This window comes from Pipra filicauda, unplaced genomic scaffold (assembly GCF_003945595.2).
Source record: "Pipra filicauda isolate LSUMZ 115617 unplaced genomic scaffold, ASM394559v2 scaffold675_size221767_pilon, whole genome shotgun sequence".
In the NCBI taxonomy this organism is placed as follows: domain Eukaryota; kingdom Metazoa; phylum Chordata; class Aves; order Passeriformes; family Pipridae; genus Pipra; species Pipra filicauda.
Genome location: NW_024104837.1, coordinates 157,823 through 221,759, shown reverse-complemented (window position 1 = coordinate 221,759; position 63,937 = coordinate 157,823). Strand labels below are relative to the sequence as shown.

The following is a 63,937-nucleotide window of genomic DNA, read 5'->3' as shown; positions in this document are numbered from 1 at the left end:
ATAACAGTCCTGTATATTTTTAGTAATTCTCATGGATAATTTAAATTACTGTAACACTCCTGTTAATGTGGGGTGACAAAAGGGAGGGAAATGAGCTACAGGTATTGTAATTCATACATTAATAATAATTCAGCCTTGCACATCCAATTACAGTTGTTTGTAGCAACTAACTAAACAACAATTTTCAAGTGGTTATATAAAAATAACGTTATTCTTACAAGTATTTGTTAATAATAGATTAAGAGAAGTCGACTGCTGGAAACTATCTTTGCCTCACTGGTGGCTGTGACAAAAATCAAACTTGTGCAGGAAGACATCCCCCTTGCAGCAGTGTTCCACTGCCTCTGAGCAGAGGAAGCAACATTTATAGACCTTGAGCACTAACAACAAATCAGATATCAAATTTGTTTCTCTTTCCAAAATCTCTATTCTGAGGCTTTCTAGCCCAACTAAATAATCAGTTCAAATCAGTTAAAGTTGTTTAACTCTCCATAAGTCCCCAGTGCTGGTATGTTCACTGTTGTTAGTTAATGTTTCATCAGCTGCCCATTCTTACCTTGGAACACAAAATTTCAGATGTTCCGTGTACATGAAGTGTTGGCAATTTTTATATTACTAAGAACATTTCAATAGTATTTAGGACTACAGTAAACTTTTTAAGCTCTAGATGTTGGCTCCACTGTGTAAACAGGAAAGCATAGTTTTTTGATAACTTCCTATCTGAACACCATTTTCTCGTTTGTATGTGCATATGAGTCAATTGTCAGGAAACTTCTAGATTCGGCATGTGTTTGTTAAAATACCACTTCTGTGACAGTGTAAACCACTGTCAGATAGCAAAGGTGCCTGGGACAGATTCAGCACACCTATATAGGACACAGAGCTGCATATTTGTAGCAGAGACAGAATGTAACTGTGTGCTGTTCTGATTCCTGGTGCACTTCCCACCCTATATGCCTCGCTGCTGGGCTCAGCTACTTAATTAAATCCAGAGTTCACATCATGGTTTTACATGTGTGAGCAATTTTAGAGAAAATAAAGTGAAACATAAAAGTACAAAGAAGTGCAAATGAAAAATTCTCGACATTAAGAAGTCACTTCTTTTGTTTTTGGTTTGGCCTTTCTGTGGTTTCAGAAAGGAGAAAACATGAAACGTTTTATTACTATTATTACTTTCAAAGTATAAAATCATGGTTCATGAGGTAGCATTGCAGTCAGCCAAAACCTTGACTTTCCCAAATACTGTTTGACAGCTACTATGACTTCACTGGAAATGCATATTCATTCATTTAGTGCCTTCAGCTGCAAATTACTGTTAATGAGATTGCCTTCATTGAGTTTCCAGTAGAGAAGTACAAAGGCCTCCAAACCATGTGGTTCTGTTAAAAGGTTAGTGCTCTTTCCAATCTACTTTCCTAACTAGCAATGTTCAATTCCTCTTTCAAGTTTCTCATCCTTTTCAGGTATTTGAATTTGATGGGCAAGTGGACAAAAAAAATGTTTCCGAAGGATCAGTATGCTGGCAGGATTCATATTTCACACTGCAGGCTGAGTTTCCTCTCTGTGAAATGAAGCTACTATTTACTTATCTTAAAAAGTTAGATTTTGTGGGCTTTGTTATCAATATCTCCAAATCAGTGTGCTGTAAACAGCTTGATTCCACTTTGTCTTTTCAAAGCATACTTTTGATGGTGCCTACATCCTCTTTACTGTGAGGCTGAAGGTAAGTGCAACAGACACAGGGAACCTGTGCAGCCAACCTGCCCTAGGATGGGGGATGGCTGCAACCTCTGCGTGCCTTCAAAACTGCACTTACCAATGCTAACACTTCAAATGAGCACCCAGTTCCATCTACTGCCGGTCCTTTTCTGACTTTTTTTGTAGAAGGAAATCAGTACTTCTTGTGCATATTCTAAGTCCTGAATGAATGAACATATTATCTCTCCCAATTCTGAGCATTTCTCCAAAATGTTATGCACACATTTTCCTTTAATTACTGAATGGCAATCCACAGTAATGAATAAAACTGCCCCATGTAGCCCCATAGTTAGGCAAAGGGGCTGTGAAATGGAAGGACCATTATTCTGCATAAGAAAGTATGGATAGTCAATTCCAAAATAGTTCCTTAAAGTCAGGTGCAGAAATCCATTTCTAGCTACTCAAATATGTAGTCAACTATTTAGAGGTAATTAACAACTTCTAACAGATAAATATAAGGTGTTGATCAGCTGTGAAAATCAAGATAAACTTTAGGTAACAGAAGGTTGATCATGGGACTTTCAAAAACTTTCCAGTGACTGAGAAGTACAAATACCACTGAAATTATTTTTCCCCTCTTTTTTAATTTATGACTTTAGAAATATTTTCCTAGAATTGGAGTTAAACTGGATGATACCACTTTGAACTTTTTTCTCAGTAATAATCAGAACACTGAGAAATTGAAATGTAACAGCTGAGGAGGTGTGAAGCTGTGATTCCAGCTCCATTGGCAATGTAAATCCCTTTCCCCTGCAAAGTTCACTTCACATAAGCATACACAAATGATGAGTGCTTTAGCATGCAAAAAAGGGTGTTGACAGGAGAAGCCAACACGTGGAGCATTGGCAAGCACTAAAGATTTTCACTGGTAAATGTGATGCAGTTTGCATAGAGAATTATAATATTACCATGTACACATAAACATAATCATCTTGAACCACTAAAGGGTGTATCTGTGGCTGTGGAAGATCTCGCTATACTCTCCTGATTCTCAATAGTTAGAGCATCCAGCAGCTAAAACTTCTGGCTTTCCCTCGAGTGTACTGAGTCCATGGAGGTAGGTTTAGGAAAATTTACTGGATCTGAGACTTGAAGGGAAATGAAACATACAGGAAATGGAAATGTTCAAGGAAGGAAATGCAAATGCTGACGTTGACCTCAGTTTGCCAAGTGAAGGTCTGGTCACACTGCAGCGTTTCTGGGAAGGAGGGGCAGTGTATCTCATGACATATGCCTGGAGACATTTAAAAGACATAGGTGTGGCACTCAGGGACATGGTTTAGTGGTGGAGTTGGCAGTCCTGGATTAGCGGTTGGTCTCAATGATCTTAGAGGTCTTTTTCAACCTTAAGGTTTCTGTGGTTCTATTCTCCTATAGTTCTAGGGTTCCATGACATAGGTAAATGTTTGAACACTGATATTGCACCCTAATTAGTGAGTTTAGTGTATTGTTACTAGAGCAGGTGGCAAGCCATGAGCACTCTGGTGCACATGCCTTCCGGGTAGCCTTGGGCCAGGCAGCAACACAGGCTGGGTGGAAGGGCCCTTTGTCTTAGTGTCTCTGTGTCTCACTTCAGTCCCTGGCCTTTCCTACTCCTCACAGGAGCCAGAACCTGCCCTCCTTCTGTGTCCAGGTGCAGATGGCTTCCTTCACTGCAACAGCTTGGCTCCTCTCACTGGCTGTGTTGTGGCAAGCAGAGACCAGAGGGTCCAGACCACCAACTGGTCCATGGTTTTCACCACCATCTCCTTGGGAAAAGAAGTATGCACTTCATTAATTCTCTTTGTACATGACCACAGGAAGAAATAGTGGACACTAACATCACCACTGTCCTGTCCAGAAGTCCATGGTCAGAGCCTTTTCTTTGTTTTCTAGTGTAGCTGTGCTTAGTACCTTATTGATCACCTGAACCTCGGGTTCTAACAAGTGTGCATTTCAACAGCTGCTCCCCGTTGTGCTTTGGGTTTTTTTCTTTGGTTGCTCAATATTCAAAATTTTACTTTCCTCCCCATTTTTTTCTTTTTTTTTTTTTCCTTTCCAGCATGAGGTGATTTGGTGCAGCCTTAGTTTAGCAGAAAATATTCCGGCTGTGAACAGAAATACCTTGACCTGGTGGCTCCCATGGCAGTCATACTTAAGCTGCCCTGGAGCTGGGCTTGTGTTTGCCTTGGAAAGTGAAACCAGGGGAGGTACGTGTGTTTCATGTTCTAACAAACAAACCTCAGGCCAAGGTCACTGAAAGGTTGGGCAGCCTTCATAACCTGCAAGCAATCCATGTTTATTGTTTTCACCAGCTTACCTTTCTTAAAAGGCCTAGGTACAGGTTCACAGGACTGTGAACAATTTCTGACTTAGATATGACATTTCCTTGACTTTTAAGGAAACACTCCTTGCATATAACCCACTATGGAGTGAAAACCAAGTTAAAAATTGTGTCTTCTATACAAAACTCAGTGCCATTCCCACAAGTCCAGACAGCAGTATGTGATTTTAATCCATGCCCACGGTAGACAGTAAGAGCCAGCATATGCTTAACTTCCCTGTAAGCATTATAGTGGAGAGAAATCAGCTTTGTGTAGTGATAGAAAATGCTGGCTGATACTGTGAAAGACAGAGTGCAAGCAGGGAGCTGCTGCGGGAGCTGGGATGGAAGGGGAACTGTCTGGCCCCTCTGAGGGTCTGCAGATGGCTGGCTCCTCCTGCAGTGCATGAACCTCTGCTGACTGCAAAGACATCCTGCCAGGGGAATTGACATTTACATCTGGTTGTTGGATGGTCACTAGTGGCTTTCCCCAAGCCTCAGTATTGGGGCCAGTCCTGTTTAATACCTTTATTGATGATCTGGACAAGGGGATCTAGTGCACCCTCAGTCAGTTTGCAGACAACACTAAGTTGGGTGGGAGTGTTGATCTGCTGGGGGGAGGGAGGCTCTGCAGAGGGATCTGAATTGATGGGTCAAGGCTGGATCAATGAGTCAAGGTCAGATGGAAAGAGGTTCAATAAGGCAAAGTCCTGGGTCCTACACTTGGATCACACAACCCCATGCAGGAGTACAGGCCGGGGGAAGAGTGGCTGGAAATTTGCCTAGAGGAAAAGGACTTGGGGGTGCTGGTCATCAGCCAGCTGAACATGAGCCAACAGTGTGTCCAGGTGGCCAAGAAGACCAGTGGCACGTGGCTTGTATTAGCAATAGTGTGGCCAGCAGGACTAGGGCAGTGATTGTCCCCCTGTACTTGACACCTCAAAATCCTGCATCAAGTTCTGGGCCCCTTACAAGAAGGACATTGAAGTGCTGTAGTGTGTCCAGAGAAGACAACAACAAGGAGCTGGGGAAGAGTCTAGAAGACAAGTCCTATGAGGAGCAGCTGAGGGAGCTGTAGGGGTTCAGTTTGGAAATGAGAGAAGACCTCATCACTCTCTGCAACTCCCTGAAGGGAGATTGTAGCCAGGTGAGTGTTGGCCCCTTCTCCCAGGCAACCAGCAACAGGATGAGAGGAAATGGACTCAGGCTGCACCAGGGTTGGACATTAGGAAGAATTTCTTCGCTGAGAAGCTGGTTAAGCATTGCAACAGGCTGCCCAGGAAGTGATGGACTCGCCATTCCTGGAAGTGTTCAAGAAATCACTGAATGTGGCACTTGGTGCTATTGTTTAGTTGGCATTGTCTGTGTTCAGCCAAAGGTTGTACTCAGTGATACTGGAAGTCTTTTCCAATCTTAATGATTCTATGATTCTATAATATTGTTCAGGGAGGTGAATAGCAAACAAAAAGCTCCTTCTTGGCCTACACTGCACTCACAGCAAGGGACAGGTGCTATAACGCTGGAGGTGTAATCATCCCTTTATTTACAAGAAGCCATAACTTCAGGGGCAGTATGTTTTGCGCCACGGCTATGTGTAGAGATCCAAAAATTGGTCAGGTCTCTTGTCTTCCTTCTCTCTGGGACACTGGCTCCTATTCAGGTGGTGCTGACATTGCACAGTTCCTGGCAAACTTCTCCACATGCTGACCATGCTGGTCACTCAGAAGACTATAAGATGGGTAAGCTGTCCCACTTCAGGTCATCTTGTCCTGCTTTTTCTGCCCCTGCAGGCACTGAGGGCTGTCTTGCACTATAATTTCCAACTCTCCTTTCATTTTTGTTCTTCTACTCCCTCCACCAAGGCATTGTGTCTGTTAAACCTTAGTGCTGAAATTGAAAAGAATAATGACCCTTTCTTTGCTCATCAGAACCACTTTGGGTAATGTATTCCCTACTGACAATTTAAATTTTTAGCTATGATGATGTCCATTCAGCCCATGCTGGGCAGCCAAGGTAGGCAGACCAAGCAGCTGGAAGGTTGATGCAGCTTGTAGGGAAGGCATGTGAGGAAGTCAAATTACACCACCATGAAATTAAGCAATTAGTGTCCCAAGTGGATCTGACTATAATAGCTGCACTGAGCCTCACATTCCCAGAAGTCAGCTTTTGTATATCATCTGATCAATATTTGCGCTCTCTCACTCCTTTTATTGGATAAAGCTCTGAGTTTATGGAGGTAATGGCTCCAAAATGAAGTTAGGTAAGGCTGTGGCCATGTAGTTCAGCAAGTGGTACCAGTAAATGCAGCAGTTGAAGCAACTGTTGTGATCCAGAATTAATGTATAAGCACAAGAGTATGAAGAACTGCAATGGTGACAATTTTCCTGCACACAGAGATTAGTGAGACTCTTACAAGAGTATCGTGTCTGGTTCTGAGCACTTCAGGAAAAAGCTGAAGGAAAATCTAGTGTCAGGAAGACCTATCTTACTGAGTGAGAAGTTTAAGGCCCTATATTTAGTTTACTTGTTCAAAAACACGATAAAACGATAATTTCATTGTTGGCTGCAATTAACTCCATGAGAAAGGATTTCTGATAATTATTTTTATAAATCAAAGCAGACAAGATCTGCTCACTGAAAGTTATGTTTAAACAAGCTTACAGGTGTGCAGCAGTTCCTCTTCCAGCTCAGGTCCTGAGAAGAAGCAATGTAATAACTCAGGCATCACAAATACACCTGATAAAGAGAGAGATATTCTTTGGAAATGTTGTGCTTCAGGGCAGACCGCAATAGGACAGTCTGTTCTACTTTATCAAACCTCAGGTTACATTCACAGCACACAGTGCAGCCTGTACTAGAGACAGCTCGTCTGGATGTAGGGAGCGAACAGCAGTGGTGACACGGCTGTGCTGACACACAGTCCTCTAGGCCCACCTCTCATGACAGCAGGTTGGGTGAATCAGAGCTGTATGCTAATAATGCTATATAGCTTTCATAACTAGAGGTGTATAGCATCTGAATGGTGGCTGTACCCCTAATGTTCATTGGACTGTGCCATAAGAATACTGCTGGACCAGAGCGTGCAGTTTTCACATTACACTGAAAGCTCAGCCTAGCCCAGCCTATTTGGGAGCAATTTTTTTTGTTGTACCCTTCACCCAGTTTTCCAAGTCACATAAGAATGCACTGAATCAGATTATATTCTTTCTTACACTCTCGGCATTGCTGTGGTGAAATTCCCTGTATTTCTTTGGTCATTTTGCTGATGTACCTCAGTGTAAAGCAAAGAAGAGCTGGAAAGGCTTTTTAGTCCCACATTACTACTAGACTACTATTAGACACGCCACTGACACAGCAATCCTTCATAAGGAATTGCTATGTAAATGCTGCTGCTGCTGCTATTGCTACTGCTACTGCTACTGCTACTGCTAATAATAATAATAATAATAATAATAATAATGTGTCAGTCTTCTGCTGTGCCGTGGATCCCACACTCGAAGCTTTCCATTAAGCAGACACCATACTCTAGATTTCAGTCCTAGGTCACATTTCATTTTTGTACATTGTTAACAGAGACCAATTTAATCCTCTACAGATAGAAGGCAAGACCAATTGTTCTCAGCTTGGGGGTTTAGACTGCCTTGATCAGCACAGAGGAGGAGCCAGTTAAAAATGAAACAAAAAATACAAAGCAAGTAAGAATGTGTCCCTTGGGGTGAAGGAGGTGGCCAACAGTTCTGCCTTATCTCGGAAGCTCATCATTTTTATTTCAGTGGTTGAAGAGCATTCTTTGTTCCCTGCCCTGGCAGGAGCAGAGCAAAGCACTGCCTTGTTGGCCTTGTTGTGGCAGTTGTGACACCCTATTTTTGGGGAGGTGGCAGGGAAGAGCAGTTCTGCCCCTGAGCTTGACTGAAGAGAAATGTGGAGCATGAGGAGCAGGGAGAAAATTTGGGACAGCAAAAGCAGCCAGCAGTAGGCTTTAACAGAGATTAAAAGAAAAAGATTTTCCAAAGGGCATGGAAGGAAGAGTGGAGGCTGTTGCTGGTAGCTGGGCTGAGAGCAAGTCTGAAGAATGGTCCCTGTTGGGACCATTCAAATACACTGGACAGTGTTTGAAATCTGATGGAGTCTCTTCTTTCCAGTTGTGGAACCATCTCTGGGTAGTTTTTAAATGCTCACTGTAGCAACAAAATGACAATGAATCTCTGCATGCCAGCTCTGCCAGATGGGGTCCTGTCACATCTCACATATATCTCTCTGCAATCAATGCCTCATTTGCATATTTCTTTTTCTCTTTGCTAATCTGGCATAATGATTGGGGAGAAAATGTGTAATTATTTTTCCCTGTTATAGAGATTTCTCTACCCCCGCATTCATTTTTTAAAAGGAGGATAATCTTTCAGGTTGATCACATATATGTTCCTGTTGTTTACAGACATCAATCTAATGATATCTCAAACATTATTCCTATATAATTGGTATGAGATAAGTGTAATTAATTTTGAACCTATAAACATCTCAGTGCACAAAATTTGTTCCAAACAAATCACATTAAATATGTATCTCTTTGTTACCTTTGATAATATCTGTTTACAATACTTATTTTCAGTTCCAATTTCATTTTCTTGTCTGATTTTCTCAGTTTCTCTACTTTCAAATAAGTTTTATACCAGGAAAGAGATTTTAAAACCTATTGAAATACAAAAACATTTAAACTATCACTCTCCTTTGTGACCTTTTGTTATCTAATGTCTATCTAGTCCTCATTTGCTTAAGTATCACTAAATGTTTTATAAAAAAATCTTAGAAGTATTCTAATGAGTTCAACCTTACTGATGAAGCTACATTCAACCATGATAAATTTAACCAATAAATTCTGTCATCCCTATGGCTAACAGTCAGCAGGACTGTAGCTGCCTCTTCACTGCTGCCCACTAAGCCACTAGAAGACTGAGATGTGCAAGGAAAAGCAAAGGGTATCTACGGTGATATTCAAGGTTGCCTTCAGCAGCCTAATCCACTCAAATTGCTATCCAAGTTCACTTCTGTGGTGGTTTGGGCTAGGCCTTCCTTGGTGACCAGTTTGTAACCAAGGAAGGGTCCAGATTTACCCAGTATTCCCTACGATTTTTACGTAAGCCAGATTATAAGAAGAGAGGAGGAGAGGCCTTCGCTCTCTTTCCTTCCGGCGGCTTGGAGGTGCAGGTTCCCTGCTGTTGAGTCTGCCGTGCTGGGGAGCGAGGCCTGGTTAGGCCTTGTCGACCTTGGGAGACAGAGGTTGCCGGCGATCGTTCCGGAGCGACTCTCAGTTGTCCCAGGGGAGTAGTGAGCTATTTTTCTTTGCTAACTTTTTAGTTGTTAGATATTGGGTCTTGGGATATCTATATATTTTATTTTAGTTTTGTTCCCTTTCCTTTTCCTTCTTCCCTTTCCCTTGTGAAATTGTATATAAGTGTAAATATATTTATATATCTCACTTTGGTTGTCTCTCTCTCGTTTCGGGTTTTTTTTCTTAGTTTTTTTTTCCTCCCTCTTCTCCCTGAGGTTGGTTTGGGGGGGGGGGAACTTTTGGTGGTAAGGTTTGGAGACTTGGCGGAGGCCAGCTTCAACCATAGCAGGTCACAAAGTAAAGAGGGCTCACCATCTGGCTGTACTCTGGGATGTGCATCCTCCAGAAGCCAATGGCTCCCAGAAAAGCTTGGGTTTCTTTCTTGTTTGTGGGTGGAGCCATTGCTACAATCTTGTGGAGGACGTCTGTTGGTATCTGGTGTCGTCCATTTGCCATTTCAGCCCTAGGAACTGGATCTCTTGGGCAGGGCCCTTGACCTTACTCTTCTTGATGGCAAAACCAGCCCTGAGGAGAATCTGGATGATCTTCTGTCCTTTCTCGAAAACTTCTTCTGCTGTGTCCCCCCACACAATGATGTCATCGATGTACTGGATGTGTTCTAGAGCCTCATCCTTCTCTAGTGTGGCCTGAATCAGTCCATGGCAGATGGTTGGACTGTGCTTCCACACTGGGGCAGTCGATTCCAGGTGTACTGAACGCCCCTCCAGGTGAAAGCAAACTGTGGCCTGCACTCTGCTGCTGAGGGAATGGAGAAAAACGCGTTGGCAATGTCGATGGTGACGTACCACTTTGCTGTTTTGGACTCCAGCTCGTCCTGGAGCTCCAACATGTCTGGCACAGCGGCACTCAATGGCGGCGTGACTTCATTTAAGCCACAATAGTCCACAGTCAGTCTCCACTCTCCATCGGACTTACAGGCCAGACGGGGCTGTTGAAGGGTGAGTGTGTTCTGCTGACCACCCCTTGGCTCTCCAACTTCCAGATCATCTTATGGATGGGGGTCACAGCATCTCGGTTCGTCCGATACTGTTGCCTGTGTACAGTTGTCGTGGCCGTTGGCACTTCTTGTCCCCAAAGCTCCAGCGATTCCTTTCGTACAACAAGGGGACCAATGCAGCACCACCTCTCCAATTTTAAGTAGCATTTTCGCTGCCTTCACCACTAGGATCATTGTCGCTGAGCAATGTAGGGATGGGTTAGAGCTGATCTTGGAGTCTTTGCTACCAAACCTTGAAGGCCACCATTAAGGAAATTGGCTACTAGGCCATGGGTGTCGAAATTAAGGAAAGGAAGCAATTTGTTCCATCCATCTGAACGGTCCCTCACAGGATGTCCTAGGATAGGCACAAAACCAGCAAGAATCAGGAAAAAAATTAGTAAAAAGGCCATTGTTATTATTTTTCTTTCTCCTTCTTCCTAAACAAAGCTATGTTTAGATAAACAAAATCCTTCTTGGCAGCTCTCCCGGGAGTGTCCCAAAACAATGGTGGATGTTGACAAAACAAACCTGCTCTTGGCAGCTTTCCCAGACAACGTTCCCACAACAAAATCAAAGGAACCAAAACAATCCCACTTCTGACACCAAAACCATCTGTAGCCGGTTGGAGTTGGCTTCCTGCCAAACCCCACAGACTACAGAAGATTACTACGTGTAAATTTAGGGTAGAACTTAGGTGGGAGGTTCCTGTGCCACAGAGCTCTTGCCCACAGTTTCTCTTGGAAAAGAATGGAGTTCCACAGCTCATTGCTTCCATTTCAACCTTTTTGGGCCTTTGACCACTCTGGAAAATCTGGACAAACCTGATGAGCAGAAGTCTTGGGCTTTACCACAGGTGTCTGGGTGGTGTTCTGAGAGCCAGACTTCTGCTCAGTCCCAAACTGATGCCAACATGTCCCAGGCCAGGTGAATCCAGAAGTGGACTTGCAGCCAGAAGTCCGCTGACAGCGCTGCTTGGGACCACAGATCTGCTTCTGTGGCGCTCCAAAAAGAGCTTGGTGTTGGCCACTGCAAGTCTCTCAGTAGCTCTGAAACATTCACAAGCACACACAGAGTCATCTTTGGCAGGAAGGCTTTCGCAAAGTTACCCTCCACAGCCTTGACTACTACTCGACTTCTAAAAGCCAAGGGCATGAAGAGTGTCCAAAACCAGCACATCCTTTGATCTGAGCTTGTTCCCAGGGCCTGTTTCTAAGAAATCACACCAAGTGCAAGGAGTAGGCAGTGGCACCTCCAGAAGAACTCTGGGCTACCCTGGCCTTCTCAAGGAAAGCTCAACCCTCAGACCCGCTGCCAAAACAGAAGCCAAGAAAGAGCCGCCTTATTTTGGATTCACAGAATCCAACTCTCTTCTCCCAGAGGCCTCTCCTTATTCAAACAGGAAAGGGCACAAGATTCATCTTCTCTGTCACCCACGGGATGAGGAGAGGAGAGACTGGCAAAAAGACTGCCTGCTAAAACAACCTCAACTTGAAAAGACACCAATAATGCCAGAGTGGTGCTGCTGTGGGGTTACTGCTGGAACTCTAAAGAGAAAGGAAGACAGGTCTGAGGAAGGGAAGGGTCTGAAGGAACGTTCCCCACAAAGATGCCACGTTCTGCTGTCACACCTGATGCTGGCCAGATGCAGAAAAGGGATTTCCAAGGAAAATGCAGGAGGAAAAAGGAGTCTGTTCTTACCAGTCCAAAAAAGCAGGGACTTACCTTTCCAGTTTCTTGGTGAGGCTTTTTCTTCTTTGGGCTTCCACCAGATACAGCTCTTTGTACTTGTCCACTTCTGCCTGGGTGGATTCCTTTTGAAAAGGTCTTTCTGCTTGGTTGCTTTTTGTCCTTCCCAGTGCACGTTCCAGATCTCTAATTCTGTCTTCTAACTGTTTTTTCAGTGACTCCACATGACTGCTTCTGATTTCTTCTAAGGTGTCCTGGTGGGCTGCCTGTGCCTGAAGGAGACAGTGCACCTTCAACCACCACAAGAAAAAGAGAGCTCTGCCCAGCACAAAATTGCACACACCCACTTTCAAGGGCCCAGCCTGACTCAGAGAGGCGGTTCTGCCTCCTCACTCCCAGCAGCAACCAAGGCACAACCCAGGAGCTGCCAGGGCAAACAATTCTTTGCAGTGGGAAAGAAGCCCAAATGAGCACTCTGCTTCAAAGCTACTAATGAAGAGACACTGGGTCTGTAGGACAGGGCATGTCCAAAAGGATTCTTCAAAGACAAGAAGAGCTTCCATCCACCTCCAGCCCCTCCCTCCCATCCCTGGAATTTCAGTGACTCCTTTTCTGAGCACTTTCACCTCCTACAAGGACAAAGCAGCACCTGTAGGTCTGGCCATGACAGCTGCAAGTTGCCAAACCCATCCAAGGATGAGCAGTGAGAAGCAGAGCAGCGCACAGAGATCCCCCCAAGCACTGCAAAGTGGGAATCTGCCTTGGGCAGCCTTTGCATTCAGGGACCTGCCGGCACATTCCACACCCATGACAGCACTCCTGCCCAACCAGATTGCCTTCTGCCACTGCCTTCAGCAAAGATAGAAGCTAACCCACAGAACACAGGAGCAAAAGAAAAAGACCAAACACCATGGCCACAAGAGAAGTTTAGGAAGTGCCTGTGGACACTGGGGAGAAATTCACTTACTTGCAAAAACTCATTGACTTCTTGGAGTTTTTGTCTTATTTCCTGGTCTGCTTGTTCTTCCACCTCTCTTTTGCACTGTTCGAGTTGGCTGCGATCCACCACGTTGGTCTCCAAATGATGGTGGAGTTTTGCCAGCTCTTCTTGCAGCTGGCATTTGTCCAGGGCCAGGTTCTCGCACTCCCCACGCAGGGCAGACAGCTCTTCTTGCAAAGCCTGATTTTTGGCCTCCAGCTGCGTGCACTGTTCACGTTCCCTGTCCAACTGCTGGGAAAGTTCAGCAACCTGCAGACAGAAAGAACAAAAAAGGAACTGAGTGTGGTGTAAATGCAGTGAATTCTGGGAAAACCCCAAAACTGGCCGCCCAGGGAGACTTTATTCATCATCTGCTGGCTCAGGACTAGACACAAAGTGCAACCAGGCTTTTCTTTTCCAGCAAGAACAGCTTTCCCATCATTTGCCATAGGATTCCTCAGCTTCCCAGCCTTTTGGAGTTCCTCATGCAAAAATGCTCCAAGCTTCTGGACTCCAAAGGAATCACTGCAAAGGCAGGAAGCCATTCTACAGGGATGCCTTCAAACCCAAGCGTGGCTCTGACAGACGCCGCTTCAGCAACGGATCCGAGTGACGAGCGGAGAAGGGATGAGAGGTTCTGTGCCACTGCTGCACAGGCACAGCAGCCTCAAAAGCACTGCTTGGAACAGCCCTTCTGGCTCCCCGCCACAGGATGGGCTGAAACAGCTCCCCGTGAGCAAGAAGGGACAGATTTTCCCCTGGGAGGCCCCTGTCCTCCTTGGGCCCTGGGCAGCAACAACACTGTGGAGAAAAGCCAAACCTCAAGTGCCTCCTGCTCAGCTCGTGCCTGAGACAGGGCTCAGGGGCTGATGGTGCCCTGCCAGTGACAGCGCTGTTCCTCCCCTCTCTGCCAGGGCAGCAATTCATCTGTCACACCCAGAGGACGCTGTCACAGCCTCCCTCCAGCTGCAGCCAGGCCTGAGCTGGGCCCCACTGCTCTCAGCCCAGGGACGTGATGTCCTGCCAGGACGGCAGACCTGCCCATCCCTCAGGCCCAGTCGGGGGATCTGCACTCTTGGCTGACCCCGCTCACTCTCACAGGACCTGTTCTACTCTTCTTGCTCAGGGCCTGTGGGACGGCTCCCTGGCCCCTCAGCTCACACACCCTGCCAGGCTGGCTGCCACTCCTGGCTTGCCCCTCCTCTGCAGGACAGCCTGGCCTCCATCAGCCCTTACACCTACTGCTTTGCCCTTAACATTTGCATCTTTCCCCAGAAGGAGAACTACCCCGGATTAGTTCGAGTCATCTCCCACTGGAACAGCAGGAGGAGCATTAAGAAAAGCCCATCACATCCAAAATGCAGCCAAGGGAATAAAAACATCCACGTGACAAGAAATAGAGGGAAAGCATCTCCCAGCTTTCAAAAGAAGGAACACCACAACCAAAGAGCCCCACCCAAAGCACAGCTCACCTCTCTTTGGAATCTATCAACTTCCTTGACCTTTTCAGAATATCTCTTCTTCATTTCTTCCAGCTGGGACTGACTTTCTTTCTCTTCATTAACCCGGAGTTTCCTGCTCTCTATCCTCAGAAGCTTTTCCAGCCTGCACAGCAAATTAGTGAAGAAAACCATGGAGCACAGGAAGAACCAGCTTTTCCCCCACAGTCTCACAGAAACAGCACAGACAGCATCCAAGCCTAGAATGGCTTGGCTTGGCAGGGACATTAAAGATCATCCAGTTCCAAGCCTCCTGCTCTGGACAGGGACACCTTCCACCAGACCAGCTTGTTCACAACCCCATCCAACCTGGCCTTGAACACTTCCAGCCATGGGGCATCCACAGCTTCTCTGGGCAACCTGTTGCAATTTCTCACCACCCTCACAGCAACCAATTTCTTCCGAGGATCAAATCTAAACCTACTCTCTTTCCGTTTGAAGCCATTCCCCCTTGTCCTCTCACTACCTGCTCTTTTAAATGCACTCTCTTCATCCTTCTTGTGGGCTCCCTTCACACCCCAAAAGGCCACAGTTAGGTCACCCCAAGGCCTCCTCTTTTCCAGGCTGAAGGGTTGCAATTGTCCCAGCCTTTCCTCCTAGCAGAGGTGCTCCATCTTTCCAAGCACCTTGGTGGCCTCCTCTGGACTCAGTCCAACAGCTGGAGGTCCTTGCTGTGCTGAGGAGCCCAGAGCTGGATGCAGCCCTCCAGCTGGGCTCTCCCAAGGGCAGAGCAGAGAGGCAGAATGCCCTCCCTCCACCCGCTGGCCACGCTGCCTGGGACGCAGCCCAGGACACAATTGGCTCTCTGGGCTGCGAGCGCACATCGCCGGCTCATGTCCGGCCTCTCCTCCAGCCCAAGGGCTTCTCGGCAGGGCTGCTCTGCCCCTCTTCATCCCCCAGCCTGCACTGATACAGGGGCTGCCCTGAGCCACGGCCAGCATCTTGCACTGGCTCTTGGTAAACCATCAGCAGATTGCCATGGGCCCACTTCTCCAGCTGGTCCAGGGCCCTCTGGATGGCATCAGCTGTGTCAACCACACCCCTCAGCTTGGTGTCAGCTGCAAATTTGCTGAGGGCGCACTCCAGCCCTTCCTCTGGATCATTAGTGAAGAGATTAAAGAACACTGGGCCCAATCCAGACCCCTCAGGGACACCACTCGGCACTGATGGCCCTCAGCACTCTGAGCCATTGATCACCACCTCTGCATGGCACTGTTCACCCAATTTCTTATCCATCTAACAGTCCACGCATCCAATCCATCTCTCTCCACTTTGGAGAGAAGGATGTTGTGGGGGACTGTGTCAAAGGCTTTCCAGAATGACAGGGAGATGACATGGGTAGCCCTTGTCCACTGAGGCAGTCACTCCATCCTAGAAGGCCACCAGGTCGGTCAAGCAGCACTTGCCCTTGGCGAAGCTGTGCTGGTGCTTCCAATCACCTCCCTGTCATCCACGTGCCTTGACAGAGCTTCTAGAAGGATCTTTTCCGTCACCTTCCCAGGCACAGAGGGCAGGCTGACAGCTTGGCAGTTCCCAGGGCCCTCCTTTCTACCCCTTTCAAAGATGGGCACAGTGGGTTTCCCTTTTTCCCCTCACCTGGGACTTCCCCTGATTGCCACGACTTTTCAAATATCAAGGACAGTGTCTTGGCAACTCCATCAGACCCTGTTGGCCAATGGAGGGCAATAATGCTGGCCAGATGGAGAAGATGGATTTCCAAGGAAAATGCAGGAAGAAAAAGGAGTCTCTTATTACCACTCCAAACAAGCATGGACTTACCTTTCCAGTTTCTTGGCAAGGCATCTTCTGGTTTTCACTTCCTCCAGATACAGCTCTTTGTACATCCCTACTTCTCCCTGTGTTGGTTCCTTACAAGAAGCACTCTCTTGTTGGGTGTTTTTGACCCTCTCCAATTCACTTTCCAGATTTCTAATTCTTTCTTCCAACTGGATTCTCACGAAATCACAATGACTGTCTCTGGTTTGTCCTAGTGGGGCCTGGTGGGCTGCCTGTGCCTGAAGGAGACAGTGCACCTTCAACCACCACAAGAAAAAGAGAGCTCTGCCCAGCACAAAATTGCACCCACCCACTTTCAAGGGCCCAGCCTTACTCAGAGAGGCGGCTCTGCCTCCTCACTCCCAGCAGCAACCAAGGCAGAACCCAGGAGCTACCAGGGCAAACAATTCTTTGCATTGGGAAAGAAGCCCAAATGAGTACTCTGCTTCAAAGCTCCTAATGAAGAGCCTGTGGACACTGGGGAGAAATTCACTTACTTGCAAAACGAGGCTGACCTCTTGTAGCTTTGGACTTCTTTCCTGGTCAGCTCCTTCTGCCACCTCTCTTGTACATTGTTCTCTTTGGCTGCCATCCAGCACCAAAGTCTCCAAATGATGGTGGTGTTTTGTCACCTCTTCTTGCAGCTGACATTTGCTCTTCTCCAGTTGTTCACACTTCCCAAGCAGAGTGGACAGCTCTTCTTGCAAAGCCTGGTTTAGGGCCTCGAGCTGCATGCCTGTTCCAGGCTCCATGTCCAGCTGCTGGGAAAGTTCACCACCCTGGACACAGAGAAAAAAAAGGAAAAGAAAACTCAGCATGGTCTAAAGGCAGTGAATTCTGGGAAAACCTCTCAAGGGGGTGGCCATGGCAACTGTATTTATCATCTACTGGAAACGAGCCTAGAAAACACTTGAAAGATTCCCCGACAGAAAGAAGAAACTTTACACCGACTTAAGAATTTGGGAGACACTTCTGGCAACAATACTTCTGGGTCCCTTGGAGATCATGACGAAACTCCTCATTTAGAATCTAAGAATTCCTCCAGTGTCCAGCACACCAAATATCCTCAGGGCTTTTGTAGCAGCTGGGGAAAGGACCAGGCTGCTTTCTGAGCAGCCTCTGCTGAGGAGAAGGCAGAAACTGAGCTCCCCAGGCTCTGCAGGAAAACTTCATCTGACAGGTGCCCCACAGAAATAGGCAACTAGGCTCAAGAGTCACAGAAAGGAAAATTTAGGACCAGCTTACTGAGGCAGAGGCTTGCAGGGCTCTCGCAAGGGCTTCAACGCTCTCGCTTGGCTGCTGGACAGTGGCTTCCAATCTGCTGTTCTCACTTGCAAAGCTTAAGAAGAAATACAGCTCTTATTACCAGAAAATCCAATGCCAGACAAACTGTGCTAAGGAACAGAAGCCACAGCAGAAGTGTCCTTCAAAATCCCACTGACTCTCCCCCTGTTTCCACCCAATCCCCCAAAGCCACAGACCCCTCGCTTCACTGGGTTACTCTCTTACTCTTGCGCGTCTTCTTCCAGGAGGTCCTGCAGTTTCTGGGAGGAAGTTATGGCCTCTCTTTTCTTGGCATCCAAGGCACTCTTCAAGTCAGGAACACAATGCTCAGACTGAATATGCTTTTCTTCCTCCTCCTGTAGCTGTAAAACCACGGGAAGAATCCACAGTTGTCAGGGGAGCTTTTCCAGAGAGGAGCCAGCTGCTGCTGAAGAACTCAGGTGCTGCATGTCTGTGTGCATCCCCTCTGCCCAAAGAACTGCAGTCCATTCAAGTCCCTTCAAAGCTTCACTTCTACTCCCCAATGAACACAATGAACACTGTTTTGTCCGTTTTCAGGATGGATAGGAAGCAACAGGCACCCCCAGGTTTCTCCCTGTGGGGACAGGCTTTCCATACCTCCGCATCAGCCCTGTCCAGCTCCTCCTGCAAACGCAGATTATCTTCCTCCAGGTGAGCCTCATGGCTTCCAGGAACCACAAGAGCACTCCTAAAGCATGCAAAATTTCATCGGAAACATGTCTGATCCTGCATCAGTTTTCCCCTGCTTGCTCCCAAAAGAGCTCTTCCCCCCTTTCCTACAAGCTCCAGGAAAGCAAAGCCAAGTCCATGGAAGCACTGGAGAATTTCTCTTACAAGGGGCCTCCCTAAAGCAGCCTCAACTACCAGCTCAGGCCATGCTGTTCAGGGCTCCTTGCACTGCTCTTCAAAGTCCCCCCACATGCGGCTGCACAAACTCCCAGGGCAAGCCCTTCGACCCCCTGACCATCTCCATGGCAGGAAGTTTTCTCCTTCTGTGTGCTCGGAGCCCCTCGTGTCCCCTGGGACAGTGTTGCTTCTCTTTTCCCCAACGCTTCCCTTCAGAGCACTGAACGCCCCAACTCTGCCGTGCCTTAAACCCCCCTGGCCTGCAGAGCAGCCACGCTGCTGAGCTACTGGCAAGTTTCCCCGGGGCTCTGGCTCTGGGTGGGGGAGGGCACCACAGACAAGGCTTTCTTGCAGACCTCAGCGGGCAAAGGACGAGAGCCCCTGAGGTACGAGAGCAGCCAAGGGCAGACCTGCATTTACCAGTCCCATGGGGAACTGCTTCCACGGGGCTGCTCCTTCTTTTGCCCAGCTCATTGCCACGCCCCTCGTCTGGGTCACACTTGCAGACTACCCAGAACACCCGGGGGCTGTTTTGACAAAGCCCTCACCTTTCCCCCTGGGCTTGAGCAGGCCTGTCAGCTGCTTTGTTCACAAGGCACTCCAGAATCTCCTCGTGCTGTTGCAAGGCTGCAAGTTTCAAGGGGGTAAATCCCCACTAAAAGGAGAAAGAATCCCCATTAGAAAGACACAGACAAGCTCTGCAGCTCTTGGAAAGAGCAGCTTTAGCCACGTGCCAAGGTTACCTGGTTCTGAGCATCACTCTTGGCATGATGCTCCAGTAGCAGCCCTGCTACAGCTGTGTTTTTAGAGAGCACAGCCAGGTGAAGGGCAGTGTTGCCGTCAGCGTCTGCCAGATTGGGGTCGGCACCGTGTTCCAGCAGAACAGCAACACATTCTTCCTGCTCCTGCTGGACTGCCTGGCAACAACACACCAAAAGGGAAAGGCTTCCAACTTTTCCATCCCCCTCTGTCACAACTCCCAAAGCTCCTGAGTGCTGCCATAGAAGACCATCTGCAAAGATCAGCTAACAGAGGCTGTGCCGTGCCCATTGCAATAGGTGTGTTTCTATGGCCCTGCCCTGCAAGGAATCCTGCCAGACACCTCCCCTTTAACACCCCAGCACTAAGCCCCACCTCCAAGCTCAGAAGGCATTGCACACACCTTCATCAGGGCCGTTCTCTTGAAGCTGTCAGCGAGGTTGGGCTGGCTGTTCTTTCTTAGCAGATATCTAACGACATCTGCATGGCCATTGGCTGAAGCCAGATGCAGAGGTGTCCTAAAAATTAAACAGACGCTCTTAACCCAGACAGACAAAGGACGAGCCCAAGCTGTGTCTCTACCCAGCACCCTGGGGACCCCGCCCGGACTCTGCTCCTCCTGCTGCTGCTGCTGCTGCTGCTGCTGCTGCTGCTGCAACCCTGCCCTGATGAGCCAGAGGGCAGAAGAGAACAGGTGAGGGTTGAGCAGCTGCAGAACAGCCCTGCAGAGAGAGCACGGCCAAGGGGCAGGTGGGCAACACGCGTTTGCAACAGCGCTGGAGCCCGGCCGGCAGCTCCAAGCAGTGAAAAGCTCAAGAGTTCCCTCTCCCATCTGACAGGGCAAATGTCACTTTTCAAGCCTTGTCCCTAAGAGAGGGCTGCCGAGGACTACTGCAGCTTGGCTCAGGAGCAGCCAAGGTGTGCCATCAGCGTGGCCCAGAACTCACCGCATCTCCTGGTCTGGCCTGTCGATGCCGACTACCTTGACGTACCAGCGCCAGCGCCTCAGCCAACCCAGGTCACCGCGGGCGGCCGCGCAGTGCAGCCTGCCCAGCCCCTGCTCCCGGAGCTGGGAGGCGCTGCTGGAGCTGGTGGCAGCCCAGGGCTGCCCACTGGGGCTGCTGGAGGGCGACTGCCGACGCTTCTTGCTCAGAAGCCACGGCATGGCCCTGCTTGGAGCTCCCAGCAGCAGGAAGGGCAAGAAGGCCCCGGCGGGCTGCCGGGAGCCAAGTGGGGATGAGGAATGGGACGAGGGCGAGGTTTAGGGGGAGGGTGACAAAGGGGACGAGAATAAGGACGGGCACAGGGTATGAAGCACAAGGCAGACGAGGTCGCCCTGCGCAGTGGTCGTGGCCTGCAGCTGCCAAGACGGCGATGCAGGCGCGCAATGCTCCCCGAGCGGGATGTGCTGCTGCTCCCCGAGAGGCTCCAGCAGCTCTGAGCGCCGGCTGCGGGCACCAACAAAGCCGTGCCCGACTGGCGCCTGTGGCGTCACAATGGCTGGTGGAAGGCTCAGCACGTCAGCGTGGGGTGTGACAGAGGCCACGGGGCAGGGTGGGGCCGGGCGGGACAGGGCAGGGCGGGGCAGGTGTGAGGGCGGCCCTGCTGGGCCTTGTGGGAAGGAGGCGGCCTGGGCCTTGTGAGGGCGGCCGGCGGGAGTGGGCACTGCCCCGCCTCAGGGCGCCCCGGGGCAGGGCCCGGGACGCTCCCACCGGGCCGCAGGCTGCGGTAGGCGCTGGAGCAGCTCCCGCATCACCCGCTCTGGCTTTTTGCTTCAGCCTGGAGCCGGGCTGCCTCTGGACACACTGCCATCAAATGAGGCTCAGGAGGAAGTGGGGCCACCACAGCTCTCAAGAAATGCCCACCCAGCGCTCCAAGCCTGCCAGACCAGAGTTCCAGGACAATTCCCCAACTCCTTTGTCTTGTCCCTCTTGAAGAGCAGACACCTCACCCCCTTTCCCCTCACAACTGCTCTCTCCTGCTGCTTTGCCAGATGCCAACAGTGAATTTCTGCTCTGCTGCTCCACCAGCCAATGGGCAGCACACAGCAGGGCAGGAAGAAACTTTCAAACACATCTTGTCCCACTTTGTCCCAATGACAACACCAAGTGAAGGCCCACAAGTTCTGCACCAGCTTTCTCAGGGGAGGGACACTACAATGCACTGCAAGCAGGCTGAAGAAATTTCCCTTTTTCTTTACAGGCTACAAACCGATCTGCTTCCCACAGGATCAAGGATTTGCCTGTGTTTTAAGGCTACCAGGAGCTCACCCACTATCTTCTGCCCAGAACACAAAGAGGAGGGCTCGAAAGCACTGCAAGAGTCTGGTACTGAGTAGCAGCAATAGCTCACCTGGAGGCCATGATCTTAACACCACTGTGCTTCAAGCCTTCCCGGAGGAAGGGCACACATTTGCCTGGCCTCTGGGACAGGCTGAAGATGCAGTTGTGAGCAGAGCTGAAGGGAGCAGAGGACAGCTCTGGCTCGGCCTTCAGGCCTGGCTTCTCTTTCGGCCTTGAAGATGTCTGCCGGACTGATTTGCACTCAGACCAAGGGCAGAGAGAGTTGGACAGGTCCCACCTGTCCCAGAGGCAAGCAGAGGGAAGAAGAGGGGACAGCCTTGGGATGGGGGAATGGCAGAAGGAGAGCCAGCAGGGGGAACAGAAGAAAACGAGGACACATCCTGGAGTCTTGACGGCGACTGCCGTTGGTTCTGGCGGAGGAGCCCCTCTATGCTGTGTGTGCTTTGGCACAGGCTGCACTGTGGGTATGGCCCTGCTCTGCTGGTGGCCACTGCTCACCCTCTGCACAGAATCACGGAAAGACTAAGGTGCTCTAGTCCAAGCCCTGTTCTGGAACAGGGTTTCCTAGAGTCAGTTGTCCCGATCCCTGAAGGTTGGGAAAAGCCAGGAAAGACGTAGGCAAAGAAGACATTCAGTATTTCTGCTTTTTTCCTGTCCTGTGGAACAAGCTGCCCCATCTTGTTGAGAGATGGGCCCACATTTTCCCTGCTTTTCCTTTTGTCACCTACAGACTTAAAGAAGTCCTTCCTGTTGTCTCTGACATCACTGGCCTGATTCAGTTCCATTTGGGCTTTGGCTTTACCAACTTCATCCCTGCATGCCCAGATAACATTTCTGTTTTCTTTCTTTGCGTCCACTCTCTGTAGAGATGGGGGGAAATACATTGGGGGATTTGTTCCCCAGTGTCACGGGTTTACTTATTCTAAAAAACCAAAGGGAATTTTCTTTCCCCTGCTGCCTGTGGTTGAGGGATGTTGAATGGGGAGGACAGTTTTCTGCCTTGGGTGATTACCTACCCAAAGGAACTGGCTGGCAGAACTACTTCAAGCCTGACAGCTCTCTCTGGGGCTGGGGGGGACTCATGAGGAGTTTTTTTCTCCCCTCCTCTCCTTGGAAAGTGGCACTTCACTTTTTGCCTTAATGGAGGCAAGGGGTGTGTGTGTTGGAAAAAGCTCTGAGGCCGTTTTGCTCTCGACCTGGTCATCTGGCTGCTCTCCGGCCTCGGCTTGCCTGCACGCTGCTCTGTCTCCAGCCCCAATCTGCTCAGATTCCATCGGAGAGTTTTGTGCTCACGGACGAAAAAAGGGGAGTCCTGACCACAGCCAGGCACAGACAGCGTGAGTTTAGTGGGAAAGAAACCGCCCTTCTTTCCCCTTTTCCCCTTCCCGTCCTGGGGGCGGGGGGGGAAAATCTCCATTTTCGGCTTTTGCTGCGATCCAACAGCGCCCCCTGCTGGCCAACACCGAGCACTGCAGGCCCCGCCCCTCCAGGGATCCAACAGCTCCTGCCAACCGGGATTGGAATTGCGCCAGAGCACAGGGAAGTATCAATCTGTTTCCTTTTTTGGAAGGGGAGTTTTTGGGCACAGGATTATTGTTTAGTTGGTTTTGTGTTCTTTTGCTGGTTTTGCCAATACACAAATATCCTTTAATAAAGGGCTGTTATCTCTTCCTTTTTTCCATACTTCCTCGATTGGAGCCTCTTAATTTTGGATTTACAAATGCTGAGAGAGAGGAGTTTGGTCTACTTCATCACTCATCCTCCTTAGCAAAACATTCCAGTCTATTTACACTCAGACAGGAGGGTAGTGGAGTGGTTTCAACAGGCCCCTGGCATCTGGCCAGGGTCAAACCACGACACAAGGGGAACCAGGAAGATGTGGAGACCCTGTCACGGGAGAGTGGAAGGCTCAGACTAAGTTTTAAAAAGCAAATCCTTGCCAGAGAGTCTGGAGGTGCAGGAAGGACTCCCTGGCTTTCTGAACTCCTTCCCAGGGAAGGGTTTGGGTGCGGCTGAATCCTCTCTTAGCCCTGGACTGTGTTTGAATTTAAAGGAATTACAGAGCTCTTAAACCACTCTGTCCCACAGGTTTTAATGATGGCAAAACAAGAATATTTATATAAGATGAAAAATGTACTTTATACAAATGATCAGACAAAAACCCTTAATCAGAACTATTTACTGCACAACAGAAACACTAAAACAATATAAACACTAAAAGTCTACTAGTAGAGTCTAATATAGCATAAAGTAGAACAGGGCACTGGAACAAAGCATTTATTGAAGCAGTTCTATTAAAGCTGGAAAACAGAAATAATTATTAAGTAGAGATCTGATGTAACTCACCCAGACCAATGCCTGTGGGGAGATCTCTTCCTCTCAGCCTCAAGGAGTGACCTTGGAGGGCGTCACCAGCCAAGGGAGGAATCTCCACACACCCCCCAGGGAGGGTTTTGTCAGAAAGAACCCGACTGCATGAGAGGGGACTGGACTTTTTATAGGATAAAGTGATTGAGTGCCAGGCCCACCTTTCCAGGCCAGCTCTCAGCTTATCTGTCAACTCAGACTTCAACCAGCAGGGTGTGTGTTCAACGTTGGACCAACCAGGATGGTTTGAGCAGAGTTAACACCGAGACAACACCCTGGCTCCAGCAGTTGATCTTGCGTGACAGTTTGATTATGAGTTTGATTGGATCTTGGGTCTGGCCAGGCTGGGACTGTCCTGCCACAGTCCACCAGCCAGGGGTCTTCCCAACGTGGGTCACTGGGACTGTGGGTCACCAAGCCTGTTCCCAAGGTGGGTCACTGGGAATGTGGGTCACCAAGCCTGTTCCCAAGGTGAGTCCTCCGACAGGTGATGGAGTTGGAGCAGCAGATGAAGCTCTTCCTGCAGTCGAGGCACTCGTAGGGCTTCCCTTACTGGTGGGTCCGTTGGTGTCTGGTCAAGTCAGAGTTGTGGGTGAAGCTCTTCCCACACTCCTCACACTTGTAGGGCCTCTCCCCGCTGTGGATGCGCCGGTGGCTGACGAGGGTGCACTTCTGTTTGAAGCCCTTCCCACAGTCAGTGCAGCGGAAGGGTCTCTCATCCGTGTGTGTCCGCTGGTGCCTGAGGAGATCTGAGCTGCTCCGAGACCTCTTCCCACACTCCCCACACTCGTAGGGCTTCTCCCCCGTGTGCGTGCGCTGGTGGGTGACGAGGTCAGAATTGTATGTAAAGCTTTTCTTGCATTCCCCACATTTGTAGGGCCGAGGCCCCAATTCCCCAGTGTGGATCTGCTGGTGGCGGATCAGGCGGGAGCTGACACTGAAGCCCTTCCCGCATTCCAAGCACTTGTAGGGCCGTTCCCCCGTGTGCACCCGGCGGTGGGTGAGGAGGTGGGAGCTATAGAGGAAGGTCTTCCCACATTCCTCACACTCGAAGGGCCGTTCCCCCGTGTGGACACGCTGGTGGGCAACAAGCTTGGAGCTGCTGCAGAAGCTCTTACCACATTCCAGACACCTGAAGGGCTTCTCCCTGCTGGGAGGCTGCTCAGGGACCACCAGCTCGGAGCTCCGGCTCAAGCTCCGGCCGCCTTCCCAGCACAGGCTGGGTCTTTCCTCCTCAGAGCACCCTGGGCTGGCTTTGGAGCCCCTCCTCCTGAGGGATCTCCTGCTCTTTTCCTCCCCGCTGCCTTCCTGTGCCGTGGAGCCCTTCAAAACGGCCTCTCCCACCAGGGTCTGCCGGGGGGATTTGTCCTCCGTGCCCTCCGTCCTCAGCTCGGGGCCTGGGGCAGGAAGGAAGGACAGGGAGGGGATTTGCCTCCGGCCCAGAGGGAAGGGGGAGGAGAAGGAAGATGGAGAGGAAGGAGGGTAGAGAAGAAAAAAGGAGAGGAAGGAATATGAAGGGAAAGAACAAGAAGAAAAAGAAACACAGAGAGGAAGGAAGAAGAAGAAGAAGAAGAAGAAAGGAAGAAGGAAGGAAGAAGGAAGGAAGAAGGAAGGAAGCAAGAAGAAGGCCCGGAACTGGACACAGCACTCGAGGTGTGGCCTCACCAGTGCCAAGTACAGGGGAAGAACCACTGCCCTGGTCCTGCTGGCCATGCTGGTCCTGAGAGAAGGAAGGAGCAAGGAGACAAGGAATGATGAATAGGAAGGAGAAGACAGAACAAAGAAAAAGGAGAAAGGAGAGAAAGGAAGGAGAAGGAAGAAGGAGAAAAAGGAAAAAACATGAGGAAGGAGAGGAAGGAACAAGGAGCAGGAAGAAGGAAGGAAAAGGAACAAGGAGTGGAAGGAAGAAGGACAGGGAGGGGATTTGCCTCCAGCCCAGAGGGAAGGCCAAGGACATCCCCCCAAATCCGGCCCCGGCAGGACGGCGGCGGCAGCGGGGTTGTCCTGCAGCCAGGGGCGATGCTGGGCTGGGAGATACAGGACAAGACAGGGCAAAGGGGCACTGACTTCCTCCTCACCTGCCCGGGGGGCCCGGGGCATCTTCCTCTTCCTCGCAGCCTCCTTCATCTGGCCAAGCTTTGGGAAGCAGAAATCCTGATGGAGGGGAAAAGAAGGGCTGAGCGTGTTGGGTTGGGGGTTCCTCCCGCCCAAGTCCATCTCTAGAAGTCACTGGGCACCCTGTGTCCATAAAAACCTCCAAACCACCAAGTTTCAAAAAAAAAAACCCAGACCTCCAAGGTTCAGACCAAAAACACCCTTCCAGGAGTTCCTCCTCTCACGTCTCTCCACTTTGGGGTTCTGGGGGTCCCCCTTCTTTCAGCTGCTGGGGGTCCCATGTGTATTGGGGGTCCCCCCTCTCCAGGGTCCCACCCTCTCTGGGCTGCTGAGGGTCCCAAGAATCCCAGGGGTCTTCCCACTTTGGTATTCTGAGGGACCCCCTTCTCTGGGCTGCTGGGGGTCCTGCAGTTTCCCCCTCTCCACAGTCCCCCTGCTTAGGGATGAGGGGGGTTTTGGAGGCCCCAGGGGTCCCTTCTCCCCTGACTCTGCTTTGAGGTGCTGGGGCTCTCAGGAGTCCCACCTCTCTGGGGTCTCCCCCTCTCCAGGCTGCTGTGGGTCCCAGAAATCCCGGGGGTCCCCCTTCTCTGGGCTCCCCTTTCTCTGGGGTCTCCCTGGCTGGGCTCACGGGGGTCCCAGCACTCTCCCTTCTCCAGGCTCCCCACTTCAGTGTCCCAGGGCTCCCAAATCTCTCTGTCTCTCCAGTTCCCCACTCCTGCCTTATCCTGCAGGGTGCTCCTGGAGTGGCCCAGGGACCCCCTGAACGCCTCATTCCTTGACACCAGATCCCCCCTGCACCCCCTTATCCAGACCAGGACCCCCTGCACCCAATTCCCTGGCTACAGAACCCCCTGCACCCCCTTTCCCGGCCATCCTGCCTCTCCCAGACTCCCTTTTCCTTTACCCTGCCACTCCCTGGACCCCCATTCCTGCCCATCAGGACCCCCCTGCACTTCCTCTCCACCACTGGGACTCTCACCCCCTTCCTCAGCTCCAGGACCCCCCTGCAACCCCTTTCCCAGCCATCCCACCTCACCAAGTCCCCACACCCTCCCTTCTCCTTCACCCTGCCACCCCCTCCACCCCCACTCCTGCCTTTCCCACTCCCCAACCCCTCCTTTCCTCAACACCCGGCACCCCCTGAACTGCCCTTCCTGCACATCCCGGCTCTCCCCACCCACTGAACCCCCTTTCCCTCACACTGGAGGCCCCTGCACCCTCCTTTCCTGGACACAAGGACCCAAGAGACCCCCTGGGCCTCCTCTCCCAGTCCCTACAGCCCCCCTTTTGCCTTCCCTCTGGGACACCCCCAAACCCCCGTTCCTGGCCACAGGAACCCCCTGGCACCCCCTTATTCTGCACTAAGACCCCCCTGCAACCCCCTTTCCCGCCCAGCCCGCCTCTCCCAGCCCCCAGGCCCTGCTTTTCCTTCACGCTGCTACCCCCTGCACCCCCAGGCCTGCCTTTTCCACAACCCACAGGACCCTTTTCTTTGGAACACGGGGGGACCCCCTGAACCCCGGGTTCTGGCCATTCTCCCAACCCCCAGCACCTCCCTTTCCCCCACACCGCCGACCCCTGGCCAGGGGATCTCCCCGGACCCCCCATCCCACCTCTCCAGAGCCCCGCACTCCCCTTTCCTCGGCCCTGGCATCCCCCAAAACCCCCTTCCCCAGCACTCTGCCCCCCGACAGCCCCAACACTCACCCCAAAAACCCTCCCAGGCTTCCCCCTCTCCCATCTCCCCACTTTGGGGGGCGGGAATTGGGGAACTCCCGCCACTGTTGGGGACAATCAAAGAGTTCCCGACGCGTGGCCGGGGCCTTTGTTCGGCCTGCCGGGAATTCCCAACAAACATCCCGGCCCCCATCAGCCGCTGGGGCCCGGGGGTCCCTCCTCTCCAGGGATCGAGCTGTGGGGACACGAAGGGACCCCCACGGGAACCCCTTTGCCGCTCTCCCACCTCCCCTTCTTCCCCTCTCCCCCCCTTTGCCCGTCGCCCCCCGCTGCTTTGGCAGTGACCCACCCCCTCTCTCGCTCACTTTGGGGCTCCCAGCCCCTCTTCTCCTTCCCCTCTGCCCCTTTGCCATCGGGGCCCCCCAACTCACCTCGAGCTCCCGGCTCGGGGATGGAGCGGGGGGAGGAGGAGCGGGCAGAGGCAAAGGAGGAGGAAGAGGAGGAGCATCGCCCCCCTGAGTGGGCGGGGAGGGGGAGCTCGGCTGCGATGGGTTGGGGGTGTGCGGGGGGTTTTGGGGGGGATGTTTGGGGCTGAGCCGCAAATGGCCCTCGGGGGGACCTCGGGGGGTCCCCGGGAGGTGTTTTGGTTTTGTTGGGGGGGATCCCGGGGTGGGTTCCCGGCAGAGGCGGGAGGTGGGCGGGGGGATGCGGGGACCCCCCGCGGTGGGGGTCGGTGTTGCGGGGTCAGGCCCCGCCGCCCCCATTGTCAGCCCGGTGCCGGCGGGGGGGGACGCGACGAGCCCCTTTTTTAGGGCCCCCGGAGTGGGGAGAGCAGAGAGGGGCGACAGCGGAGCTGGGGGACCCCCGGCAGCCTGGGGGGGCGGGAGGGGAAGCGCGGAGAGGGGGAGCCCAGAGGGGTGGGGGGGCCGGGGACCCCCGGCTCCTGGAAGAGGGGGCTCCGAGAGGGGAGACCCCTGGGATTCCCGGCATCTCCAGCAGCCGGGAAAAGGCAGAACCCCGGAGAGGGGGCCCCCAAAACACGAGGGACCTCCAAGAGCCTGAACGGGGGGACCCCCAGAACCCCAAAGTGCAGAGAGCAGAGGGAGTGAACTTCGGGGAGGGTTTTTTAGAGCCTTTTCCACGGGCCTGCCTCACCTGGCTGTGGTCTCCCTGTTTGTCAGCACTGTCAGGTTTGCCCACCTGAAGCCCCCCTCCATCTCCTCCCTGCTGCTGGAACTGCTGAGGTCAGTTCTGGACTTGGTGGTGCCTCCAGCACTGAACCCCCCCAGGAGGAACCAGGACCTCAAGGGTGCCTGGAGGAAAATGACTGGATGCTTTTCAGAAGCATTGAAGTGCCTTTTTTCTTCTTCACAGCATCCAGGATGTCAGACTGCTTTGTGCCACGTGTCCATTTTGTTCTTGTATTGGTGTATTTTATATTTGCATTCCTTTTTTTTCTTCACTTGTGTTACTGTTTTCCATAAAGGAATGTCATTAGTCATCTATTGCTACACCAGTACCTACCATTGCTGTGCACAGACACACTGAGGTGCCACGATCACTGTGTATTTCAAGAAAATCAAGTGCCCTGCACTGACTTGTGTGTCCAAGATGCTTCCTCAGCCCTTCTGTGGAGCTGCAGGGGCAGTGCCTTTGTGCAGAGGAGGAGGGAAGAGATTCCCAGCCCAGCAGCAGGGCCAGGGCCAAGGGCTCCTGCTCTTTCCACAGCTGCTCTTTGCAGCTCCACATTCTCCTTGCCAGCCCTGCTGTGGGTGCAAGGCCTGAGTGCTCCGGCAGCTTGGTCACAGTCCTGCTGCGTGTCCGTGCTGGGATCACAGGCAGGGACAGGCCCTGGCACTGCTGGCACAGTTTGGGGGCACAGCGGGAAACAGGGTCTGACTGGGGCTGTCCAAGCACCGTCCCCAAGGAGCACAGCTTGGTGTCGGGGCAGGGGAGGGTCAGGGACAATCAGCCAAGGCCCCTCAGTCCTTCCCTGTGCTCTAGGAGGGATGGGAAAGGGGATCAAAGGAGCCAGCGGGTGTCAAATGCCCCCAGATCTCAAGGGCCAGGCTCGGGGCTGAAGGGATGGAGAGCAGCCCTGCATCCAAGGCCACGGGGACAGTGGGGGATGAAAAGCAGGATGGGAGCCAGCAATGGCAGCTCACAGCCCACAACCCCCCGTGTCCTGGGCTCATCCCACAGCGTGGGCAGCAGGGGAGGGGGGTTCTGCCCCTCTGCTCCGCTCAGCTGAGACCCCACCTGCAGTGCTGCCTCCAGCTCTGGGCAGAGGGCTGGCTCGTGTCCCATTTGTCACCCACCAGCACCCCCAGAGCCCTCTCCCAGCAGGTTCTTCCATCTCTTCCTCCCCCAGCCTGCACCGATCCCAGGGGTTGCCCTGACCCGGCTGCACCACCTTGGTCTTGTCCAACCTCAGCAGATTCCCGTGTGTGCCGGGAAACGGGGGGAAGGGGAATTCACCCGACTCTTGGAGATTTGTTTGTCTGCTGGTGCCCCAGGGAAAAACAAAACCCTGTCAGTCCCATCGAGTCTGTCCCATATTCCACCCAGGAACCCTCCACCAAACAGATCCACCAGGTGGGGGGAATTCCAGGGCCCTTTTTCAGGCACTGACACGTCACAGCAAAAGGGAAACCCCTCAGTGAATATTTCCACCAGTTACTCCAGCATCAACAAAACTGGCAGCACCTTTATAAATGACTCCCTCCAACAGTCTGCAGAATAACACTCTTTATTAATACAAATTGGCACAGGTTAAAGGTTCATGGTGGTCAGGGACAGGGTCTGGCTGCAAAAACACACTTCAAACGCTGTCAAAATTGTTGTTAAAGCAAAGCAAAGCACAACCTCTAAACCAAACCAATCCACAGGCACCACCTGTTCCCTGCTGGCCGAGGGATCCCAGTGCTCCCAGTCCTTCCCAGTCCTTCCCAATCAATCTCTTCTTGCAGCAACTCCCTCCCAGTCCCCCCCAGTGCTCCCAGTGACCCCGTTATCCCCTCCCAGCTGATGTGTCTCCACTTGGTCACCGCTCTGGCCGTGGTTGCCGGCGCCGCCTGTTCCCTGCTCTCAGTCCCACCAGTCCCTCGCACTCCTTCCCAATCCATCTCTTATCCCTGTAACCCCCTCCCAGTCCCCCCAGTCGCTCCCAGTGCTCCCACTCCCCTCCCGGTGCCTCCCAGTCCCTCCAGTGCCTCCCACTCCCTTCCCTTCCCAGTCCCTTCCACTTCCCTCCAACTCCTTCCCGGTCTCTCCCAGTGTCCCCCATTCCCCTCCCAGTCTCTCCCAGTCCCTCCCAGTGCTCCCAGTGACCCCGTTATCCATGTCCCAGGCCATGTGTCTCCAGCTGCTGACAGCCCTGGCCACGGTTGCCGGCACTGCCTGTTCCCTGCTGGCCGAGAGCTCCCAGTACTCCCAGTACCCGATTATCCCTCTCCCAGTCCCTCCCAGTGCTCCCAGTGACCCCATTATCCCTGTCCCAGCTGATGTGTCTCCAGCTGGTGATGGCGCTGGTGCCGCCTGTTCCCTGCTGGCTGAGGGCTCCCAGTGCTCCCAGTCCCTCCCAATCCATCTCTTATCCCAGTAACCCCCTCCCAGTCCCTCCCAGTACCCCATTATCCCTCTCCCAGTGCTCCCAGTGCTCCCAGTGACCCCGATATCCCCTCGCAGGTGATGTGTCTCCAGCTGGTGACGGCCCTGGCCGCAGTTGCCGGTGCCGCCTGTTCCCTGCTCCCAGTCCCTCCCAATCCTTCCCAATCCATCTCTTACCCCTGTAACCCCCTCCCAGTCCCTCCCAGTGCTCCCAGTGACCCCGTTATCTGTGTCCCAGGCCATGTGTCTGCAGCTGGTCACCGCCCTGGCCACGGTTGCCGGCGCTGACCGTTCCCTGCTGGCCGAGGGCTCCCAGTCCCCCCAGTCCCTCCCAGTGCTCCCAGTCCCTCCAATGCCTCCCATTCCCTTCTCTTCCCAGTCCCTTCCGCTTCCCTCCAACTCCTTCCCAGTCCCTCCCACTTCCTCCAGTGTCCCTCATTCCCTTCCCAATCCCTCCCAGTGCTCCCAGTGACCCTATTACCCTCTTCCAGTCCCTCCCAGTCCCTCCCAGTGCTCGCAGTGACCCCGTTATCCCCTCGCAGGTGATGTATCTCCAGCTGGTGACGGCCCTGGTGACGGCGGTTGCCGTTCCGCCTGTTCCCTGCTGGCCGAGGGCTCCGGGGCGGCCATGGGCTCCGGGATCCTTCCCTTCACCGCCGGCGGCTTCATCTCCCTGGGCACCGTGTCCGTCATTCCCGAGATCCTGCGGAATTCTGGCCCGGGGCCGGCGCTGCTGCAGCTGCTGGCAGGCATGGCCATGATGCTGCTCATCGCCCACCACGAGTAGGGGGGAATCCCGGGAAAATCCCTCCTTCCCGACCCTCTGGATCCCGGTGTTCCAGTGGGAGTGTCCCAGTATTCTGGTAGGAGCGTCCCTTGGGAATGGGATCCACAATTCTCAGCTTGGGACCCCAAAATCGCTCCAGGCCTGGGACAAGATAGGCCAGAGCAGTGCCTCCAGCCCTCCTGGAGCAGACAAGCTCAGCCAAGCCAACCCTGGACACCGGTTGCCAGGCCCAGGGGCACTGGGCCCAGGGGCACCAGGGTGCCCAGACCAGCACAGCCATCACATTCCCAGCTGGTTATGCTGTTCCTCAGGCCAGAGTAGTGTCTGTGAGTGCCCTCGGCAGCACAGGAGGAGCACCAGAGCAATTGCCAGGGCCTGGGGAAGCAAACGGGTTCATGGAGGTGAGGACAAAGTGTCCAAAGCGTGGGATTATCTGGCTGAGCTCTTCTCCTGGGTCCTTCTGCTTCAAGCCCTGCAGAGCCCTGGGGTGCAGCTTTGGCAACTTACCCCTCCTCCTCTGCCTCGTGCCTGCCTCCTGGAAAAAGGCACTCACTGGCATCGCAGTGCCTGTGTCTGTCTCCCATCTCATCGAATGCATTAAAGACCTCCCATGATGGTGGTCTGATGGGAAAAGGAAAACTGATGAGCTCCCTCTGCCCTGGCATCAGGCAGGTGCAGGGTGTCCCTGCCCTTCCCCCTGTGCCATTTCTAGCTCCTGCGGGAAGCTGAACCCGGGACTCACAGAACAGGGCAGGGCCAGGACTGCTGGGGCAGGCCCTGGCACGGCACAGCACTTGCACCCCCTGTGTTGTGAGCCAGGCAGAAGGACACCAACCTGAAGGGGATTCGGATCCCCATGAGAAACATCTCCACGAGAAATTCCTGAGTGCTTCTGCAGATGGGGCACTGGAAGGATAAAATACCAGAGCGCAGAGCCTGTCCCTGCAGGACAAACACAAGTAGTGAGAGTGAGGCCCTGGTGCTGCTGAGCCCCTGCTGTGCCTGTGGGGGTGACAGAACCACTCCTACTTGGATGCAGTCCCTGTGGAACCAGGTGGTTTTACAGGCTGGGCACACCAGGGTGCTGAATGTCTTTCTGTCCTCCACAGGCTCCATGCAGATGAGGCATTCAGTGCCCGGCTCTGGAGTCACCTCCACTGCCTGCTCTGGGCTGTGTGCGGGGCAGTAGGTCCTGGAGGGAAAAGGGGTGGGTGAGCTGAGAAGTGCTGGGCCCTTCCCTGGTGGTGGCAAGGAGGGGACAGGAGGTACCTGTACGGTGGAATGAACTGGGTGACACAGCCTCCCTGCTTGGCACAGGGCAGGTGGAAGCTCAGGTCACAATCTGTTTCACAGCAGGAGATGGTGGCCCCACTCTGGCCACAGATGCAGCAGCTCTGGAAAGAGCAGAGCAGCCCCATCAGCAGCAGCCTCAGGGCCTCCTCCTTGTCCCAGAGCTGGTTGGAAGGGCTGGGCTTCCTTGCTTGGGATCTGGGCTAAGCTCCAGCAAACCCCGCCTGGCACAGATTTCCCTGCTCTTGTCAGGCTCTCACCGTCTGTGCCGCTCGTTTGACTGCATGTAGGATATCCCTTGGGAGAAAGCCCTGAAGTCCTACTCGTTCATTCCCTTGCTGATCAAGGATGCTGGCAAAATACTGCAGGAAAAGGACACGCACTGATGAGGAGAGAGTGGCAGGGACTGCCTGTCAAAAAGTGGAGGGAGCCCAGAGAGCAACTCACCAGGCAGAACTCGTGGACACAGAGCCCATGTTTCTGCATTTTCTCCCCGCAGATGTCCAGGTCAGCCTCTGATCGCTGACACAGCAGGCATGCTGGAGGGAGAGAGACAATGGCCCCGGGCATGGCACCTGTGCTGCCCACCCTGACAGCCCCTCTGCCAGGCTGCGGGAGGGGCACTTTGTTCTCACCTGGCTCTCTCCCTTTGGGGGCCTGCTCCTCCCTGTCTGACATGGGATGTGTCAGCGGTGGGTCCCTGTCTCACCGTCCCACCGGTGAGTGCGCCTGGCAGCACCTGGTGCTCTAACACGGCTCCTGTCACGGCGACTTCTGGATCTGCTGGATGAGTTCGGCGTCCGACGCTGCTGGCGGGAGTGGTGCTGCCTTTGGGAAGTCCTGGCTGCTGTCTCCCTTGGGTTTCGCCTCCCAGCACTCGGTGCTGGTGTGCAGTTCCTGTCATGGGGACTTCTGGACCGGCCGGATGGATTTGGGCTCGGACGTTGCAGGCGGGAGCGGTTTCGCCTGCGGGATGTCCCTGATGCTTCCTGGCTGGGGATGCGGCTCCCAGCACTTGGTGCTCTCACACAGTTTCTGTCACGGCGACTTCTGGACCGGCTGGATGGATCTGGGGCCTGATGTTGTTGGCGGGAGTGATTTTGTGTGTGGGATGTTCTGGATGTGTCGTGGCTGCGGCTGCTCCTCCCAGCACTGGGTGCTCTCACGTGGCTCCTGTCACGGCGGCTTCTGGACCGGACGGATGGATTTGGGGTCTGACGTTGCAGGCTGGAGCGGTTTCGCCTGTGGGATGTCCCTGATGGTCTCTGCCTGGGCCTGCGCCTCCCAGGACTTGGTGCTGGCACATGGGTCCTGTCCAGGGGACTTCTGGACCGAAGGCGTGGATTTTGGGCCCAATGTTGCCGACGGGGGTGGTTTTGCTGGTGGTCAGGCCCCCGACTGCTGGAGCAGCTGCTGTCCTCAGTTGCTGTGAAGCTGCTCTGGGATGACCCTGATGTTACCTGACTGTCAGAGCTGGAGCTGCTCGTCTCCTGTGAGGGAGATTGCAGAGACTGCTCCGATGTTGCCTGAGGGTTGGTACAGTGGTTGCTGGTCTGTGGTGCTGAAGATCCAGGGGATGGCACCTGGACGCTGGTGCTGGGGTTGATGGTGTCCAGTGCTGGAGAACTGGGAGACAGCCCTGACAGCACCAGGCTGCCTGTGTTGGGGCTGATGGTCTCGGGTTCCCTGGAGCCATCAGAAGGTTCCAATCCTGACTGTCTGGCCACGCTGACTCCAGCAAGCTCTGACTCATCTCGGGAGCCTGTGAGGGGAAGCAGGAATGTCAAGGCCACCCCAGACCTGGGGCAGAATAGGCCAGAGCAGTGCCTCCAGCCCTCCTGGAGCAGACAGGCTCAGCCAAACCCACCCTGGGCACACACTGCCTGTCACCAGGGTGCATTGCCTGTTACCTGTGCCCAGACCAGCACAGCCATCACATTCCCAGCTGGTTATGCTGTTCCTCAGGCCAGAGCAGTGTCTGTGAGTGCCCTCGGCAGCACAGGAGGAGCACAGCAGCAATTGCCAGGGCCTGGGGAAGCAAACGGGTTCATGGAGGTGAGGACAAAGTGTCCAAAGCGTGGGATTATCTGGCTGAGCTCTTCTCCTGGGTCCTTCTGCTTCAAGCCCTGCAGAGCCCTGGAGTGCAGCTTTGGCAACTTACCCCTCCTCCTCTGCCTCGTGCCTGCCTCCTGGAAAAAGGCACTCACTGGCATCGCAGTGCCTGTGTCTGTCTCCCATCTCATCGAATGCATTAAAGACCTCCCATGATGGTGGTCTGATGGGAAAAGGAAAACTGATGAGCTCCCTCTGCCCTGGCATCAGGCAGGTGCAGGGTGTCCCTGCCCTTCCCCCTGTGCCATTTCTAGCTCCTGCGGGAAGCTGAACCCGGGACTCACAGAACAGGGCAGGGCCAGGACTGCTGGGGCAGGCCCTGGCACGGCACAGCACTTGCACCCCCTGTGTTGGGAGCCAGGCAGAAGGACACCAACCTCAAGGGGATTTGGATCCCCATGGTGAGCATATCTCTTATAAATGACTCATCATTTCTGCAGAGGGGGCACTGGAAGGAGAAACGACCAGCATGCAGAGCCTGTCCCTGCAGGAGAAACACAAGCAGCAAGAGTGAGGCCCTGGTGCTGCTGAGCCCCTGCTGTGCCCCTCGGGGTGACAGAACCACTCCTACTTGGATGCAGTCCCTGTGGAACCAGGCGGTTCTGCAGGCTGGGCACACCAGGGTGTTGAAGGTCTTTCTGTCCTCCACAGGCTCCAAACAGATGAGGCATTGGGTGCCCGGCTCTGGAGTCGCCTCCACTGCCTGCTCTGGGCTGTGTGCAGGGCAGAAGGCCCTGGGGGGAAAAGGGGTGGGTGAGGTGAGAAGTGCTGGGCCCTTCCCTGGTGGTGGTGAGGAGGGGACAGGAGGTACCTGAATGGTCTGCAGAACTGGGTGACACAGCCTCCCTGGTTGGCACAGGGCAGGTGGAAGCTCAGCTCACAGCCTGTTTCACAGCAGGAAATGGTGGCCCCGCTCTGGCCACAGATGCAGCACCTCTGGAAAGAGCAGAGCAGCCCCATCAGCAGGAGCCTCAGGGCCTCCTCCTTCTCCCAGAGCTGGTTGGAAGGGCTGGGCTTTCTTGCTTGGGCTCTGGGTTAAGCTCCAGCAAACCCTGCCTGGCACAAATCTCCCTGCTCTTGTCAGAGTCTCACCTGCTGTGCCGCCAGGGAGACTACAGCTCGGATCTCCCATGAGGGAAGACACCAGAGTCCTCCTCGATGAACCGGGCGGTCAGGAAAGTTGCTGGCAAAAAACTGCAGGAAAATGAAACTCACTGATGAGGAGAGAGTGGCAGGGACTGCCTGTCAAAAAGTGGAGGGAGCCCACAGAGCAACTCACCAGGCAGAACTCGTGGACACAGAGCCCATGTATGAAGAGTTTTTCCCCACAGATGTCCAGGTCAGCCTCTGATCGCTGACACAGCAGGCATGCTGGAGGGGAGAGAGACAATGGCCCCGGGCATGGCACCTGTGCTGCCCACCCTGACAGCCCCTCTGCCAGGCTGCAGGAGGGACACTTTGCTCTCACCTGGCTCCCTCCCTCTGGGGGCCTGCTCCTCCCTGTGTGACATGGTGACTGTCAGCAGGGAGTCCCTGTCCTTGGAACACCGAGGTCTCCTCCAGGTGCTCCTACACTGTTTGTGCAAAAGAAGCGAGAGGCGTTTGCAACAGAGGGGCAGAGCCCGGGGGGCTAGGGTCCCCCTACTGCCCCTGACTCCTGTCTCTGTCCGCCTTCTCCTCCTTTTGTCCAATCCACTGTAGTCTCGTCGAAATGCTCCTTCACTGATTCTGAGAAGGGTGAGGTGGCTGTAGCTGCAGCACAGGCCAAGAGCCCCAAGCTGTGAGGCTCTCCCTGGGCAGCGCTGTCCCTCCTCTTCCTTCTCCTCTCGTTGTCAGGTAACACTGACACTGGGCCCGAGCCCAGAGTCCCGTTTTGTGCCCTTGGCTCCATGGGTCACAGTGACCACTGTGACCTCAGCACCCTGCAGGGATGGCCCCAGCCCCCCCCACCCAGTGTGAGGCGGCCCCTTGGCAACCAAGGTTCCGAGGTGGGTCCCGAGCCCTCGGTAACCACAGAGCCGGGGCGGCTGCTGCTGCAGCAAGCGCAGGGTCAAATGCCAGGCCCTGGGGCAGCCACCGAGGACTGTTGGGCAGCCTCTGTTGCACGAAAAGTGCTGTTCAGGCAGTGCCACTCCAGGGCTCTGGCCCTGGCCAAGGCAAATCTCTGCTCCTGCCCCTGGCACAGGGAACTCTGCCAGCACATCAGGGATGCTGATTCCCCAGCTGAGGTGCCTGAGGACTGCAGGAAAGCCGACATCACTCCAGTCTTCAAAAAGGGCAGCAAGATGGACCCAGGAAATGACAGGTCCAATACGGTCACCTCCATCCCCAGAAAGGGGACAGAACAGCTCATGCTGCATGTCATCTCTAAGCCTGTGGAATAAAAGGAAGGGAAAATCATGCTTGACCAGTCTCCTAGCCTTCTGTGCTGGAGCGATTGACTGGCTAGATGAGGGGAGAGCAGTGCCTGTTGTCTGCTGTGACTTCAGCAAGGCTTTTGACCCTGCCTCCCAGAACACCCTCACAGACAGCTCAGGAAGTGTGGCTTAGATGAGTGGACACTGAGGGGGTTGAGACCTGGTTGAATGGCAGAGCTCATAGGGTTGTGAGCGCGGGGCTCAGTGCTGGGGCCAGCCTCGTTTGACCGGTTGCTCAGTGACCTGGCAGAAGGGACGGAGAGCACCCTCAGCACGTTTGCTGATGGTATGGGACTGGGAGGAGTGGGTGAGGCACCACAAGGCTCTGCTGCCATCCAGCAAGTCCTGGGCAGGTTCAAGCGTTGGGCGCAGAGGCACCTAGTAAATAGCAAAAAAATCCGGTAGCTGGGTCTTTGTCTCGCTGCCTGAATTCAGGCTGGCAGGCAGATTTTAAACCAGCACAGGACATAGCTGCCCCTTGTGTAAGTACCACACTACAGCGCAGATTAGAGCCGTAGAAGGCTAGAAGGCTTGGGGTTGGGAGAGCCCTTTAAAGGCCACCCCTTGCAAATCCCGCAGCCTCGGGGCTTCCACAGGCAGCCCCAGGGCTCTGGGTAGGGCACAGTCCACAGATGTGCCTGGGGGACAAGGCTCCTGTGCTGGAGCCTCTGTGGAGCTGCTGGGAGCTGGATGTTTTTCCCTGAGCTGGTTGGAAGGGATGGAGTTTCTTTCCTGGGGTCTGGGCAGGGTGCAGCTCTGATGTCCTGTCCCACTCGGCAGGTTTTGGGAAAGGTCGATGGGAAATCTCTGGATGGCGCACGGTGCAGTTTTTGCCTCCAGGGCAGCGAAGCACAACCAGCGGCACTCGCCGCTCGCCGTCCTCTCCTGCGCTCTGCTGCCCGGGACCTTCCCCCGCTCGGGCCCACGATCATTTCGGTGCCCAAGTTCCACACCCACGCTCCCCTCGGTGCCAGAATGTTCCCGACACTTTCCCGGGCTCGCGGCGCTCCCTTGTGCCCGAGCGCCGCCACTCCAGCGCCGACTGCGGCCGTTCCCAAAGTGCCGGCCGTGTGCGGGGAGGGCGGGAAGGCTCGGGGTGACTGAGTGCGGGGGCTGCCCTGGGCAGAGCTCCCCCTGCGATCCCAGCGCACTCCTGGCGGGCAGTTTGGAGCCAGGCAGCCATTCCTGCCCGCACCTGAGGGGAACCCCGCCATGGCACTGCCGGGGCCGCCCGCACAGCCGGGCTGCGGCTGCCCACACCTGAGGGGAACCCCGCCATGGCACCGCCAAGGTGCTCCTGCCCCCGGGCCGCTGGCAGCAGGGACAGGACGGGGCTGCCAACACCGCGCCAGTGCTTCCCTGCCTTCAGTGCATCAAGGCGGTGGCACCGCTGGATTGCAAAACATTCCAGACGTCTCCTTTGCAACACCAAGGGGAAACCATAGAATAGGAAGGAAAGGAAAGGTGTGCCAAAATCCAAGGGGGATGAAAGGGAAACCTGCACAAAGATACTACTAAGCCTTGGGCTTTGCAATAGCCTCCAATGTGTCAGGTGAAACATTAGGATGAAAGAATCTACTAAACTCTACAACATCGAAAGTACCACTTGCATAATTTTGCAAATGCGCAAAAATATTTTAAAAAGCAGTCCTATACATTTATTGAAGGGATTTGATAAAGGGATATGGTATGTTGCTGACAGAACCAGTTTCACGTGTGTGATGTTCTTGATGCTTCCTGGCTGGGGGTTCATCTCCCATCACTTGGGGCTGCCACACGACTCCTGTCACGGCAACTTCTAGATTGGCTGCATTAATTTGGGGTCCGACGTTGCTGGCGGGACTGGTTTCGCCTTTGGGATGTCCTCGATGCTTCCTCCCAGTGTCACCAGTGGGGTCTACTGTCACCAGTGACCTCCCCCAGTGTCACCAGAGGGGTCTGTGACCATCCCAGTATCACCAGTGACCCTCCTAGTATCACCAGTGTCACCTTTAACCCCTCCCAGCGTCCCTCCCGGGGGTCTCCCCGCCCTAAGTCCCCCCCACTCCTCCCCTGGGGGTCTCCCCTTCCCTCTCGCCCCCAAAACACCACAAAACTCCCCCAAATCCCCCCAAAACCCACCCGTGACCAGCGCCACGACCCCCGCCAGTCGCCCCGCCGACCTCCCCAACATGGCGGCGCCGGAAGTGAACACCGAGACGGAGGCACGCACGCCACGCCGCTCTGCCCGCACCAACTCTATGGTCAGTCCTCCAACCGGAGTTTTTCGGCTTTCTCCGAGTTTTTTCCCCCTTTTTCCTGATTTTTCCCCTCCCGTAAACACCTGAATCCCCTCGTGGCATCGCCAAGTCCTGGATTTCACCTTCTGGGCTCGTCCAAATATTTCCATTTTAATCCACCAACCCCATGGTTTGCTACAACCCTGAATAACAATATTAAGAAAAAAAAACACCCCAGAAATTCCCAAAATTCTCCTGGAATTCCGTGAATTCTGCACGTGTGGATCCCACCCCAACTTCTTGGGGCGACCCAGCCCCCACATGCCAGATTTTGGGAGGGAGGTGAGGCCGCGTTTCTGGTCCCAAATTGTGTGTGTGTGTGTGTGTGAAGGTTGGGAATTGTGGATCCTGTTCCCAAGGGGATGATACCATGGAAAAACCAAGATGATCCCTTGGGAAAACTGGGATATGGCATGGAAAAAGAGGCCAGAAGGAGGTGTTTGGGGTGGTAATCAAGGAGGATTTTGGGGTCTCAATTTGGGAATTGTGGATCCCATTCCCAAGGGGATGATTCCATGGGAATACCGGGATGATTCCAGATGATCCCATGGGAACACCGGGATCCAGGGGGTCAGGAATGGGGGGTTTTAGGATGGGATTCAGGGACGATTTGGGGAATTGTGGATCCCATTCCTAAGAGGATGATCCCATGGGAACACTGGGATGATACCACGGAAACACTGAGATTCAGCGGGGTCGGGAACAGGGATTTGGGGTGGGAATCAGGGAGGATTTTGGAATCCCAAGCTGGGAATTGTGGATCCCATTCCCAAGGAAATGATCCCAGCTGATCCCATGGGAACACCGGGATCCAGGGAGTTGGGAATAGGGGGCTTTGGGGTGGCAATCAAGGAGGATTTTGGGGTCCCAAGCCGGGAATTGTGGATCCCGGAGCCCACGGCTGCCCTGGAGCCCTCGGCCAGCAAGGAACAGGCGGCCAGGGCGGTGACCAGCTGCAGACACATGGCCTGGGACACGGATAACGGGGTCACTGGGAGCACTGGGAGGGACTGGGAGGGGGTTACAGGGGTAAGAGATGGATTGGGAAGGATTGGGAGGGACTGGGAGCAGGGAACAGGCGGCACCGGCAACTGCGGCCAGGGCCGTCACCAGCTGGAGACACATCACCTGCGAGGGGATATCGGGGTCACTGGGAGCACTGGGAGCACTGGGAGAGGGATAATGGGGTACTGGGAGGGACTGGGAGGGGGTTACTGGGATAAGAGATGGATTGGGAGGGACTGGGAGCACTGGGAGCCCTCAGCCAGCAGGGAACAGGCGGCACCAGCGCCATCACCAGTTGGAGACACATCAGCTGGGACAGGGATAATGGGGTCCCTGGGAGCACTGGGAGGGACTGGGAGAGGGATAATCGGGTACTGGGAGCACTGGGAGCTCTCGGCCAGCAGGGAACAGGCAGTGCCTGCAACCGTGGCCAGGGCTGTCAGCAGCTGGAGACGCATGGCCTGGGACATGGATAACGGGGTCACTGGGAGCACTGGGAGGGACTGGGAGAGACTGGGAGGGGAATGGGAGACACTGGGAGGGACCAGGAAGGAGTTGGAGGGAAGTGGAAGGGACTGGGAAGGGAAGGGAGTGGGAGGCACTGGAGGGACTGGGAGACACTGGGAGGGGAGTGGGAGCACTGGGAGCGACTGGGGGGACTGGGAGGGGGTTACAGGGATAAGAGATGGATTGGGAAGGAGTGCGAGGGACTGGTGGGACTGAGAGCAGGGAACAGGTGGCGCCGGCAACCACGGCCAGAGCGGTGACCAAGTGGAGACACATCAGCTGGGAGGGGATAACGGGGTCACTGGGAGCACTGGGGGGGACTAGGAGGGACTGGGAGGGGGTTACTGTGATAAGAGATTGATTGGGAAGGACTGGGAGGAACTGGGAGCACTGGGCACCCTCAGCCAGCAGGGAACAGGTGTCGCCTGTGGATTGGTTTGGAGTTTGTGCTTTGCTTTAACAACAATTTTGACAGCGTTTGAAGTGTGTTTTTGCAGCCAGACCCTGTCCCTGACCACCATGAACCTTTAACCTGTGCCAATTTGTATTAATAAAGAGTGTTATTCTGCAGACTGTTGGAGGGAGTCATTTATAAAGGTGCTGCCAGTTTTGTTGATGCTGGAGTAACTGGTGGAAATATCCACTGAGGGGTTTCCCTTTTGCTGTGACGTGTCAGTCCCCGAAAAAGGGCCCTGGAATTCCCCCCACCGGGTGGATCTGTTTGGTGGAGGGTTCCTGGGTGGAATATGGGACAGACTAGATGGGACTGACAGGGTTTTGTTTTTCCCTGAGGCACCAGCAGACAAACAAATCTCCAAGAGTCGGGTGAATTCCCCTTCCCCCCGTTTCCTGGCACACACAGGAATCTGCTGAGGTTGGACAAGACCAAGGTGGTGCAGCCGGGTCAGGGCAACCCCCGGGATCGGTGCAGGCTGGGGGAGGAAGGGATGGAAGTCCCTGCTGGGAGAGGGCTCTGGGGGTGCTGGTGGGTGACAAATGGGACACGAGCCAGCCCGGAAACCCCCCGTGTGTGGGGCTCATCCTGGGGGCAGGGGAGAAGGGGAATGTGCCCCTCTGCTGCCCTCAGGTGAGACCCCACCTGCAGTGCTGCCTCCAGCTCGGGGGGCCCAGATCAGGAGGAATGGACCTGTTGGAGTGGATCCAGAGGAGGCCACAAAGATGCTCGGAGGGCTGGAGCCCCTCTGCTCTGGGGACAGGCTGGGACAATTGGGATTGTTCAGCCTGGAGAAGAGAAGGCTCCAGAGAGGCCTTAGAGCCCCTTCCAGTGCCTCGAGGGGCTCCCAGAGAGCTGCAGAGGGATTTTGGCCAAGGAGCTGTAGTGATGGGAGAAGGGGCAATGGCTTCCCACTGACAGAGGGCAGGCTTAGGGGGATATTGGGAAGAAAGTTTTCCCTGTGAGGGGGGAGGCCCTGGCACAGGTTGCCCTGAGAAGCTCTGGCTACCCCATCCCTGGAAGTGTCCAAGGCCATAATGGATGGGGCTTGGAGCAACCTGAGCTAGTGGAAGGTGTCCTTGCCCATGGCAGGGACATGGTGGCACGGGATGAGTTAAGGTCCCTTCCCACCTAAACCAGTCCATGATTCCAGGATTCTGTGCTGAGACAAGGCAAGTCCCTGTTGTGGGCAGTGACTGTAAACCAGTCCATTATCCCAGTCAAAACCAGGACAACAGGACAGACACCTCCTGCTGAGTCTGGTCCTGCCCCCCCCTCGTGCAGCTACTGAGGGACTCTGGGAAGCCGAGGGCACCAGGAAATTGGGAAGGGAGACGTAAATATGGGGAGAACAGGGCCCCCTTTTCTCCTCCCCTTTCCCTCTGGGAGTCACCACAACACCTCTCTGTGGGTCACGGCCTGAGGAGAACGGCCAGGCCAAAACCCATTTGGATCCAGAGGGTGGGAAAAATCCCACTGAAGGGACTGCAGGAACAAGAGGAATTTCCCAGGTGCTCCCAGCCCTGCTCAGGGGGAAGGAAGGAGACAGTCCAGGGGGAATCAGCTGCACCTCAGGCATCCTGGTCATGTCTCTCATCCACCTCTCTCTCAAACACCAAACTGGGGACATTTCCCTCTTCCAATGAGCTGCTGATCCCACAATTTGGATGGTCCAGAGTGCGACCTTTGGTGTTGAGGGACTGTAAATGCCTCCCTCTTGAGCGGCTTCACCTCCCCTGGGCCCCTCCTCAGTCAATGTTCCTCAATTATCCAACAAACGAGGCACGAAGCAGAAAGGGGCAAAAGGAAAATCTTCCAGGTCACTGCCGGCTCCTGGGGAAAATGCAAGGCAAACAGTCAAGTCATTGAGCTGAGATGTTTTCCCAGCTGCCCCACAATGGTCTCTTGTGTCTGGTCAGGGGCCCGTAAGGATGGAAGGTGTTGCGGAACTGTGGCCAAAGGGGAGTGGAGAATTGAGGCTGTGGCAGGTGGCGGGAGCCCCCGCTCAGTGCCTGTCCTTGATCTGTGCCCACGGGGGTCCCAGCCCAGAGGGGCCTGTGAGGCAGGTGGGGAGGGAGGGAGAGTGGGGCGGGAAGGTGCCATCCTGCTGAGGGCCAGAGCTGGGCCCAGGGCAGGGCAGGGCCATCCCTGGGGACAGGGGCACTGGGGCAGCTGTGTGCCAGGGCCAGCCCAGTGTGGAGCCAGAGCCCTGCTGGGCTGCCAGTGCCTGGCCCCCCCTGCCTGGGCCAACTGAGCAGAGCGGGGCCCGGCTGATGCGGGAGGACACGGTGTGCCCAGCTGGGACAGGGGCAGGGCCAGCAAAGGGCATCTGCCCCTCTGGGCTCTGCTCGGGGAGGCCGTGGCTGGGCCTGCACCACTTGGGGGCTGCAGTGCCCGCAAATGGGCTGGAGCCGGGCACTGCCACCACCCCAGCACTTCCCTGGGCCCAGCCCTTGTGTGCCAGGGCCAGCATTGCCCAGTGCTCCCCAGTGCCTGCCCAGACTGGAGATCCCAGTCACCCGCCTGTGCCCATTGCCCGTCAGCCCCTTTATCTCCCAGCTCCCTGTTTCCCTGATCCCGGGCTCCTGGTGCCCCAAGAAGGGGGTCAGTGCCAGCCCCGCGTTCAGCCAAGGGGCTGAAGTGGGAACAGGGACAATTGTGCTCAGACACGCCGGGTTTGGGGCTGGGCTGAGCTCTGGGGTGTCCCAGAGGGAAAGCTCTGGGAAGGGATGGGCAGGAGGACATGAGTGGATCAGGCTTTGGGGGCCGTTGGAGGATGGATTGTGTTGTGTGGGATTGTCCCCACAGGGTATGCAGCTGCTTTCAGCTCCCTGCCCACCCCCTCGGCACCCCCAGGGGCCTGGGCCCTTCCAGGGGCAGCTGCCCCGTGCAGGAAGCTGGAGGGATGCCGGGGAAGGTGGCTGGATGGGTGCCGCAGGCGGGATGGACTCTGTGCCAGGGCTGGGCTTGTGGCCAGGGCTGGGGGCTGTGCCCAGCCGGGCTTTGCCCCGGGGGCTCTCGGGGAGGGGGCAGGGAGGAGTCCCGGCAGGGATAAATGTGCTCCTGCCCTTGTGCAGCCTCAGCCAGCGCTGCCCAGGCCCAGAGGAAGATGAAGGTCGCTGTGCTCAGCGTGGCCCTGCTCTTCACCATCCTGCTGAGCCCCCCGGCAGATGCCAAGGTGAGGCCCCCATGCCACGGCCATGGGCTCAGGGATGGGCCCCTTCCCAATCCAGGGGATCCCCCAGCACTCCCCAGCACCCCCAGTCCCGGGCCAGGCCACTTTCTTCCAGCCACAATTCCCTCTCTCCTTCCCCTTCCCACAATTCAACTCCTGCTGCTGCAGCTCCGCTTCCTCACGGGATGCTTGCACCCGGCTCCGTCCTGGCACAGTCCCAACGCTTCCTGCTCTTTCTGACCCCAAATCCCACCTTTTTGGGCCTCCCCATCCCATCCTCTTGGTCCCCTGGGGCATCTCCCCACCATCTCCTCTCTTTCCCAGCCAAGGCAAAGGCCCAACCCAAACTGGGTGGAACTGGGCCAAGCCCCACTGGAGTCCAAGGAGGACAAACAGGCCCAAGCTCCACCCTGGGCTCAAGTGGGACAAGGCCTGGCGAGGTTGAACTGGCACCAACTGGGAAATGCCCTGCCATGGCCCCTTCCCAGGGCCTTTCCTCCAGGCTTTGCCCTCAATGCCTTGCCTTTCCCCCTGCACTGGTGTCCCCAACTTGCCTGGGAGCCGCAATCCCAAAGAGCCCCGCTCAGCCCGGGGTGCAGCCGGGGCTGGAGGGGGTGGGGACACCCGTGTCCCCCCCAGCCCCACAAGACCAACCCCAACCAAGCCTTTGCTCTCCTCCTGCAGCCCATTGAGGTCGACAGCGTCCAATGTGGGGAGGTAATTCTGGGATTTGGGGGGCACCCAGTGTGGGAAGTGGGGGGCACTTTGGGCTCCCCATCCCTTCCTGGCACTGGGAACACCCCAGTGACCAGTGACGTCTCCTTGTCTCTCTACAGGCAGGCATCATCGGCGGCCCGGTGGGTACCAGGGCTTGTGCTGGGCCCAGACCCTCCCCTCTGGTGGCCACCACCCTCCAGGCCATCCCAGTGCTCCCCAGTCCACCCCAGTGTGCACCGGGGAGGCCCTTCCTCAGGGTCCCCACTCTATTCCCACACACCCCAGTCCACCCCACCACCCACACACAGGCCATCATTCCCACACCATTTCTTCCCCTCTTTCTCCTCTAATCCTTCCCCTTTCCTATTGTCCATGACACTCGTGTACAGAAATCCCCTTCCTTGACCCCTCAGTCCCAAACTCCCTCCCAGTCCCTTCCAGTTTTCTCCCCTTCCCCATTTCTCCTGTCCCCACCCCTGCCCTGCTTCATTCCCTGGGTACCCTCCACTGCAATCCCTTTCTCCTCACCCGCATCCCTCACAGTCCCATCCCTTCCAAACCCCAGTGCCCATCCTGTGGGATCCCCAATTCCCCCCACTTCACCCTCTTTGGGTCCCCTCCTCCTTGCTCCCACCCTCCCTGCAGGCCCTGAATTCCCCTGGCTCTCCTGGTCTCCATCCCCACCCTGGGCCCTGCAGGAACAGGGATCCTGGGGGAAACTGGGTGCCCTGGGGCTTGGGGAGCAGAAGGGATTTTCCCCCTCAGACCAGGGGCCAACCATGGGCTGGGGGGTCTGGGGACACCCGTGTCCCTCCCCCAGCCCCACAGGGGCCAATCCTGCTTAAACCTTTGCTCTCCTTCCCCAGCCAATCTCGGGACAAGGAGGAGGTGGATGTGTCGGGGTAAGTCCTGGAGTTGGGATGCCCCTAGCATGGGAAATGGGGGGAAATGTAGTCCCCCCATCCTTCCTGGGCCTGGGGACACCCCAGTGACCAGTGACACCTCCCGCTCTCTCTCCAGGGAGGCATGGATGTCCATCGAGTGAAGAGGTCTGAGGTGGGTACCCTGAGTTCTGCTGGGCCCAGACCCTCCCCTCTCATGGCCACGACCCTCCCCGACATCCCAGTGTGCCCCAGTCCATCCCAGTGTGCCCCAGTCCACCCCAGTGTGCCCCGGTACATCCCAGTGTGCCCCAGTCCACCCCAGTGTGTCTCTAACCCTGCCTTTGTCCCCAGTCCCCCATAGTTGACCTGGTGGAGCTGATGCGCCAGTGATGCTCGGCTGCCTCTCTGCATGTCCAGGTGAGAAATATGGGAGGCTCCTCAGCCCCCCAAAGGAGCCTGGCAGGGCCCTGGGGGGTCCCTGAGCCCTCTGCAGTGGGCAGAGCTTGGGGACAGCAGAGGGACACAGAGGGGGCTGCCCCTGCTCTGTGTCCTGGGGCAGCTGGACAGAGCTGCCCCCAAGCCTTGCCTTGCACTGGGGGCTCTGCAGACCCCCAGGCTCACCGGGAGGGCAGGGAGGGGCTCGGGGAGGTGTCAGAGCATCCCGGGCTCAGGGGCTCTGGGGCCATATGGATCTCAGCATCCAATTCCCTTCTCCTGCCCCAGCTCCCTGCAGACAGACGGGGTGGGGACAAGACCCCTGCCATGTCCCTGTGGACACCAGGGGTGACCTTTGGGACTCTGTCTTTCAGGACTGGAAGTGGTGGTGACACCCGTGTCCTGTCCCCCTCCAGCGGCATGAGGAGATGATCATCCCTGGAGGACCCCCCTGATCCCCTGGGTGCCCTGGCAATTTCCCTGCAAGAATCAATAAACCCCTGCAGCAAAACAAATGCTCTGTGTCTGTCTGGGTGGGTGTGTTCCCACATCCATGGGTGCCTTCCCGTGTCCATGTGTGTTCCCACGTCCTCTGGGGCACCCGGTGGCTTGGGGGCACAGCAGGAAACAGGGTCTGACTGGGGCTGTCCAAGCACCGTCCCCAAGGAGCACAGCTTGGTGTCGGGGCAGGGGAGGGTCAGGGACAATCAGCCAAGGCCCCTCAGTCCTTCCCTGGGCTCTGGGAGGGGTGGGAAGGGGGATCAAAGGAGCCAGCGGGTGTCAAATGCCCCCAGATCCCAAGGGCCAGGCTCGGGGCTGAAGGGATGGAGAGCAGCCCTGCATCCAAGGCCATGGGGATAGTGGGGGATGAAAAGCAGGATGGGAGCCAGCAATGGGAGCTCACAGCCCACAACCCCCCGTGTCCTGGGCTCATCCCACAGCGTGGGCAGCAGGGCAGGGGGGTTCTGCCCCTCTGCTCCGCTCAGCTGAGACCCCTCCTGCAGTGCTGCCTCCAGCTCTGGGCTCCTCTGGCTGTCTGCAACGCACCCGCCCTCAATGACAATGGCTTGGGGGGATTCCCCTGCCAGCCCTGGCATCTCCTGCAGCTCCATGGGCTCCTCAGCACAGCAAAGACACGCACCTCTTGGGGCACTTCCAGAGGAGGCCACCAAGGGGATCCCAGGGCTGCAGCACCTCTCGCATGGAGACAGGCTGAGAGAGTGGGGGCTCTTCAGCCTGCAGAAGAAAAGGCTGTGGGGAGACCTCCTTGGGGCCTTCCAGTACTTCAAGGCAGCTGTTTAGAAACATGTGGGCAAAGAGTTCAGTAGGGCCTGTCACAGTAGGACAGGGAGTAAGGGAGTTAAACTAAAAGAGGGTAAGTTCAGACTAGAGATAAGGAAGAACTATTTTCTAGTGAGAATGCTGAAACACAGGAACACATTTGCAGGGAGGTGGTGGATACCCCATCCCTGCAAACATTCAAGGCCAGGTTGGATGGGGCTCTGAGCAAGGTGATCTAGGAAAGATGTCTCTGCTCCCCCTCCAGGGGATCCCCCGCCCTGTGCTCTTGGCTACCAGAGTGATGGGCAGCTCTCAAAGGATGCAAGTGCCCAGAGAGCAGAGGGAACACACAGGACCTCTGTTAGCAGGGACATCTTCAGGTGAGATGGGAATAGTTTGGATCAACACACTCAGGCTCCACTGTTTTGCCTCTCTGTTGTTGCACACAACGTTTGGAAGAGACTGATAACCACGAGGTCCCACAGTGTCACAGGGTCCCCTTGGTGACAGGAGGTCATCAAGTGTCCCACGGACTTGTGGGGGTAGAGTTTTTGGAGGTGTTCTCTGACCCAATCTTCCATGAGCAAGGCAAGATCTTCCTTCCAACATTCCTATATCCTGGTCTCCCAGGCCAGAGATCCCTGAGGGCTGATCTTGTCAGTGCAAAGGTGTTCAGTAACTCTGCCTTCTCTGCATCCTTGCCATGAGCAGAGCGGCTCAGGGGGCTCCTGGGGGTCTCTGCACACGAGATCCCCCTCACACTCTTAAGGGAACTTCCCAGGCTCACCATTCCCAACACTCCCTGGCAGTCACTCTCCCGCCAGCCCAGACTGGCACTGCTGACACTCAGGCCCCTTCTCAGCAGCAGCAGCTCCAGTGACCCGACGGATCCCCTGTGACTCCCCACACCCCCCACTCTCACAGTCAGACTAGGTTTCCTCACTGCTTCCACCCCAGGTTTCCCATGGCAGAGTCTCATGTCTTAGAAACAATAAAACATTTCATTCCTGGAGAAGAAACACAGAAACAGCCTGAGTTGGTGCCTCGAGGAAGGACCGACAACAAAAAATTCCTTGGGGTTTTATCTCCTCACACTCCAAGCACACAAACTGCTCTTCCTGTTGAGTCCCGGGCTCCTGCCCTGTCTCCAAGTGTCCTCTCCCTTGGCTGCTCCAGGGTCAGCAGCTCACGGCCTTTGGGCTGAGGCCCCTCACCCAGAGCTCATCCCACAGCTCCAACTGCAGCTGCTCCCTGAGCCACCTGCACCCACGGGATTCCTCAGCCCTGGGCACCACGAGGCTCCTGACAGTGTCCCAGGGTCCCTTGGGTTCCATGAGCCCCCACAGTGTCCCAGGGTCCCTTTGGTTCCATGAGCCCCCACAGTGTCCCAGGGTCCCTTTGGTTCCATGAGCCCCCACAGAGTCACAGGGCTCTACACTGGACATGATGGGGGAGGGGCACAAGATCAGGCTTGTTCTGGGAAATCTGTGGGATAACATGAAAAACTTAGAGGGACAAGGTACTGGTGAGGGCCCCTCTGACTTATCTGAATTTTAATTTCCTGATGGTGCTAAAACCAGTACACCTGCCATGCACCAGCCTTGGGAAAGATGGAATGATGCAGTGGGTGCTGTGACCTGCCAACATTGGGATGCACATTTAGCAAAGGCCACCTGGTCACTCAGCACTGGGGGATGTGCCAATTGGGCTGGCCCTGTCCAATCCAAGTTTTTACGTGCCATGGAAAGGGATAAAGTTCCTGTAGTGCACATTAAAAACATGCTGAGAAGACAGTCTGGGTTATTCCTGCTTCAGGCAAAGGGAAGTGCACCCGTGGGATTCACGTGTCTCAAGGACATGGAGGCACTTGGTGGGGAAGGAGGGAAAGATGAGAAATCCAGTGTGTGCCTCGAAGGGACTGGATTTTGGGTGAGAATAGCCAAGGAATTCAGTTGTGTTACGGTGGTAACTCTCTAACACTGCATTCTCACTGCTGTGGCCACTCTTTGCCGTGTCAGGGGTATTACAGTGAAAACCACTGAGAGAAATGAACAATGAGCTTGGAGGAAACCAGACAAGCACAGCGGTGATGGAACAAGAACTGGCTGCAACAGGCAACAATCTCACAGTAGACAGCATTTTTCCTGCCCTGAAAGAGTATTTTGGCAGATGGAGCCTAAAATCCTGGACTAAATGAACTCAATAGACTTTCATAGACTAAGCAATGAGATCTGTGGGTTTATATCAAATGATAGGAAAGGTGATGGTGGAATGTATTGGAAAGTGTGGGATCTGACATGGTGTAAATGGTGTGGAATAAGGGGTGGACACCAACCTTGTCTTGGCTGTTCTTCCTAGGAGATAGGGTTAATCTTCCTATAGATTAACTACAGATTAATTCTGAGATAGAGTTAATTTTCTTCCTAACTAGAGAGTTAATTTTCTTCCTAATACCTGGTGCAGGGCTGTGGTTTGGGTTCCATGGGAGAACAATGTTGATCACACACTGATGGTTTGGTTGTGCTTACCCTAATCAAGGACTTTCCAGTTTCCCGTGCTCTGCCGGGTGCACAAGAACCTGGGAGGGAGCAGGGCCAGGACAGCCGACCTGGACATTCCAAAGGGATATTCCACACCACAGAACATCATTCCCAGTGGATACATGAGGAGAGGTTGTGCAGGAGGGGCAGATCACTGCTTGGGGTGTGGGGCACTGGGCAGTGTGTGTGAGCAACCATGCTGAGCATCACTTGTTCCTCTGGGGTTTTATTCCTCTCTTTCTTTTGTCTCCCTTTTCAATACAGTTATTATTACAGTTACTACACTTATTATTATTTTCATACTTTACTTTGTTTCAGTTATTACATTTTTCTTATCTCAACCCACGGGTTTTGTCTTTCCTTGACTCTCCTCCCCACATCAGTGCAGGGGGAGGTCGGGGGACTGAGTGAGTTCTGTGGCACTTGGCTGCTCACTGGGGTTAAACCACACAAAAAGGGAATGCACAGGAGTGGAGACCCTGCTGGGATGTGCTTTGTATTCAGGAACTGCCCAGCACCAGCTGGATAGAGAAGGGCCAGACCTTATGTCCCTGCAGGGCTGGGATTCACTCCCTGCCCCAAAGGCCCCCAATGTGTCTGAGGAGCCCTGGGTGGTGCCTGTCACACAACTGCTGGGAATGGGGATGGGGTCCCTGCACAGGCCCTGTGCTGTCCATGGCAGCTGCTGCACTTGTGCTGCAGAGCCCTGGCACCTCCCCTGGCACTACAGGCCCCTCTTTGGGTACTAAATTCAGGTTCAGCTGCCCTGAATTATGTTCAGCAAGGAAGGGATGTCCAGGAGACAACTGCCATTGTACTCTAAGGATGTGTAGAAAATACCCTGATAAAGAACAGGAGAGAGGCCTCCCTCCCTGCATTTGGTCAGCTGAGCACCTCTGTGGGCTGCCCTGGACAGGAGGAACAGTGACAGGTTCCCCTGTCCTACATGTGGGCCCCTTCTGCCACTGAAGTTGGCCAAAGCAATGTCCCAGCAGCCTCCAAGAAGATCCCACAGCTGCTGCCCTGTGCCTAGGAACTGCTCCATTGGAGCCTGCAGTTCCCAGCAGGAATCTCGGTCACCTCTGGCCCCTCAGAAGTGACCAGGGCTTTGTGTCCCAGCAGGTCACTCCTGGCTTTGGTCTTCATTCATTCCCATGGGAACTGGGACAAGGAGTCTAAGATGGTTTAAATAATTGCACGATCCACTTTGTGGGTACAAAGCTGAATTTGACACAACTCTAGCTATATATAGGGTTCAGGGAAGGGGGGACATACATTGTATTCACATTTGAGGTTGAGGGTCCAGGAAGTGCAGGGAGATATTTTTCTTCAAACAGATAAACAGCTATTTCTTTATCACAATTACAACAGGAGATGGGGTAAACAAGGTGGTAAAAGGATTTTCGTGGAGACAGCAAGTCTGCTTAATTAAAAGATAGTATAAAAATATTAGGTGGTATATGTAAACAAGCTTTCCTTGTCTGTGTTTCAATTCCATGGTTTCTGGCTAAGATAATTTCTTATCTCTGCAGTGTAATCTGCCCCAACAGGAATCACCTGCAGGTGCCTGTTTTGGGCCCCCTGAACTGGGGCGGGAGGAATCCCACCCCATGGGGGCTGTGGAGGGAGCTGAGTGTCCTTCTGGCCCCAGGTCTGCAGAGCCACAATGAGACACCTCTGTTGACTTAGCTGAGTCCCTTCCCTCACTGGGGGTGAAAGGGAGCCCTCCTGGGCACTGTCTGGGTTTCCTGTCTAATGATGGGACATGAAAAGGGGAATCTTGAATTTAACTCAGTGTCTGTTTGGAGAAATGACCCTGCTGAAAGAAGTGTCTGTGCCCAGCTGAGAGAAGGAACATCATTATTTCCTTCAGCTGTGTCCCAGCAGGGTCCCCTGGAGCCCCAGGGACACTTGGAGGGATCCCTGAAGGGCAGAAGTGCTGCCTGGGGCTGTTGCTGTGCTGCTGAGCTGGGCCAGGCTCCTGGCACACAGGGAGCTCCTGGCAAGCTCTGCCCAGGAGCAGCTCCTCTGCACAGCCCAGCAGGGCTGAGGGCACTGCCTGCAGCACCCAGGGCACAGGAGAGAATGCAGAGAGATGAGAGGCAGCCTGGGCTGGGAGGTGACTGAGCTCTCACTGTGGGAGAAACCTTCACAGGATTTGAATGAATATTTCTCTGGCTGCAGGAAAGTTCAACTTCCCTTCCTGGAGGGATCTCCTAAAGCTGCCACATCCCACAGCTTCTAGGATCTTTCAGAAGGACTCACAGTTGCTGCAGTGCAGAGGAAGTGGCCACATGGCAGAGCAGGGCAGGAGAAGAGAGAAGAAAGTTCAAGGGATCCTGGGGTGGGCGGAGAGGGAAGAGCTGCTCAGGGGAGGAACCTTGCCAGCCCTTTGCCACAGTCAGGCTGTGGCTGCAGAGCAGTGCAGGTGAGTTCCTGCAAGTGCATCTGCCAGCTGCCAAATGCCCCCAGTGCCAGGAGCTGTCAGGATGGCTCTCCTGGATTTCCTAGGGCGCAGCAGGAGAAGCTGCTGCAGAGCAGGACTTGCTGCTGCCCCATCAGAGGCCCAGGGCAAGAAGGTTCCCTGGGCCAGGGCTGGCTGTGGGGTGGGAAGGTGGGGGTGCAGCCAGGGGTGCCCAGGGCTGTGGTGCAGAGCAGGGTCCTGCCCCCAGGGCTCTGTGTGCTGGGGCAGGGACTCTGCTGCCTGCCAGGGGCAGCTCTCAGCCCGGCCAAGGAGCTGCCACGGGGCTGGGGGAGAAGGGGTGGGTGGAAGGAGTGACCCCTCATGGCAGGGCAGGGCAGGGCCCTTCAGCTCCTCACAGCTTCACCTTCTGCCATTTCCAGGGGCCCTTCTCAGGAAGCACATCCCCCCAGAACACCTCCCCCTTCCCAGCCACCGCAGGGCTCTGGGATCTGCTCTGCAGCCCCTGCCCAGGCAGAGCTGCCCCTGGGCACTGGGCTGGGGATGGCTCTGGCAGCACTGGCAGGGAGCTGAGCTGGGCACAGGGAGGGGCTGCTGGCAGGAACAGCTCCTCACCCAGAGACAGGCAGGCAGGGACAGGGAGCTGCTGCCACAAGTGCTGGGCAGGGGGATGTGGGCCCTCCCTGCTGTCCCTGTGGCACAGACCCCTTCCCTGAGCAGCTCCTACCTGGGCTCCTTTCCCAGCCTAAGCAGAGCCTGTGCCCTCAGACCATGGCCCCTGGGCTGTGCATTGCCCTGCAGCAGCCAGAGCCCAGGCAAGGACAAGGCCCCCATTTCCATCTCTCTCTGTGTGTCCCTCCTCCCTTGGCAGCCGCATTGTGGCATTTCCCTGCCATCCCCTGTTGTCTGGGCTGTTCTTCTTCTCACCATTGGCTTTTCTCAGGCAGTGCAGGGGCTTTGGGGTGGCAGGTTCCTGTCCAGACACAAACCCTTTGGGTGCTGCTGTGGGGATGTGTCTGTGGGAGCAAAATGCCCAAGTGCCCTCCAGGCAACTTCAGGACATTCAGCTGCTTCCCTGGGTGTCCTGCAGGGTGTCCTCCAGAAGGGCACAGCTCTGCCATAGTATCTCTGTGCTGTCTGGGATCCCCATGGAGAGGACACCTCGGTGGTAGAGCCATAGAAATGCTCTGGGCAGCTGCAATGATCCCTCTGTGCAGCAGTCTGGGAAAAGAAAGAGGAGATCCTAATCAGGCACCCTGAGAAAAGACAAGGAGTCTGTCAATCTGCCCTTTCAGCCCAGATTCCTCTGCTCCCAGAAAGGCCCTGTCTCTTTTTAAGGGAGCTCCTTAGTGTGATCCTCCCTCAGCTCCAAGCTGCCAGCAAGGGGCGGCTGAGAACAGGAGTGATGGCCAGCGTAGTTCTTCTCTCTGCACTGAGACCATCCCTTTGCCTCCCAGGACCCACGAGATTTCACTTGGAGAACATCAGAAATGTCAGGGATTTCAGCCATCCAAATTCAATCCTAAATGTGCCAAGTGAAACTGTAACAAAACCACAGCAAATCCCCTCAGCTCTGCTCTGCAGTTGGGCAAACTGTGAACAGCAGGGCTGGAAACGCTTTGATGTGTCACAGGCACATTTAATCTCGGATCACCCCGTGTTCCGAGCTGCCTCTCACAGCAAGGAGGATTCCTCGGGAGCCTGTCACAGGGTCCCTGCTCTCAAAGCCCCCATCAGCCAGCAAAACCCAGAGCTCAGGGGAGGGGGATGCAGAGAGGTCTTCCTAAAAAGAGAGACACATTTTGCCAATAGAGTCTGACCTGACTCAGTCCTGCCTTTTCCTCCTCAACAGAAAACCACACCCTGAGGCAGCCCCAGAGCTGGAGGCAGCACTGCAGGAGGGGTCTCAGCTGAGCGGAGCAGAGGGGCAGAACCCCCCTCCCCTGCTGCCCACGCTGTGGGATGAGCCCAGGACACGGGGGGTTGTGGGCTGTGAGCTCCCATTGCTGGCTCCCATCCTGCTTTTCATCCCCCACTATCCCCATGGCCTTGGATGCAGGGCTGCTCTCCATCCCTTCAGCCCCGAGCCTGGCCCTTGAGATCTGGGGGCATTTGACACCCGCTGGCTCCTTTGATCCCCTTTCCCATCCCTCCCAGAGCACAGGGAAGGACTGAGGGGCCTTGGCTGATTGTCCCTGACCCTCCCCTGCCCCGACACCAAGCTGTGCTCCTTGGGGACGGTGCTTGGACAGCCCCAGTCAGACCCTGTTTCCCGCTGTGCCCCCAAACTGTGCCAGCAGTGCCAGGGCCTGTCCCTGCCTGTGATCCCAGCACGGACACGCAGCAGGACTGTGACCAAGCTGCCGGAGCACTCAGGCCTTGCACCCATAGAGGGCTGGCAAGGGGAGTGTGGAGCTGCAAAGAGCAGCTGTGGAAAGAGCAGGAGCCCTTGGCCCTGACCCTGCTGCTGGGCTGGGAATCTCTTCCCTCCTCCTCTGCACAAAGGCACTGCCCCTGCAGCTCCAGAGAAGGGCTGAGGAAGCATCTTGGACACACAAGTCAGTGCAGGGCACATGATTTTCTTGAAATACACAGTGATCGTGGCACCTCAGTGTGTCTGTGCACAGCAATGGTAGGTACTGGTGTAGCAATAGATGACTAATGACATTCCTTTATGGAAAACAGTAACACAAGTGAAGAAAAAAAAGGAATGCAAATATAAAATACACCAATACAAGAACAAAATGGACACGTGGCACAAAGCAGTCTGACATCCTGGATGCTGTGAAGAAGAAAAAAGGCACTTCAATGCTTCTGAAAAGCATCCAGTCATTTTCCTCCAGGCACCCTTGAGGTCCTGGTTCCTCCTGGGGGGGTTCAGTGCTGGAGGCACCACCGAGTCCAGAACTGACCTCAGCAGTTCCAGCAGCAGGGAGGAGATGGAGGGGGGCTTCAGGTGGGCAAACCTGACAGTGCTGACAAACAGGGAGACCACAGCCAGGGGAGGCAGGCCCGTGGAAAAGGCTCTAAAAAACCCTCCCCGAAGTTCACTCCCTCTGCACTTTGGGGTTCTGGGGGTCCCCCCGTTCAGGCTGTTGCAGGTCCCTCGTGTTTTGGGGGCCCCCTCTCCGGGGTTCTGCCTTTTCCAGGCTGCTGCAGATGCCGGGAATCCCAGGGGTCCCCCCTCTCGGAGCCCCCTCTTCCAGGGGCCGGGGGTCCCCGGCCCCCCCACCCCTCTGGGCTCCCCCTCTCCGCGCTTCCCCTCCCGCCCCCCCAGGCTGCCGGGGGTCCCCCAGCTCCGCTGTCGCCCCTCTCTGCTCTCCCCACTCCGGGGGCCCTAAAAAAGGGGCTCGTCGCGTCCCCCCCCGCCGGCACCGGGCTGACAATGGGGGCGGCGGGGCCTGACCCCGCAACACCGACCCCCACCGCGGGGGGGTCCCCGCATCCCCCCGCCCACCTCCCGCCTCTGCCGGGAACCCACCCCGGGATCCCCCCCAACAAAACCAAAACACCTCCCGGGGACCCCCCGAGGTCCCCCCGAGGGCCATTTGCGGCTCAGCCCCAAACATCCCCCCCAAAACCCCCCGCACACCCCCAACCCATCGCAGCCGAGCTCCCCCTCCCCGCCCGCTCAGGGGGGCGATGCTCCTCCTCTTCCTCCTCCTTTGCCTCTGCCCGCTCCTCCTCCCCCCGCTCCATCCCCCGAGCCGGGAGCTCGAGGTGAGTTGGGGGGCCCCGATGGCAAAGGGGCAGAGGGGAAGGAGAAGAGGGGCTGGGAGCCCCAAAGTGAGCGAGAGAGGGGGTGGGTCACTGCCAAAGCAGCGGGGGGGCGACGGGCAAAGGGTGGGAGAGGGGAAGAAGGGGAGGTGGGAGAGCGGCAAAGGGGTTCCCGTGGGGGTCCCTTCGTGTCCCCACAGCTCGATCCCTGGAGAGGAGGGACCCCCGGGCCCCAGCGGCTGATGGGGGCCGGGATGTTTGTTGGGAATTCCCGGCAGGCCGAACAAAGGCCCCGGCCACGCGTCGGGAACTCTTTGATTGTCCCCAACAGTGGCGGGAGTTCCCCAATTCCCGCCCCCCAAAGTGGGGAGATGGGAGAGGGGGAAGCCTGGGAGTGTTTTTGGGGTGAGTGTTGGGGCTGTCGGGGGGCAGAGTGCTGGGGAAGGGGGTTTTGGGGGATGCCAGGGCCGAGGAAAGGGGAGTGCGGGGCTCTGGAGAGGTGGGATGGGGGGTCCAGGGAGATCCCCTGGCCAGGGGTCGGCGGTGTGGGGGAAAGGGAGGTGCTGGGGGTCGGGAGAATGGCCAGAACCCGGGGTTCAGGGGGTCCCCCCGTGTTCCAAAGAAAAGGGTCTTGTGGGTTGTGGAAAAGGCAGGCCTGGGGGTGCAGGGGGTAGCAGCGTGAAGGAAAAGCAGGGCCTGGGGGCTGGGAGAGGCGGGCTGGGCGGGAAAGGAGGTTGCAGGGGGGTCTTAGTGCAGAATAAGGGGGTGCCAGGGGGTTCCTGTGGCCAGGAATTGGGGTTTGGGGGTGTCCCAGAGGGAAGGCAAAAGGGGGGCTGTAGGGACTGGGAGAGGAGGCCCAGGGGGTCTCTCGGGTCCTTGTGTCCAGGAAAGGAGGGTGCAGGGGCCTCCAGTGTGAGGGAAAGGGGGTTCAGTGGGTGGGGAGAGCCGGGATGTGCAGGAAGGGCAGTTCAGGGGGTGCCGGGTGTTGAGGAAAGGAGGGGTTGGGGAGTGGGAAAGGCAGGAGTGGGGGTGGAGGGGGTGGCAGGGTGAAGGAGAAGGGAGGGTGTGGGGACTTGGAGAGGTGGGATGGCTGGGAAAGGGGGTGCAGGGGGGTCCTGGAGCTGAGGAAGGGGGTGAGAGTCCCAGTGGTGGAGAGGAGGTGCAGGGGGGTCGTGATGGGCAGGAATGGGGTCCAGGGAGTGCCAGGGTAAAGGAAAAGGGAGTCTGGGAGAGGCGGGATGGCTGGGAAAGGGGGTGCAGGGGGTTCTGTAGCCGGGGAAGTGGGTGCAGGGGGTGGTGGTCTGGATAAGGGGGTGCAGGGGGGATCTGGTGTCCAGGAATGAGGTGTTCAGGGGGTCCCTGGGACACTCCAGGACCACTCTACAGGATATGCCAGGAGTGGGGAACTGAGGAGACAGGGAGATTTGGGGGTCAGAGTGGTCCCAGGGTCAAGGAAAGGGAGAAACGGGGAGAGCTGTGAGAACTGGGAAGGGGCTCCAGGGGGTCCCAGGGTCAAGGAAAAGAGGGTCTGAGGATGAGATGAGGTGGGATAGCCAGGAATGGGGGGCCAGGGCTCTCCAGGGTGAAGGAAACAGGGGGATCGAGGGACTGGGATGAAACAAAGCAAGGCCTGAAGAGTTAACTTAGAATGCATGCTCTGAGCAAAGAAACAAAGAACTAAGTTTCAAGGACTAGTGGAAGATAACACATACATAAATCTGACACACTGACACAAAAGAACAGAAAGTAAGAGCTCCAAAAATGCTAACACACACATAAATAGACATATGGAAGGAACACAGGGAGATAAGGGGAAAGAGAAGGGCCAGAGTCCAGAATCTCCTGCCAAATATCAGAAACTCCTGCCAAATACATGTTGGAGTCAGCCAAATTAAGGAAAGTTCAAAAGTTTACCCAAGAAAGAGGAGTAAAGCGACTACCCCTGAAGCTGAAGTAACAGGATGTACCCCCGAAATTCTCCACAAAATTATGACCGCACTCCTGCCTCCGCCTTAACTCCACCTGCTATGAATATTATAACTAGATGTTGCAATAATATGAATATGCATAAAATGATGATGTAATCTCTCGCAAAAATTGTATAAATAGTCTGGCTTTTCACTGAGTGCTTTGAAACTCTTTGTCCAGCGCGAGCTGGGAGTTCCCCAATGTTGCATAAAATAATTACCTTGCTGCTTAAAGACTAAACCTTGTCTCTGAGCAGTTCCTTTGTGCCTTTTGGGGCACAAATTCGGCATCAGGGAGAGGTGGGATGGTGAGGAAAGTGGGGGCAGGGGGGTCCTGGAGTCAAAGAAAGAGGGGTGTGGGGTCTGGAAAACTGGGACTGGCCAGGCAGGGGGGGCCCAGGCCTGGAGGAGCAGGAAGAGGAGGAGGAAGAGGCGGTGGGGGCTGCTGAGACCCCCGGAGTGGGGAGAGCGGAGAGGGGCGATCCCGGCACCGCGAGACCCCTGTCAGCCTGGAAGGAGGGGGGGAACCTGCAGAGAGGGGAGGGTTGGGAGTGCAGGAACCCTGAAATGGGGGCCTGGAGAGGGGGTACCCTTGGGAGTCCTGGTACACTGAAGTGGGGAGCCTGGAGAAGGGGGAGTGCTGGGACCCCCGTCAGCCCAGCCAGGGGGACCCCAGAGAGAGGGGACCCCTGTGATTTCTGGGACCCACAGCAGCCTGGAGAGGGGGAGACCCAATAGAGGTGGGACCCCTGAGAGCCCCAGCACCCCAAAGCAAGGAGTCAGGGGAGAAGGTACCCCTGGGGCCTCCAAAACCCCCCTCATCCCTAAGCAGGGGGACCTTGGAGAAGAGGGAACTGCAGGACCTCCAGCAGCCCAGAGAAGGGGGTCCCCCAGAATACCAAAGTGGGAAGACCCTCCGTATTCCTGGGACCCCCTGCAGCCCAGAGAGGGCGGGACCTTGGAGAGGGGGGACCTCCAATACATGTGGGACCCCCAGCAGCCCAAACGGGGGGCCCCCAGAAACCCAAAGTGGAGAGACCTGAGATGGGGAACTCCTGGAAGGGTTTTTTTGGTCTGAACCTTGGAGTTTCGGGGGGGGGTTGGCTGAGACTTGGTGTTTAGGAGTTTTTTATGGACACAAGGTGCTTGGTGACTTCTAGAGATGGACTTGGGCGGGAGGAACCCCCAACCCAATGTGCTCACCTCTTGTTTTTCCCCCCCATCAGGATTTCTCCTTCCCAAAGCTTGGCCAGATGAAGGAGGCTGCGAGGAAGAGGAAGATGCCACAGGCCCCCCGGGCAGGTGAGGAGGAAGTCAGTGCCCCTTTGCCCTGTCTTGTCCTGTATCTCCCAGCCCAGCATCGCCCCCGGCTGCAGGACAACCCCGCTGCCGCCGCCGTCCTGCCGGGGCCGGATTTGGGGGGATGTCCTTGGCCTTCCCTCTGGGCTGGAGGCAAATCCCCTCCCTGTCCTTCTTCCTTCCACTCCTTGTTCCTTTTCCTTCCTTCTTCCTTCTCCTTGTTTTTCCCTCTCCTTCCTCATGTTTTTTCCTTTCTCTCCTTCCTTCTCCTTCCTTTCTCTCCTTTTTCTTTCTGTTCCATCTTCTCCTTCCTTTTCATCATTCCTTGTCTCCTTGCTCCTTCCTTCTCTCAGGACCAGCGTGGCCAGCAGGACCAGGGCAGTGGTTCTTCCCCTGTACTTGGCACTGGTGAGGCCACACCTCGAGTGCTGTGTCCAGTTCTGGGCCTTCTTCTTCCTTCCTTCTTCTTCCTTCCTTCTTCCTTCCTCTCCTTGTTGCTTTTTCTTCTTGTTCTTTCCCTTCATATTCCTTCCTCCTCTTTTTCCTTCTCTACCCTCCTTCCTCTCCATCTTCCTTCTCCTCCCCCTTCCCTCTGGGCTGGAGGCAAATCCCCTCCCTGTCCTTCCTTCCTGCCCCAGGCCCCGAGCTGAGGACGGAGGGCACGGAGGACAAATCCCCCCGGCAGACCCTGGTGGGAGAGGCCGTTTTGAAGGGCTCCACGGCACAGGAAGGCAGCGGGGAGGAAAAGAGCAGGAGATCCTTCAGGAGGAGGGGCTCCAAAGCCAGCCCAGGGTGCTCTGAGGAGGAAAGACCCAGCCTGTACTGGGAAGGTGGCCGGAGCTTGAGCCGGAGCTCCGAGCTGGTGGTGCAGGAGCGCGTCACTGCCGTGGAGAAGACCTACAAGTGCCCCAGCTGTGGGAAGAGCTTCTGCAACAGCTCCAACCTCCTTGCCCACCAGCGTGTCCACACGGGGGAACGGCCCTACGAGTGTGCGGAATGTGGGAAGACCTTCATCTATGGCTCCCACCTCTTCACCCACCGCCGGGTGCACACGGGGGAACGGCCCTACAAGTGCTTGGAATGCGGGAAGGGCTTCAGCGTCAGCTCCCGCCTGATCCGCCACCAGCAGATCCACACTGGGGAACGGGGGCCCCGGCCCTACAAATGTGGGGAATGCAAGAAAAGGTTTAGAGACAGCTCCGGCCTCATCACCCACCAGCGCATGCACACGGGGGATAAGCCCTACAAGTGCTCAGAATGTGAGAAGAGCTTCAGCGTCAAATCCAACCTGACCCAGCACCAGAAGACCCACACTGAGGAATGGCCCTACCAATGTCTCGAGTGTGGGAAGAGGTCTCGGAGCAGCTCGGACCTCCTCAAGCACCAGCAGACACACACGGATGAGAGGCCCTTCCGCTGCACTGACTGCGGGAAGGGCTTCAAACGCAACTTCACCCTCATGAAGCACCGGCACAGCCACACCGGGGAGAGGCCCTACAAGTGTGAGGAGTGTGGGAAGAGCTTCAGGCAGAGCTCTGCCTTGATGACACACCAACAGACCCACCAGTAAGAGAAGCCCTGCGAGTGCCCCGACTGCGGGAAGAGCTTCATCTGCTGCTCCAACTCCATCACCTGTCAGAGGACCCACCTTGGGAACAGGCTTGGTGACCCACATTCCCAGTGACCCACCTTGGGAACAGGCTTGGTGACCCACATTCCCAGTGACCCACCTTGGGAAGACCCCTGGCTGGTGGACTGTGGCAGGATAGTCCCAGCCTGGCCAGGCCCAAGGTCCAATCAAGCTCATAATCAAGCTGTCATACCAGATCAACTGCTGGAGCCAGGGTGTTGTCTCGGTGTTAACTCTGCTAAAACCATCCTGGTTGGTCCAACGTTGAACACACACCCTGCTGGTTGAAGTCTGAGTTGACAGATAAGCTGAGAGCTGGCCTGGAAAGGCGGGCCTGGCACTCAATCACCTTATCCTATAAAAAGTCCAGTCCCCTCTCATGCAGTAAGGTTCTTTCTGACAAAACCCTCCCTGGGGAGTGTGTGGAGATTCCTCCCTTGGCTGGGTATGCCCTCCAAGGTCACTCCTCGAGGTTGAGGGAAAGAGATCTCCCCACAGGCGTTGGTCTGGGCGAGTTACATCAGATCAGTTTGTCCAGCGTGAGCTACCTTGCTCCCAACGCTGAAGAAACAAATACCTTGCTGCTTAAAGATGCAAAGTCTCTGAGCAGTTCTGTTATTCCAGGGTTTTTCAGCATCAGTTCATATCCCCCCCTTGGAGTCTCTTTTGGCCATGAAGGTGATCAGGAAGTGACCTCTGCCAGCTCTTGGCTCATGAATGAATCCTTGGCTGGTTTTTTAATCTCCTCTGCCCAGTTGCAGAGGGAAGTGAGAGAGTGGCTTTAGGGTGTCCCTGGTGTCCAGCCAGGGCCAACCCACTACACCTGCTGTCTGTGCCCTGTGACTGGACCTGGTGACAGTGATGGAACGGAGCACGATGATCCTCCCTCCCTTCCCTGGGTGCTGCTGGGTAGACCTGGTGTCTGAGCCCAGCGGGAACACCTGATCCCTGTCTGTGCACTTGTCCCTTGAGGGGACAGGCATCCCTCTCGTGCCCAGTCCTTCAGCCCCTCTGCCACCCACCACCACAGCAATAATTCCTCCCGTCAGACCCCAAAGCCAAACCCCAAAGCCGCCGAGCGCCGGCAGCGCCGGGAGCCAGACCCGGCAAAGGGCTCCTGCCCCTGCGCTCTCCCGGCGGGCGGGAGAAGCCGTGCCTGGAGCCGCTCGCTTTGCGCTGGGCTCTGCTGCCTCTGCCCCTTCCCACCACCCCACCTGCTTTTGGACAAACCTATTTCTTGAGCCTGAAATGCGGGGCCGGGGCGGGATGGTGTTGCCAGGTCTTCCTGGTTCCTTTTGTTTCTCAGCTCTGCCTGTCTCCGGGGCACGGCTCGGCCTTCGGCTCTCCCCGGCTCTTTTTGCCCTTTGGGTCTCCCCGGCTCCTTCCAGCCCTCAAGACTTCACAGTGACATCGCTTTTGGGTCCTTTGATATCGGCCCAGTGCTGCTCGTCTGTGGCACAGCGGGGCCTCCTGGAGCCATGGGGACATTGGGACACTCCAGGGACACATGGAATCAAGGTTGCCCTTGACCCTGCGGGACCTCCTGGTGCCCTGGGGCACCTCTGACACTTCTTGGCCTCTTGATGGCAAGGAGGAGCCTGTGACAATGCAGGGCCTCAGGGACCCAAAGGCACCCTGTGACACTGGGGCACCTCGTGGTTATCGGTCTCTTCTGATAGTTCTGTGCAACAACAGAGAGGCAAAACAGC

At 55.4% G+C, this 63,937-nt stretch overlaps 4 protein-coding genes and 1 pseudogene across 4 annotated transcripts; 2 read left to right on the top strand and 3 right to left on the bottom strand.

The window, feature by feature from the left end:
* Nucleotides 1-9,680: 9,680 nt before the first annotated feature.
* On the bottom strand, nt 9,681-21,602 carry LOC114003629 (ankyrin repeat domain-containing protein 26-like). The gene is made up of 15 exons (XM_039388682.1): nt 21,592-21,602; nt 20,187-20,327; nt 19,643-19,757; nt 19,224-19,397; nt 19,029-19,135; nt 18,232-18,322; nt 17,839-17,975; nt 17,575-17,668; nt 16,827-17,108; nt 16,333-16,568; nt 14,527-14,659; nt 13,043-13,324; nt 12,112-12,347; nt 11,211-11,435; nt 9,681-10,744 (listed from the first exon to the last, which is right to left on the bottom strand). The coding sequence occupies exons 1-14, from the start codon at nt 21,600-21,602 to the stop codon at nt 11,234-11,236; spliced, it is 2,241 nt and encodes a 746-aa protein (XP_039244616.1). The 3' UTR covers nt 9,681-10,744; nt 11,211-11,233.
* Nucleotides 21,603-23,632: 2,030 nt separating this feature from the next.
* Nucleotides 23,633-26,036, bottom strand: LOC114003632 (annotated as a pseudogene).
* Nucleotides 26,037-31,745: 5,709 nt separating this feature from the next.
* LOC114003623 (PHD finger protein 7-like) lies at nt 31,746-37,310 on the bottom strand. The gene is made up of 9 exons (XM_039388685.1): nt 36,968-37,310; nt 36,779-36,870; nt 36,592-36,693; nt 36,311-36,435; nt 36,071-36,233; nt 35,877-35,983; nt 35,549-35,662; nt 32,357-32,472; nt 31,746-32,026 (listed from the first exon to the last, which is right to left on the bottom strand). Exons 1-9 carry the CDS (start codon nt 37,008-37,010, stop codon nt 31,839-31,841), a joined length of 1,050 nt encoding a protein of 349 aa, XP_039244619.1. The 5' UTR covers nt 37,011-37,310; the 3' UTR covers nt 31,746-31,838.
* Nucleotides 37,311-44,420: 7,110 nt separating this feature from the next.
* Nucleotides 44,421-47,887, top strand: LOC114003630. The gene is made up of 8 exons (XM_027750782.2): nt 44,421-44,765; nt 45,239-45,339; nt 46,021-46,053; nt 46,173-46,193; nt 46,920-46,955; nt 47,074-47,109; nt 47,289-47,354; nt 47,747-47,887. The coding sequence occupies exons 1-7, from the start codon at nt 44,435-44,437 to the stop codon at nt 47,325-47,327; spliced, it is 597 nt and encodes a 198-aa protein (XP_027606583.2). The 5' UTR covers nt 44,421-44,434; the 3' UTR covers nt 47,328-47,354; nt 47,747-47,887.
* Nucleotides 47,888-59,866: 11,979 nt separating this feature from the next.
* On the top strand, nt 59,867-62,826 carry LOC114003625 (zinc finger protein 239-like). The gene is made up of 3 exons (XM_027750779.2): nt 59,867-59,885; nt 60,526-60,601; nt 61,334-62,826. The coding sequence occupies exons 1-3, from the start codon at nt 59,867-59,869 to the stop codon at nt 62,166-62,168; spliced, it is 930 nt and encodes a 309-aa protein (XP_027606580.2). The 3' UTR covers nt 62,169-62,826.
* Nucleotides 62,827-63,937: the final 1,111 nt, after the last annotated feature.

Bases quoted from the DNA above. Each gene is read 5' to 3' on its own strand.
- LOC114003629 (XM_039388682.1), bottom strand. The intron at 17,109-17,574 runs GTAAGCTGGTCC...CTCTGTGTCCAG, and splicing joins CCCTGCAAGCCTCTGCCTCA to GGTGGTGAACTTTCCCAGCA. The intron at 11,436-12,111 runs GTAAGTCCCTGC...TGAATGTTTCAG, and splicing joins CTCACCAAGAAACTGGAAAG to AGCTACTGAGAGACTTGCAG.
- LOC114003623 (XM_039388685.1), bottom strand. From the start codon at position 37,010: ATGTCACACAGGGAGGAGCAGGCCCCCAGAGGGAGGGAGCCAG. The intron at 36,234-36,310 runs GTACCTCCTGTC...TTTTCCCCCCAG, and splicing joins CAGTTCTGCAGACCATTCAG to GGCCTTCTGCCCTGCACACA. The intron at 35,663-35,876 runs GTTGGTGTCCTT...TTTTCCCATCAG, and splicing joins GGGATCCAAATCCCCTTGAG to ACCACCATCATGGGAGGTCT.
- LOC114003630 (XM_027750782.2), top strand. From the start codon at position 44,435: ATGCGGGAGGACACGGTGTGCCCAGCTGGGACAGGGGCAGGGCCAGCA. The intron at 46,054-46,172 runs GTAATTCTGGGA...GTCTCTCTACAG, and splicing joins ACAGCGTCCAATGTGGGGAG to GCAGGCATCATCGGCGGCCC. The intron at 46,194-46,919 runs GTGGGTACCAGG...CTCCTTCCCCAG, and splicing joins CAGGCATCATCGGCGGCCCG to CCAATCTCGGGACAAGGAGG.
- LOC114003625 (XM_027750779.2), top strand. The intron at 60,602-61,333 runs GTGAGGAGGAAG...ACAGGAAGGCAG, and splicing joins GCCACAGGCCCCCCGGGCAG to CGGGGAGGAAAAGAGCAGGA.